At 51.8% G+C, this 55,659-nt stretch overlaps 2 protein-coding genes and 1 long non-coding RNA gene across 4 annotated transcripts in view; 2 read left to right on the top strand and 1 right to left on the bottom strand.

Annotated features, from left to right (window-relative positions):
- The window catches only part of LOC133262306 (uncharacterized), a 6,776-nt gene extending 1,588 nt beyond the window's left edge, over nt 1-5,188 (top strand). The window contains exons 1-3 of the long non-coding RNA XR_009741272.1: nt 1-885; nt 3,654-3,847; nt 5,110-5,188. The exon at nt 1-885 is cut by the window's left edge and continues 1,588 nt beyond it. This is a non-coding gene — a long non-coding RNA (uncharacterized LOC133262306). The remainder of the gene's footprint in view (nt 886-3,653; nt 3,848-5,109) is intronic.
- A 292-nt stretch (nt 5,189-5,480) lies between these two features.
- On the top strand, nt 5,481-11,158 carry LOC133262305 (thyrotropin-releasing hormone receptor-like). Its single transcript, XM_061441346.1, has 2 exons — nt 5,481-6,406; nt 10,628-11,158. Exons 1-2 carry the CDS (start codon nt 5,621-5,623, stop codon nt 11,003-11,005), a joined length of 1,164 nt encoding a protein of 387 aa, XP_061297330.1. The 5' UTR covers nt 5,481-5,620; the 3' UTR covers nt 11,006-11,158.
- Nucleotides 11,159-22,580: 11,422 nt separating this feature from the next.
- JPH2 (junctophilin 2) lies at nt 22,581-53,088 on the bottom strand. Of its 2 annotated transcripts, XM_061442109.1 has the most exons (7): nt 52,543-53,088; nt 44,532-45,315; nt 31,469-31,587; nt 27,254-27,791; nt 26,971-27,205; nt 25,861-25,958; nt 22,581-25,076 (listed from the first exon to the last, which is right to left on the bottom strand). In XM_061442109.1, the coding sequence occupies exons 1-6, from the start codon at nt 52,919-52,921 to the stop codon at nt 25,878-25,880; spliced, it is 2,136 nt and encodes a 711-aa protein (XP_061298093.1). In that variant the 5' UTR covers nt 52,922-53,088; the 3' UTR covers nt 22,581-25,076; nt 25,861-25,877. The 2 variants fall into 2 exon arrangements, with proteins under 2 accessions (XP_061298093.1, XP_061298092.1); XM_061442108.1 differs by having other exon boundaries at nt 26,971-27,791.
- Between the last annotated feature and the right edge of the window lie 2,571 nt (nt 53,089-55,659).

Genomic DNA, 55,659 nt, shown 5'->3' with positions numbered 1-55,659 from the left:
TGCGAGGTGCTGCCACTCTGCCTCTGGCCCCAGATTTGCAGCCTTCATAACCCGTCACGAGGCAGAGATGTGCTCCCATTTTCATTTTGCAGAAGAGACCAAGAATGAGATTTATAAAGTTCTTGGGTGGGTATCACACCAGTTTCATTGACAGGGAGCTACGGGCAGAGAGCCCTTGTTGCCTGCAGCTAGGGGTCAGTTCTCCTGCCATAGGAGGCAATGGATTGTGCCCCAGGTGCCCCCTGTTTCCTCAGCTTTGTGACCCTAATGTAGGGGGTTTAGCTTTGAAAGCTGTATAGAAATCAGCAAAGGAAGAATTTGGGTTTGGAAGATGAACACTTTGTGAAGTGCTGGTGAGGAGGTGAGTAGCTGAAAAAATTACCTTTCGTCATGGTCATGCTGAGGTTTGTCACTTAGAAAGGAGGGTAATAAACATTGTGAGGTGTTGCACTGTGCTGTGAAGTGTCATCTCCCTACTGCCAGAAGGAAAAAGCCACTTTGATATCTACTATGGTTATTTCAGAGGTGAAGTTGCACTGATGTTAGGATGTGTGCATGCTGAAGGCTGATAAACTTGAATAGCACTGGGAAATCAATGCCTGTGAAAAGGTGTTACCACAACAGTACTGTTGCTTGAGTTGATGTCATTGAATACACGTATGTATCATACAGTTAAGTGATTAATCTGCTTTGAGGAGAAAGGAGATGTTGGAAGCTGTCTCTTTACCACTATGCCACTTAACCCAGAGCCCAGATTTTCATGTGAGAAACTAAACACGGGGAACTGTCACAAATGTGACACTTCAGTGGGAGACCCGTGGAAGAAGAGCTCTGAGTGGTTTCCAGCCTGAGGTACCAGTGAGGAGAGCCATGGGAAAACCACAGGTATGGAGCTAAACCTGAAGAAGTGTGCGGCAGAGATGAGACCCAGGGCAGCCTGTGTGGGGTGAGCAGAGGGGACCTGCCAGCACAGCGGGAAGGAGCCCGATCCCTGCAGTAACTTGCTTTTTCACCTCCCTGGTGGGTGTCAGCAGGAACAGAAGTGGGAAGGGAGGCCCTGAGGAGCGGAGGATGCACTGATGGTCCCTGCTTGTGCAGGAACAGCTTGTGCAGCACATCAGCTATGCTGTCCCTGGTGTCGAATTGGGCTGTGATGTTTTCCCTGGCCAGGGGAGCTGGTAGGAAGCAGCACTGCTGGAAATTGCTTTGTTCTCCTGAAAGGTGTTGTTCCTCAGCAAGATAAAGGTAGGACAAATAGAAAATGTTACCCATTACAGAGTCGTTTTATGCGCTTGAGAGGTAAGCTGCCTTGCCAGAGTTTGCTTAATGATGCAAAAGAGAAATGCTGAAGAGATTTAACCAGCAGACAAAGTTAATTTGTTCACATATTTATATTAAGTACAACTAATTTAAAAGCCTTGTTATTTGCTAAGGGATTTTTCATCCCTCAGAGCCCCTCCATACTCCCACCCTCACCGCTGCTCATCACGGCTCTCATTGCCTTCACTTTGGCTCAGCACCGTGCTCCGTCTCGCAGGCAGGAGGAAGTGGGGAGTGAGGCTTTGCCCTGTGTCGCAAGCCTTGGTGCTGGGTCTGGAGCCCATGGGGCAAGTCCTGCCTGTCCACCTCCTCCGGGAAATCCCAGCTGGGGTGATCCATGGCTTAGATCCGAGGTTTTTCTTCGAAGTGGGTTGAGAAACTGAAATGGCCAAGTTGAGAGGCTGAAAACTTCCTCTTGTGTTAGCTGGAAATATGCCGTTGGTGTTAAGATAATATAATGGGAACTCTGTGAGCTACAGGAAGGAGCAGGTCACAGCCCAGGGCTTGGCTGTGCTGAATCACCTTTTCCTTTTACCAGAGGAAAGAAAACACGGCTCCCTGTGCCCGATGCTGCATGCTCTGCAATACCAGGGCCCCAGCTCAGGTGAGCTCCTGGATATTTGCGTTGGTGCTGAGTAAGGACTCGGAACATTTTGCCACCCCTGTGGGGGACAAACTGTCATTGCCTGGGCATTTCTGTTGGGAAAGGTGAAGGGCACACTGTTTGGTGTGACCCCAGTCATGGCATGACACCCTGGACCTGGACACCAAGCGAGGGCAGCCTCATGTCTCCTGATGCATGTTGTGGCTCTGTGCACTGGTGGAAGGGGAGCAGGAGCAGAGCTAAAGACTGTTGCACCTCTCCCAGGGCTGTGCTCATCATCGGCGGGGTGCTGTACCAAGTGCCTGTTGTTACAGCATTACGAGGTTGACATTTAGATGTCACAGAATATGAAATAACCTGTAATTGCAGCCTAATTATTCTGCCAGGGTTTTGTTCTTTCACATTATTGCATGCAGTGCTTTTGTCTCCCCTCAGTGTTATCACTGCTATTATCCCCCCAGGATACCCCCTCCCCTCAGCACATAATCCACCTTCATCACTGGCTTTGGGAACTGCGTGTTTCTGTCCTTAACCCAGGCTTATGCTACCCTGTGTGCTGTCTTTGGAATGAGAACTTGGATGGGTGGTTCAGGTTAGATGTGATGCCAATGGTGCCCAAGCCAGAAGATGCATCATTTTTCACATCCATCACAGCATCGAGCTTTGCTGGGATGGCAAAGTCTCAGCTTTGGTTACGCAAACCAGTTTCCTCTTACAGCCATTGGTTTCTGCTCTGGGTGGGAGACACAGGAAAGACCAGGGCTCTCAGGGCTTCCGCTTGGTTGTCCTGCCCTGAAAGCCAATGCCTCCACCTGCTCCTCTGACTTCTGGCTTGCATAGGCAGAATTCCTGGTGGATTGGGCTCACTGGAGCAGGCACCAGAGCTTATTGTCAGCAGTGAGAGTTGTGAACCCTGACTCAATACTGTGGGCAATGTCTTGAGGCCTGGAGGGGCCATGGGGTATTCAGGTGATGCCATGGGTGCTGGGCTTGGCTGGAGGGGATGAAGCACTTTGGGCTTCTTCTCCCACGGCTGAATCACTTCCAGGCTCCCACAGCCAACCCAGAGTCAGGGAAGGGAATTCTTTGGCACACAGGATGACAATGTTTGTTTTCACAGGGTTTGGTGCTTGCCTGGCTTTGCTCAAACCAAACACCTGCAGCAATGGGGGCTTAAAAGTGAGGGGAAAGTGGTGCCTCAAAAGCTGCACATAGCATCCTTCCCTATGCTGTTATTCTCTGCAGAGCTGCATAAATCCCCAGCAGTTTGGTTCATTGCATTAAATGAATCCAATGCATGTTACTGCAGAATGATTTTCTGTTACTATTCTGGCTGCGTATTTGAGAGCTCAACGCTTCCAGGAGCTACTGGAACAAAGTCTGAAGGGTGTACCTGTTAAAATGTTAATAGGGGAAGTCCACAAATAAGGTATACTCAAATGACGACTTAACTTGGGATGCTCCTGCCTGTACAAGGCTGGATGTGGGGGACTGAGCTAGCAGCACAGGGAAGCAAACATCCACCACACTTACTTACAGCTCCAAAGAAAAGCAGCCAAATTCCTCCCTTTTTATTAATTCCTCCCTTTTTATTAACAATGTAGCCCTATGACTCAGGGCTGATGCCCTCACACTCTCTGGCATCAGTGAACAGCTGCTGCATCGGTCCATCTGTGCAGTACTTTGATTATTAGATATGTGAAGCCTCAGAGGTATCTCCTTTACATAGGACTAAATGAGCTGCCCAGCAATGCAGAGTGAGAGGGATGAGCTGCAAGAGGAGCACAGGGAGATACTGAAGATGGCATTGAATTCACTGTCACCCAGCCTAGGTACAGTGCTGCTAACCCAGCACAGAGACGCACAGCCACCCCCTCCCAAAAAGTGTGTGATGGATGTCATCAGAGCAGTCCTTACATGGAGGTAGGTGATGGGTATGCCTGTAACAGGCTGGAACATCTGTGCCTGTGAGCACTCAGCTGGCCAGCTCCTGGTGAGAGGCTGCAGGATGACAGAGAGAGAGAAGCAGGGGAATTTGGGCTGTCGGGATGACTAAAGGGGTTGATGCCTGGCTCCTGAAGTGGTGACTGCCAGCTCAAGTAGGTGAAGGCAGCCTAAATAGTACCATTAAACAGATGTTATTTCTTGAAGGATTTTAAAGTGAAAAACAGGGGAAAGTTAGAGCAAAGTGCAGCCTAGAGGGGACTCCAAGTGCAGGGATGGGACCTGTTGTGCATCCCCAGCCCAGGGCTGTAGGGCAGAGCTGTGAGGCTGGCCCTGGTGCAGGCTGCCACTGCAGCCCTATGGAAAGAGAAGAGAATATTGTCCTTTATAACTGACCCAAAGGTGAGTGAAATGTCATGGTAGGGAGTCAAAAACTACAAGGGTTGTCCTCCGTGGAGCTAAATAGAGGCATAAAGTTTCCCAGAGAAAAGGGGAAAGTGTCTGCCACAGCCTGGGGACAAGCTGCTGCTCCCTGGGCCGTGGCAAAAGCCATTTTATCCACCCAGGTTTGTACAGCCCAGGCTGAGGAATTCACCGGTGAAAGGCTGGACTTGAACGACTCAGCATCAGGAGGATCCTTCACATCTTGGATATGCGCCTCAGTGTCTGGGATTAATGGGACACTTCTGCCTCTAGCTGAAATCTAATCTAATGAAAAGACAAGTTTTTCCCTTGTCCTTTCCTCCACTCCACAGGTTAGAGGTTCCTTAGCATTTTATGTCTGCAAACACAATTGCTCTTTCAATTTAAAAATGCTTTTTCTGACAGACTGGAGATGATGGGCAAGCATGGAGCTGGCAGCAAGTTCTGGCTACTGCTGAACATTAGGAAAAGTACTGGATCTCCCAGACTGACCATCACTGGATCTCCTAGACTGACCATGCTATCCCAGCCTCATTGCTGGTAAGATAAGGGATCTCTCAGCCCAGACTGGGTAAGCCTTTCCCCAAAGAAGTGACACTGATGCGTGTCTGTGACAGGGGTGGCTGCAGGGAAGACGGCATGAGGAGGGCGCTGCCTCATGTGTATTGTCCCCCAGAAAAGGTAATTGTCCTGGGTAACTGTCCTCTGCCCCAGCCCAAGGGAAACAGGAACGACCATGGGTCTCCGTGGCATCACCTGGTCTCATCCTCCTGCGGATGAGGAAGGATGGACCCCTCATCTTTATCTCTCCTTGCCAGGGAGGAACTGTGCAGCCTGTGGCTCAGCTGGGGACACAAGGCACCCACAGTCCTTGGTGCTCTCAGCCCCTGCGGCTCTCTCAGCCCGCTACCCCCGGCTCCTGCCTGGGCTCCTTCCTCCACCTCTTCAGCTCAGGGATGCGCTAGGACCCTGCGGGAGCAGGCGGGTGCTGCAGGCGGGAGGCGGATGGGGGGTCTCGGGATCTGGGGGGTTCTGAGCGGTCCCTGGTGGTGCCTGCGGCTGGGAGGTCCTGGACACCCCGGGGGTCCCGGGGATTGGGGAGGTCCTGTTCGCTCCCCGCCCCTCCCGGCCGAGGGGGGGGGGGGTGTCTGCAGGAGAGGGGGTGCAAGGAACCGGGCGGCTGCGAGACTTGGGGTGAATCGTAGGATAAAAGGGAGGGAGGAGCCTGGGCGGGCACCAAGACCGGGAGGGGCGGGGGGGGCAGCGGCTCCCATCCCGGTCCCTGCCGCAGGTTGCGCTGAGCTCCGCCAGGGAAGACTTTGGGAGCTGATGGAGAACGGCTCAGCCAGCCCAGGAGCCGCACTGGGCGGCAGCGGCAATGAGACGCTGGGCAGGATGCCCCGGCAGCCCCTGGAGCTGCAGGTGGTCACCATCCTGCTGGTGCTGATCATCTGCGGGGTGGGCATCACAGGCAACGTGATGGTGGTGCTGGTGGTGCTGCGAACCAAGGACATGGTGACCCCCACCAACTGCTACCTGGTGAGCCTGGCGGTGGCCGACCTCATCGTGCTGCTGGCAGCTGGGCTGCCCAACATTTCGGAAGTGGTGGCTTCTTGGGTGTACGGTTACGCCGGCTGCCTCTGCATCACCTATTTACAGTACTTGGGCATCAACATCTCTGCCTGGTCCATCACCGCCTTCACGGTTGAGCGTTACATCGCAATCTGCCATGCCATCAAAGCGCAGCTCCTGTGCACCGTGTCCCGTGCCAAACGCATCATCTCCTCGCTGTGGCTCTTCACCTCTGCCTATTGCCTCATGTGGTTCTTCCTGGTGGACACAACCCAGGTCACCTTCTCAGATGGGGCACAAGTCAGCTGTGGCTATCGGGTCTCCAGGAGCCTTTACATGCCCATTTACTTCTTGGATTTTGCTGTCTTCTACATCATCCCACTGGGGCTGGCAACTGTCCTCTACAGCCTCATTGCCCGCATCCTCTTCATGAGCCCCCTGCCCACCAGCCTGCAGCACTCCTGCCCAGGCTCCATGCATGTGGGCAGCTCCCTCAAGCCCTCCTGCTGGGGCAACAGGGGGCCTCTGAGCTCCCGCAAGCAGGTAGGTGCTCCCTGCTGGGCTGGGGCACACTGGGCTGCATGGGGCTCAGTGCTTTGAGCAGCATTCTGGCAGGGAATGGGGTGTCCCGATGTTTTGTTTCCCTTTGTGGGGAAAGTGGGGAGGATTGGTTTGTTGCACAGAAGCATCCCCAAACCCAGCTGGGGTCTGGCAGCACAGATGGGCTCCCTTTGCTTTGGCTGGGCTTGGAGGTAGGACAGGGCTCCAGCATCACTTAGGAGAGGCAGGAGTGCAGGAATGTTTGCTGGCTAATCAATTGCTGATTGCCTCCCCAGGGAGGGGAGTGATGGGTCACATTATGCCAGTGGGACTTACCTGTTAGACAGAGTCCTGGGCAGGCAACCTCAGATTTAGAGGGCAAAGGGAAGGAAGAGCTGACACAAGCCCAGGCCTGGTTGGGGAAGGCACCTTGGTGTCACAGTGGTGTGTTTGCCTCTCAGTGACTCCTCTGTCATTCAGCTGTCAGCTCACCCACCACTTCCTTCTCTTTTCACCTCCTTCTGCCCTTGTTCTTCCTCTGCCCTCGTCTCTCCTCTTTCTCTGTCCACATGGACAGAGACTTGCCCCGTCTCTTTTGGACAGGTCCGTGTCTAGACATGGGACACTCTTGCCTGCTAGCTGGCTGCTTGGAGAAGGCCATCCCATTCTAGTTTCAGACTCTGAGTAGGCAGAAACATAGTTCATTTTAAGGGAAAGGACTAAATCTGGGAATCTGGCTTGAATTCTTGAAATCATCAGTTCTGTTGTGATTTCCAGACTGCCTGAAACAGGCTTCAGCCTGTCCTAAAGTCCTCATGTATCCAACTCAGTATCTCATTGCCTGACTTGTACAGGAACCTCCCTTCTCCAGGAGAAAAGATTCAGAGTCATGGAGAGGAAGCAAGCAGCCCAGAGAACTTGTATTTCTTCATAAACTTGTAACTCTTTCCAGTTCAGCTTTTTCTCCTTTTGCTCCAGCACGGAAAGGTTTAAAGCAAGTCCTGACTTCTGCAAAAGCATTTGCAGAATACTATAGGGGTGCTGTCTGCTGCGGGAGCCTCAGGCAGGGTGTTTGGCAGTGAGGTCTCTGGATGCTACAAGGCAGTACCTATAGGCACGGGTGGATGGACCTCTCCTTCCAGAGCAGCTACTGCTATGGCTCCATCACTGGTGCCTCTAAAACTCAGAACTCCTGAGCAGGACAATGCAAAGTGTGAGTTTTGCTGTATTTATCACCTGTAGGAGAAAGGGTCCCAGACTCAAACCCAGCCACCTCCAAGCACGTATTTCACCTGCCAGAGAGGGACCACTAGAGGGAGCGGGATTCCTAATAAAAAGGATGCTGCGGCTCGGGTTGATGGTGCTTGGACTAGGAAAGGTGACACTGGCTGGGGAGGAGTGTCTGTGGCCTCCTGGACAGGGGAAAGACTGGATACTGCGCTGGGAGAGGGGATGGGTTGGAAGGGCTGTGCGGGGATGCAAGATGCTGATCCTCTTGTATGGAGTGAGAAGGATGCTCACAGTGGGTTTGCTCTAGCAGTTACACTGGGCTTGGCCTGTGGAGGTGGAAGGTGAGCTGTCCTGTAGCTTTGGCATAGGGACCCAGGATATGTTTGGGGGTCTGTGCACCAGATACCCTTGGCCATCCAGCAACAACACTGGTTTATGTGTTCAAAAATGGTTTTCAGCTAAATATCAACTGTTCTAGTAAAAGAAATCCTCTTACTACAAACTCTTGTCTTGCTTCTACCCACAGCCCCTTTACAGCTGTTGTGTGCACACTATGTACAACAGAATTGTTGTAAAACACTTGTCAGAAAGACTGCTGTCCCTGAGATGGTGCTCCCCTGAGGGATGCTTTGAGGCTACAGCAAAGCTCTGGCTTTTGGGGGCCAAAGCTGGTTTTAGGGGGCCATCATTCAGGACTACTCCAGTTAAGGATGAATGTCCCAAACTCTTTTGATTGATGATTAGGTTCATTTTGCATGTGAACACCGGAAGTAAGGTCAGAGCACCTCAAATGCACTATAGTTACTTGCCTCAGCAATGTAGGCTGAGGAAAGACACAGGGGCAGGTTTTGGCCACGGATGCAGACAACGCTGGAGATTTCTTTCCCCACAGTGGATGTATGGGAGTGAGTCTGGAATAGACTGCTAGGTTTTATCCAGAGGAGACATCCTGTGTCAACACAGCTTTGTGAAGTTGCATCCAGGAGAGCATGGTCCATATGAATGGTTGGCTTGAAAAGGCAAATTTCAATCCTACAGCAAGCTCAGGGCAGGGTTGCCTGTTCCAGCCTGTGGGCTGCACGCAGCATCCTCAGGGAGCACTGAAGGCATTTAGTGAGATGGAGGTAATAAGTCCTCATGGTGCTCTTTCCAGACGGTTTTCCCTCCCAAGATAAAGGCAGCTTTTTCATTGGGCTGCAGATTGTGTAGCAGGAAACACTCTTTAGATGACAGCACTTTGTGGTCATCTATGGCATGGAGGAAGGTGTTGGGAGCTTGCTTGAGTGGGAGCTGTGTGAGCTGGCATTTGCATAACCACCAGCCAAAAAGCAGGGCAGTTATGGCTAAAAAGCAGATGAATCACTGGTTCTTTTCCAGACATTTCTCTTGATCTCAGAAGGGACTGGAATGAACTTACTTTTCAGCCTTATTAGGATACACTCCCCCTGGTATTGTCATTTGAATGCAGAGTTCACATCACTCTTCACAAACAAGGCAGAGTTACAACAGCCCAAAAGCCAAAGATGTTTCAGTCTAGGAGGCAGCACATGAACATTATTGATGTGTTAGCTTTAAAGGAGAATCTCAGCCATACAGAAACCTGCCAGAGAGCAGAGCTAGGGGTATAAAAGCTCAGGGAACATGGATCCCATCCATAAGCACTGCTCATGTGGCATATGCTGGTGAAGCAAAATCTGTTCCTTCCTGGGCTGAGTTGGTATCAGGAGCTCTCTGTTCCCAGGTCTTGCAATGCAGACCACAGCAGACATGGTGCAGTCTTAGCAAAAGCCTCAGCACTCACTGTATCACTGCAAGATCTTCTTCTGGGTAGTGCCCTCACATTCCTATTAAGCCACACGCAGCAAAACTCTTCTATTTTGGCCTCAGCTTGATAACAGTCCCTTTCGTGTAGGGGAAGTTTTGTTGCCATTACCAACCACCCCTGATTTCTGCTCACAGCATTAAAGGAAGGCATAGTTGCTTGTGATGAAGTAAAAAAAAAGGCAGTCCAAGAAAATCTGAGAGACTGTGAATGTGATCTAACTGCTTATTTCCATATCAAGAACTATAGTTATTGCACAACTCCCCCTCTGAGTCTTGAAACGCCACTGCCTTAATATGCTTGCAGCATCAGTGTTTACTCATACTTTCCTCCTTGGGGACATGTGTATTCTATAAGTATTTGTTGGAGGATGGGTGTCACCTGGCAGAAATAGCTGTTGAAATTATTAGGATCACTGGAGTTTCTGCACAAAACCCCATATTCTTAAACCAGGTTGACTTGATCCAAGGGCAATTACGGCTCACTTCTAAATTATCAGTGTATTCTTATATGTTAATGTAGTATTTCCCTAGTGTGCTGCAAATTAAAATAACCCACACCAATTAGCTAAGTAACTTCCATACCAGCACAAGTAGGAATCTGTCTAAGATTCCAGACAGTCTCCTCTGTTCCCAGTGCTACTCTGCACTAGAAGTTTGTTACCTGGAACAGTAGGAAACCAGGAGATCCTGGGCAGGGAGTTGAGATATCTCGAATGGCACCCCAAAACTTAGGTCCCCACTTTTTGGACAAGTTTCCACCCAAAACTAGGACATTTCCGCCGTTGATTTATTGTTATGTACAATTTTCAGGTTTTCTTTCTGGTCTAGAAATTCCCATTATTAACCCCTAATGGGGGGTAATACATTACAGCCCATCGAAACCCATTTCAGGCTGGTGGATACTTGTCCTAAAGAGCTGTAAAGGCTCTTCAATGGCAGATGAAAACCTATAGTTTAAGAGGTTTATTTATGCAAGACTTTTTCATGGACAGAATGGATTTACAGAGGAATAGCCTAATGGTTCAGATGCTTATTTAAAGTGCTTAAAGAGAGATGCAAGTAATGTGTAGGCTGAATTAGCTGTCTGCACCATTTCTCCGGGTGGCAAAGCTCTGCTGAAGATTTAGCACCATCTGACTATTTCTCTTTTTGTACATCCCCATCATCAAGGTGACCAAGATGCTGGCTGTCGTGGTGGTCCTCTTTGCCCTTCTGTGGATGCCTTATCGCACACTAGTGGTGGTGAACTCCTTCACAGACCCTCCGTACCTGAACATCTGGTTACTTCTCTTCTGCCGCCTGTGCATCTACCTGAACAGTGCGATCAACCCCATCATCTACAACCTCATGTCACAGAAGTTCAGGGCTGCCTTTAGGAAGTTATGCAAGTGTGAAGCAAAGAGTGCTGAGAACCCTGTGCCATACCCCACACCCGTGTACTACAGTGTTACAAAGGACCATTCCCATGATAGCTCCGATCACAGCGCTAAACAAGAAGATCTGAGCATTCTCCCTGCACCTGCAAAGGAGAACAAACCTGACAAATAAATCCTGGGACCCTTAAACAGTGCAGGCAGTGGGAGCTCTGCAGCTGTATGAATTGTGTTGGGAAAGTGCAGACAGAAACAGCTTTGGCATTGCAGAAAGCTTAATTTAATACCTCTCTATGGGGCATTTGACAAAACAGATTCTTAGAGGCAAACTAATCTGTTATTTCTTAACACTAATCTATTCTTGCTTGGTGAAGTGTTAGGCATAGGTTAATGTTTAGCATCTTTATGTATTTGGAGTTAAGTATAGCAGTGCAACAGCATTCTGTGTTAAGTGCAAGCGCAATTGTTTGAGTTGGGCTAGAGTATTGAAAGGAAATAGAATAACAGAATCATAGAATAGTTAGGGTTGGAAAGGACCTCGCTTGCAGGGTCCCACATGACAGCAGACAACATCCCTGTATTCTTCCCAGGCTGCCTGTCCTCGCTTCCACTTTTTATAAGCCTCTTTTTTCCTTCTAATTTTCCTCAGCAGCTCTTTATCCACCCAAGGAGGTCTCCTGGCCCTCCTGCTGCACTTCCTTCTAGTTGGGATGCAACACTCCTGAGCTTGCAGTAGGTGATCCTTGAATATCAGCCAACATTCTTGGGCCCCCCTGCCCTCTAGGGCAATATCCCATGGAACCTTCCTAAGCAGGGTCCTGAAGAGGCCAAAGTCTGCTCTCTTGAAGCCCAGGGCAGTGAGCTTGCTGCGTGCTCTTGGCACTGTCCTGAGGCTCTTGAATTCGACCATCTCATGATGGCTGCAACCAAGGCTGCCCTGGAGCATCATATTTCCTGATGAGCACGAGGTCAAGTATGGCACCTCACCTTCTCGGCTCCTCTATTACTTGCAGAAGGAAAGTTGTCTTCCACACAATCGAGGCACCTCTGGGATTGCTTGTGCCAGGCCGTACCCTCCCTCCAACAGATGTCAGGGTGGTTGAAGTCCCCCATGAGAACAAGGACCGGTGAGCTTGAGGTTGTTCCTATCTACCTATAGAGTGCTTCATCCACAGAGTCCTCTTGATGAGGAGGTCTGTAACAGATCCCCACAGTAGGACTCTGTGGGACACAGTAGGACACTTTGGTGCTTAAATCATCAATAAAATGGGTGAAGCCTGTGCTGGCCACCTCCAGATGTGCCAGGACCGCCTCCTGTGCTCCTTCCCTGTCCCACAAGCAGTCAGTGATCGACCTGAGCAGTGCTCCTGTGCTGCAGTTGGGATGCGTCCATGGGGTTGGGATTCAGCCCTGCTCAGCCGCGTCCTCCAGGCGTGCCCATCTCGGGTGAGCCCGTGCCAGAACCTGCGCCCTACGCACAGCGAAGGCTGCGAGGGCAGCACAAGATGTGGTGCCAGCAGTGTGTGTCCAGGCCTGCCTGCTTCAGGAGGGCCCTGCTACAGCTCCGCACCTTGAACTCTCATGTCCCCATCTGCACTTGCTTCTTTACCCACGTCCTCCTTCATCCTCGGTTCATGCCGAGCTCCACGCAGGCACTTGCTGACTTGGGAACATGGCCATTCTTTGCTAAAAATCTATCCACAAGACATCAATTTGATAGGTGGACCACTCGGCGCATGAAGAACTGGCTGGGTGGCCACACACTACTCTGGATGGCCCCTCTGCTCTGCTCTCTGCTGAGCTATACTGCAGAGCTCTCCTGAGGAGAGCTACAGCTGCTGCTCTGAGGAGAGCAGCATTTGTCAGAGCAAAGCGGTGCTGGAACGTTGCCTGTTTGAACGGGACCTCTGCAAACACACTCCAAGTCTGTTCAGAGAGGAGACCCTGCTTATTCCTCCAGGAGGCGCTGCTTATGTCCTACACCTGGGTCGGAGCAATCCCAGGCACAGCTACAGCTTGAGCAGAGAAGAGATTGAGAGCAGCCCTGCGCAGAAGGACTTGGGGGTACTGGTGGATGAGAAAATGAACATGAGCCGGCTTCAGTGTGCACTCGCAGCCCAGAAAGCAACTGTATCCTGGGCTGCATCAAAAGGAGCGTGACCAGCACGTCGAAGGAGGTGATCCTGCCCCTCTGCTCTGTTCTTGTGAGACCTCACCTGGAGCATTGTGTGCAGTTCTGGTGTCCTCAAGAGAAAACGGACATGGAACTGTTGGAACCAGTCCAGAGAAGGGCCACAAGGATGATCAGGGGACTGGAGCACCTCCCTTATGAAGCTAGGGTGAGAAAGTTGGGGCTGTTCAGGCTGGAGAAGAGAAGGCTGCGTGGAGACCTCAGAGCAGCCTTCCAGTATCTGAAGGGGGGCTCTAGGGTTGCTGGAGAGGGACTCTTCACTAGGGACTATAGTGCTAGGACAAAGGGTAACGGGTTCAAACTTAAACGGGAAGTTTAGATTGGATATAAGGAAGAAATTCTTTACTGTGAGGGTGGTGAGGCCCTGGAATGGGTTGCCCAGGGATGCTGTGAATGCTCCATCCCTGGCGGTGTTCAAGGCCAGGTTGGACGGAGCCTTGGGTGGCAGGGTTTAGTGTGAGGTGTCCCTGCCCATGGCAGGGGGTTGGAACTGAAGGATGGTAAGGTCCTTTCCAACCCTAACTCTTCTAGGATTCTATTCTATGATTCTAACTTGCACGTCCCCGTCTGCACGCACACCTCATGCACGCAGCAGCTCCCCCTGCACCCAGCTGCCACTCTCCTGCTGGCCGCTCCCCCTTCCTGCCGGCTTGCAGGGTCCCACATGACAGCACTGGCAGGTGACCATGGCTCCAGCTGCAGCCGCCAACACCTGGTATCCCAAAGCAGCTCCAGCCACAGACCCTCTTCCCAGCGTGCGGGATGGGGACCGAGGGACTCAGTGGGAGAAAGGGACGGAAGGGGGAAAAGGCTTGGTTTGGGCAGCAGCAGCATCCAAGAGGATGCCGGGCGCAGGCTGCTCCCCGCAGTGACGCGAGCCTGGGCACGCCGTGATTCTGGGGTTCCATGACTGATGCCTTGTACGTGGCCGTGTTTCCCCCAGCTTGAGGAGCAGCCCGAGAAGCTTTGGTCAGCGCTGGCCCGGGCTGTGCCCGATGGCAGCACCAGACCAGGTGCCCTGCAGCCACCAAGTAGTCGGTGTGAGCACCCTCACCTCTGGTGCCTGGCCCGTGCCCATCCCTGCCCACAGCTGCAGAGAGCCTGAAAGAGCCGCTCTGCCAGGGCAGGGAGCCCACGTGAGGACACTTGGGGTGCCCCAGCACCCAGCACCAGCCCCCATGGCCCCTCCAGCCCTGGGAGCTCAGAGCAACTGGAAACCACTTGTCTGCCAAAGCCACGTGTGATCGCAGTGAATACAAAGAGAGACTGGGTCAGGAGAACGTCAAGAAATGTATTTACAAAACAACAAAAAATAAACAAAATAAACGACAAAGAACAACCGTTCTTCTCACAAATGCAACTCTTCTACCTAAAACTACACCTATTCTACCTAAAAGAACAACGCTTATTCCTAAAACTACACCTATTCTACCTAAAAGAACAATGCTTATTCCTAAACCTACACCTATTCTACCTAAAAGAACAATGCTTATTCCTAAACCTACACCTATTCTACCTAAAAGAACAATGCTTATTCCTAAACCTACACCTATTCTACCTAAAAGAACAATGCTTATTCCTAAACCTACACCTATTCTACCTAAACCTACAAGTCCTATGTGAAAAACGAACAATCTTCTTAAAACAGCAACAATCTTGAACGAAAATTGGAACTCTTCTACGGAAAACATCCAACAGCGTGAAAACTTCCCTGTCGACCAGCCCTGGAAACAGGCAGCACAAGGTCATTTCAGTGAGGCTACTGATGGTCATTGTGTTTGCCACACACTGAGGAGAGCGGGACTCTGCTGCAGGGCTCAGCCCTGACTGGGGCTGGGAGCCGGGCTCTACGCGATCACACTGGGCTCGCGCGTCCCAGAGGCAGCGCAGGGCAGCGCGGTGGTGGCGCTTGTGCCGCCGGGATGAGGCCACCGGGCACCACGTCCCTGCAGCGGGGCCGTCGCACACAGCCCCAGCCCCAGCGCAGCAGCAGCCGACCCACCCTGACTGCCAGCAGTGGATGGGGGGCACATGCTGCCTTACCACTCACTCATCAGCTGGTATCCATCGCCTCCTCCACATCCACCTCCATCGGCTCGTCCACCTCCATTGGCTCCTCCTGCTCAACCGTGTTGAACAACCTTGATGTCTACATCCATGGGCTGCTCGCCCAGCCTCACTTGGCTCTGCATTTTCTGCCTCGGATACAGTGCCCGAGGGGCAGGGAACAGGGCAGTAGGAACGAGAAGGAACGAAAAGGGCTGGGAGTAGGGCAGGAGGGCAGAGCAGGAACAGGGCAGATGGGATGGAGCACGCAGGTGGGAGCGAGGCAAAAGTGTGGGCTCAGGGGTGAAGGTGTGTGCTGTTGCCTGGGCACGGGCGGTTGCCGCTGTAACGCCGGCTGTGACATCACCCCAGAGTTCCAGAACTGCTGTGAGCAGGGGATGGGGACGAGCCCTGAAGGGGCTGCAGCTTCACAGGGGACACTGGGCAATCGTTACGTGACCTCCTGAGACCACAGAGACACACTTTAGAGGATCCTAGAATAGTTCGGGTTGGAAAGGACCTTACCATCCTCCACTTCCAACCACCCTGCCATGGGCAGGAACACCTCCTACTAAACCCTGCCACCCAAGGCTCTGTCCAACCTGGCCTTGAACACCGCCAGGGATGGAGCATTCACAACTTCCTTGGGCAACCCATTCCAGGGCCTCACCACCCTCACAGTAAAGAACGTCCTCCTTATATGCAATCTAAACTTCCTCTGTTTTAGTTTGAACCCGTTACTCCTTGTCCTAGCACTATAGTCCCTAATGAAGAGTCCCTCTCCAGCAGCCCTAGAGCCCCCCTTCAGATACTGGAAGGCTGCTCTGAGGTCTCCACGCAGCCTTCTCTTCTCCAGCCTGAACAGCCCCAACTTTCTCAGCCTAGCTTCATATGGGAGGTGCTCCAGCCCCTGATCATCCTCGTGGCCTCCTCTGGACTTGTTCCAACAGTTCCATGTCCTTTTTCTCTTGAGGACACCAGAACTGCACACAATGCTCCAGGTGAGGTCTCACGAGAGCAGAGTAGAGAGGCAGGATCACCTCCTTCGACGTGCTGGTCATGCTCCTTTTGATGCAGCCCAGGATACGGTTGCTTTCTGGGCTGCGAGCGCACACTGAAGCCAGCTCATGTTCATTTTCTCATCCACCAGCACCCCCAAGTCCTTCTGCGCAGGGCTGCTCTCAATCTCTTCTCTGCCCAACCTGTAGCTGTGCCTGGGATTGCTCCGACCCACGTGTAGGCCCTTGCACTTGGCATGGTTAAACTTCATGAGGTTTGCATCAGCCCGCCTCACAAGCGTGTCGAGGTCCCTCTGGATGGCATTCCTTCCCTCCAGCGTATCAACCGAACCACACAGCTTGGTGTCATCGGCATTGTTCTGTGAGCCCCAGCGTGTTGTAGCTGTGGATAGTGGAGCAGCATTGCTTTACATCCTAGCTATACAGCTGCATTTCAATGGCAGAAGCAATTCTCTTTTTTCCTGAGCATAATTTTTGAAAGTCCCTCAAGTGTTTTGTGATAAATGGCACACTGACTATAAGACATGATTCTAATTGCTGCTATCAGCTTGTGAGCAAAGTGGATATTCATAACATGCAGCATCCAAGAAACCAGCTCAATGACACTTGCCCCAGGTTTTCAAGACTGTTGGTACCTGGAGTAAAACAAAAAAGTTTACACATAAGCCAAACGCTTGCCAAATGAAACAAGTGTTAGCCACTAGTAACCCTCAAGTGACTGTAAAACATTCCTTGAACTGCCAATTCAGCCTCACTTGTCCTGGTTTCAGCTGATGTTAAATCTCTTCCATAACCACCCTGCATCTATGGGAAATCACTTCCCTGGGTGAGCCAGAAAGAGCTCACCTCCCACTGATGTGTGGGGAACTGCCCCGGACCTATTTAATTTTTGTGTAGGGTGGCTTTGCATGCATGGAGGTTATATTGTGAGTTCTTAAACTATCATCTACTTTGCCCCAAAGTAACTGTAGGATAAGGGAAGAGAGCATTGGGTTTTGCAGTTATTTGAAACAGTGCCTGTTTGAAATGTAACAGTTCGTACCACTTTTGTGCTCTTTTGTGTATTGTATATTGGGAATTCAGGAATGAAACTTCTCTTCATTGTTGTTAAAGGAGTTCTCTACAGGGATTTGAGATTTGTTTGTTGAAGAACATGGAAGTGATTTCGCTACTATGTGAGGAAATTATTCCACTTAGTGAAAGAAACTCGGAATTGAAACAATTTGCTTGTAATGATCTGTTCTCTAGTACAGAATTTTTCCCCCCTTAGAAGAGATTTTTTCCTTAGCAGCTCAGAACATCCATTGACAGAAGCATCTGCAGATAAACCAGTGCAGTAAGGAGCAGGGTGCCTTGAAGTAGCACACAGGTAAAGCAGAGCAGGAGGAAGGTGAGTCCTGGGGTGGCTGTTGTTCCTCTGAACATGTCAAAATCCAGATTTGGATGTGTTAGCTCTTACCTTTGGATGTGGTAGCTCTCACATGGGCTGGGTTGAGTCTAACAACAACATCTTATTTTATAGCCCAGAACTAAACTGGCTTTCTGTGCTAATGAGACCTTCTTGCAATGCATCAGAGTTATCTCCTCAAAACATAACAGCTTAATCCCCTTAAACCACTCCATACCCTATCTAGCCTGCACAGGAATTAATTTTCTCCATCTTCACAGCCAGCTGTGACTTGCAGCTCCCTGGGGCAGAGAGCCCTTGAGTACACAGGCACCTACGGGTGCACACATGCCATAGCCAGCTCTGGCAGTCAGGGACACAGAGGGAGCAGCACCACATCCTCTCCTTTCCCCTTTCCCTCCCTGCTCCATTCTTAGCAGTGCAGTACTTTGGTGACATCCTGCAAGCCTAGTGAGGCTGGAGAGGAGGAGAAGTCAAGGCTGTGTGCATCTCCATACTGTTTGCTTTAGCACAGTAACGAGATCATGGCAGCAAAGCTTAGCCCTTGGTGCTGGGGGCTATAGAGGATGGTGCCTCCCAGGCCCTCAAGCATAGGCAGCATCTCCTTGGGAACAGGCTGTCCTGTGTCCCCAGGCTCTTCACCCCATGGCTGCAGGTGCAGAGAGCAGCAGGAAAGACAGCTTTGTCCTGAGGCCATGTGGGAAGAGGATTTAATGTCTGAGCTTGGAAACTCACCTTCATCCTGACCTAAGGCATTTCTCAGACATTGGACATGCAGTCTGATAGATGGTCTTGATCTCTGCAAACCCAAGTAACAGCTCAGCCCTGAAGACTCACCAGCAGGGTCTTTTTCCACCTTCCCATCACATTTCCTTCACTGTTTGCCTTTATGCTTTCTTCCCACAGACAGAGACACCCTAAAAACTGTATTCTCTTAATTAAACTTCAGCCCCAGGCCAACAGCTAATGGATAGTTCTGAGATTTTTGGCCAACATAGGTGGTATTCAATTAAACCCCAGTTCTCCCCTTTCTGCCCTTATGTGCCACATACTGCATGACCCTTTGTTATCTTTTGAGAAGTAATTGGCAGATAAATTCCCTCAGCACCACGAGATCTCCAGCAAATGCACCAGAGCATTAAACTCTGCAGATGAGAAATGAGCACCAGCTCCTGCACGTATTCTGACAGGAAGAGGAGTTGAGAGAGTTTTAGATGGAAGTGGAGGCAGAAGGTCAGCACTCAGCTTGCTAAGGAGATGCTGGTTGAGAGGGCAGGCAGCTGCGTGCTGCCAGGAAATAAATCACTAGCAGCAAGGAATGAAAAGCAATAACTCATCACACTGTAACTTCCTCTGGATACCCAGAGTCTCAATAAAAGCCTTTATTCCTTGTAAGAAACCAGAGAACCCCCTTCAAGCTTCAGCCTGGATTACTTTGTACCCTGTGACACTCCACCCTGCTCATAGAGTTTGAAGCTGTATTTTACCCTCAGCATTCATTTAGTCTCAACAGAATGAACGTAGGCTACAGGTTTATAAATATGCCGCCAAATAGAGAATGTGCTACCCCTAAATAATTTTCCACATTGACGCTGCCTCTCAATTTGATCTAACCTTTTAGCTCATTATTTCTAACCCCTGCCCTTCCAGTGCTTTTCAACCTGGTAAAATGCCATCTGCTTTCTTCAATTACAAGCAAACAAGTCCCCTGGCAGGAAAGGAGGGACCTGACACTGTGGTGGAGCCCAGAGCAGAGGGGATGGATTTGTGAGCAGTGCAGAGGGGCAGATGGAAGAGGCAGCAGCCTGGGGAAGGGCTGAGTGAGGTTTATGGGCCTGAAGAACCATGGGCTGGCTGAAGCTCACGGCATTCAGCTGAGACTTTCAGTTTAGGAGACACTCCATGCAACACGTTTACCTGAATCTGCCTGGTCCCAGTGCATTGGTGATAGAGGCCACACAGTTATCACCTCTACATGGTGCATGGGTGGATCCCAAGAAAGGGTTATTTACTCCTGCAAAACACAGAAGTTTAAATAACTTACCAAAATCCTCAGTTTAAGCCCCAGTCGGTTATCTCCTTACATTGTCTCTAGATGTGAGTGGTGGAAAAGGTACTTTCAGGAGGGAAATTGGTCATCCATGCCAGCCTGTGCCAGAGAAGAGCATGGCCATGCTGATGGTTCTTTGGGAGAGCCTCTCGCCTTCAGTCCTGGACAGCACTCGGGACCCAGCCTGCCCCAGGGCCACATTAGGGAGTAACCCACAAAACACCAGCAGTTCCCCCAAAAAGGGACAAAAAGACCATGAGAGCACCCAGCATCCCCCTGCAACCAGAGCAGGCTATGAGAGCTTGGCTTCCGCTCTGTGGCATGATTCTGCAAAGAGCACATTACTAACATTAAAATAGTGGCACCTTTAAATTAGTAATGCCCAGGTCACTTAAAGAGGATGCTGAGCCACTGCTTAAATTTTTCAGAGCCACAAGAGAGGGTGAAGCACACATCAGGGAATGAATTAGATCCAGCCCCTTTTCAGTCTGGTTTGGCCCCCGGCTGCTTCTTTGAACTGATTAGTTCAAGCAGGCTCCGTGGGGCAGAGTCCTCCAGCAGTACCCATGTACTCACGCAGTAGTTACTTGTTCATTTTGCAACCCGTGTTTCCCCAGTGCTGCCCCTGGCCATGCCTGCTCTCCCTGCTCACAGAGGTTGCTCCTCTGCACTCTCCAAACCACAGCATCCATTGCGGGCAGTGTGCTACGATGCACAGTGGATCGAAGTCTAATTTACTAAAATGCCCTCAGTTTAGCACTTAACCAGCCCTTCACACTTATGCCCTGCAGGGTTTAAATGCAGACCCTGATGGGAAGGCATCGCTGGCATTGCCTGTGCCCCAAAGCAGGGGCACTTTCCCAGCTATTGCCTGAGGGGGGAAACATGACTACAATCCCAATCCCCTGCACTGTGGGTGATGGGCAGAGTGTTAAGGACAATCTGTGTTTTATAATGGCTCAGGTATTTTTAATAGCCACCTTGTGACTTGTGCTGTTTTTATAGAGACGGGGGATGCTGCGAGCACACCGGCAGCCACATGCTGCCTCTCCAAAAGGGAATGCCTGAAGCCACAAGCCAGGAAGCCTTTAAAAGCTTTCCCAGCTCAAGGAGAAGGCCTGGTGTGATTTTGAGGTTGTTAGCGAGGTCCCACAGTATTTCCCTGCTGGCTGATCCTTGTCTGTCCTCACAGCCACGGGGTGGGTGGCTGCCCAGAGGAAATAAAAGCAACTATTTCCATCCATGCAGTGCCAGTGTTTCTGGTAGAAGAGAACAGGAGAAGGTGGCCACCATGGGAACTCTTGCTGCTAGCCTTGAGCAGGGCATGGCATGCCCTTGACTTGCCCAGGTGGGGTGGGAAAGCTTTCGGAGCTGGGGCTGGAGGCTAAGCTGGGGCCAGGCATGGGAAGAAGCGGCTATTCCCGGATGCATTAATGCTTCTGGAGTCATTTTGGCTTTCTCCGGGAAAGGTCTCGCAGTGAAGATGGTGGTGCAGCCCCAGACCCATTCCTAGCTGGAGCACAGTAACCCCTCAGCGCTTCCCAGCACCAGCTCGCTGCTGGGAACACCTTCACCCCAGCTCTGGTCCTTCCTCTCACACAAAATATGAAGGCCAAGAGAGGGGGATGCTCTGGAGAGCCCCGATGTCCCGCAAGGCCGGTGGAGGGCAGCGTGGCCATCCCTAGGACTCCTGAGCAGGTCACTCTCAAAGGACACCAGGGCTCAGATTGCACCTTCCCTCCCACTGCTAAGGCTGCTGAAGCTAAGGCTGCTGCCCTTCAGACACAGGATCAGGCCAATGCCTTTATCCTGGTTCTCACATGTCGGACACCTCCCTGCCTGCACCCGGTGACGCTCGGCCAGGGGCAGTGTAGGGGACATTACCCCTGAGACCAGCAGCTCCCTAGTCAGAGACTCAGTGCTGTTCCCCCTGTCCTGGGGAAAGGGCATTTATCCGTATTTTTTAAGCACTACGTCATTGCCTTAGCAGCAGACCCACCACCCTCCCTGCTGCCTCTGTCACACAAGGGCCAAAGATCTGCTCCATTCATCAGCCTGTGATTTAAGAGGTGCATAAGGCTCCGGTTACCCCCCCACCCCCAGCCTCCTCCCAGTGACTGGATGAATGAGATACTACTGGTTCCTACCATACCAGAAGCAAAACCAGCCAAGAGGAGAGCATGGCCATCATTTCACTAAACTCGGCTCCCCAAGTCTTTACCAGAGCACAAAATCTTCCATCACATGAACTCCCAGCTTTGCTGGGTGAACGCAGAGGTCTTGCTGCCCATGGAGGCTGAGCCTGTGTCCCACCAGCCTCTCTGCACAGCCCGGCTTTGTCCATGTGAGACACTCCAGAAATAGAAATGGGATTGAAGGTTTTGGCTACTCTGGATTCCTCAGGCCCCTGCTGCCCCTGGCTGGCGCTGGGCTCCGCTCTACCATCCTCCTCCATAACTCACTCTTCCCAGGGCTACCATTTCCCTGTCCCTCATGCCTGGCTTTCCTCTCACTTTGGCTGTTTCAAGAGGCTGAGCAAGAAGACGGGCCATAGGCAAAAGAGAGAATTGCTCCTCACCAAACCCAGGAGAACCCCAGCACTGAAGGAGCAGGCAGTGACACACAGCTTGCAAGAAACTTGTCCACACTTGGGGTTGGGAGGCAGCAAAGGGACCTGTCAGCGGCCATCTGTTTGCCCAGGCAGGCTTCGGGCCAGCGAGCAGCCTTCCCTCCTGGCCCCATGCAACCTCGGGTAGAGGCCAACATGATGGTAGCACACAGAGCTTGCTGAGAGAGCAGGAGGCGTCCTTGAATGAATGGCACCAAATTTCTAGAAAGCAGTAAGGGAAAACAATTCTCTTTGCAAAGTATCCTCCATCAACAAAAAAATCAAGGTTTTGAAACAGATATTGGGAAAAAGGTAAAAACCATCCAGATGCCACCTGTGAAATCCCACACCACACGTTGATGAACGATCCTTTAAGACTGGAGTGTTTATGTCAACCTGGAGATCCCCCCTGCAAACATCCTCATGGCTATAGTGAGCAGATAACTGTTTATTATTGCACATAATCCAGCAGAACAACCGACAGAAAACTCTGGACAGTAGCACACAGATTGTAGTAAACAGCTTGCAAAACCTGTGCTGAAGGTATTTTGTGTGAAGAGTGAAATGTATCTGCATCTTTGTAAGACCTGAAAGTATACCACAATATCCTAGTCAGTTTTGAAAGCATGCAGTTTGAGGTAAATCTGTTATTTTGCATCTAAGAAAACAAAATCCCTAAGGGGCTATATGTATGTATGTGTATATATCCATATCTCAGCACAATATGGATATATTTATATGTCACATAAAAGCAACTCTACCTACTTTTCTCAGAAGGTTACTAGAAGGAAAGCACATTACTGAGTGCATATCACATGCATAAAAAAAATGGGACGGGAGGAGGGGGAATTACCTTAGCACTGTTGAAAAAGATCAAGTTTTGTGCTTAGTGATGAATAAAAGCCCCTCAGGTCTCTCAATGGAAATTGTCTTTGTGGCTAATAAAATCAGTTGGCGTACTGAAACTGCAGAGCTGGCAAGTGAATGCCAGCAAACGGAGATAAAACATCAAAGGCAGCAGAGGCTGGGGTTTGCAATACATTTATAGTTAAGAAAAGGGGAAAAAAAAGCAAATTGTTACTAAACTATGCTCTGTGGAAGTGTTGATGATGCTGCACAGCTTTCTCAGGACTGGTACAGCCACATGGCTTTTAGAAAGGGATCACATTCACTTCTCCCACAGTTAACACCACATATTTGCTACTGTGACAACATTCCTGAGGTCAATAAGGTTAAAAAATAAACCTGGTTCACAAATAAAAGTACTCAATTATTCTCATTCTCCTATGCCATAATTAGAGTTGATAAACTAGGCAGGTTTTGCCCTGTGTCTCCAGTCAGTGTAAAACCCTGCGTGTCTGCCACTCTCTCAGAAATCCTTTCAGATTGACCTTTGGAGGGCACCTGTTTTTTTTTTTCCTTAACCATTATTTCCCCATTCTTTCCAGTCCCTTAGGTTTTCCTGCCCAGTCCTGTGCTGTGGGACTTCAGGATACACAGAGGTGCACAACCAACTATAAATAACATTTTCAATTATCTTAAAAATGGATAGAAAATACATAATGCTCTTAAAAGAAGGAAGAAACATGTCCAAGCACTCAGCCTCACACTAAACTGTAATATCAGCTGCGCTGACTTTCTAAGTTTGCACTGCTAAGGATCAGAGCAGGTCACGGTGGGAATATCTCCTTCCAAAGGTCACTCTCTGTAGCAGCTTTGGGAAGAATCGGTGCAAACCACCCAGGCCTCTAAGCCTCGCACACAACACAACAGCTAGGATTGCCCCACTGTGCTCTCCCACTGCTGAAAGCCTGGCTGCTGTGAGCCTAAAACCACAATACACTGGAGTCGCTCGGGTCTCTGCACCTTTTTTTCTTTCAGGAACAGCATAACCACTCCCACAACAGCCACCCTGCATCCTCTGCCTGGGAAGTCTGTTCACTCTGTCACAGTGAGAGAGCCCAGGAGCCACCCTGCAGCCCAGCGCAGCCAGGGGAGGAACCTGCGGGTATACAGAGGTATTTTTCAGTAAGTACCTCCTTTTCATTGTAACTCACACCATTTTCATAGTAAGAAGGGGCAAAGGGACAGATTCAGCACACCAATTTCCTTTCCTGTTACAGTGGGAACTCTGCCACTGCAAGACACTTCTGTACAGAGTATTGCTGGTAGCAGGAGAGTACTCAGACGGTGCCTGGTGCTGACACCGGCACAATGTCCACCTGCACAAACAGCCTTGGATCAGGCAGTCCCTCACACCCCATCCCGCAGCCACCCTCCAGGGCACGTCCATGGGCAGGACTCTGATTACACATTAACAAGCCCAATTTCAACTTGCTCCCCCTCTCAGTCCTCCATACATGGAAAACAACTCCAGGCAATGGGAAAATGAAAGACTTTTGTTCGTCCCTTTGGATGACTTCCAAGCACAGAGGGCGACATCCACCCTTAGCCATGGCACAGCTCCGATGAGTCATTTTGGTTGCTGTGCATTGCTTCATCTCCAAGCCATGGATAATAGTCTTTGGGAAATCTCTGACACTGAGTCAACCAAAGGAATTACAAAACACATCAGTGTGCACACATAAGACCTTCTCACTTGTTCTCCTACAGCTACAGATAAATCCCTCATCACTGGCACGACAGGACAGTTGATGACTTTGGTGAGAATAATTTAAGGCAACTGCTATTTCATACAAAGAAGAGAAGGAGGCTGAATTGCAGAAACCCTGGCTTTTCCTTGGTAGATTGCAGAGGCCAGCCACAGCCTGGGAACAGGGAGACTGAACTGAACTTCAGGCGCTTTCATTTAAGGTTGATGTTTGCAGTGCAACCTTGGGATCTCAAAGTCCTCCTCTTGGGTGTTTCCAGGCGGCTGAGATTTAATCCCCGCCAAGGTCCATGGTCTCCATCAGCAGCAACGCCTGTCCCAGACACAGATGAATGGGAGAGTCAAGGGGGAGCAAAACAATGCAACTGACATGTAATCACATCTGTCTGCAAGGCTTTCACCTCTGCAGGCTGTGTGGGGACTAATAACACAACAGAAAGCAGTGCCCAGCAGAGCAGTTCTAGCCCACAGGAGGCTCCAGGAATGCGGCCCAATATCCTCACAGCTTATATTTACCTTTAATAAAACAACTACATAACAACACCTGCAGAACCAGCACTGGTGCAGTTAGAGCTGCAAATTTCACAGTTTTGTATTTTCTTTGTATTCTTGCCAATAAATACTGCAATGAATGAGTTACCTGGCACCAGCCACCACAGACCAGCAAATTCAAAGTGCTTTTTGAAGCATATTTGCAGGAAACAAGTTTTAAATTTAACATTCATAGAAATTTCACTCTATGAACCATACCCATGCAGCTGGGAACGCAAAACTATACTGTGGGAAGGCAAAAAAACTGTGGGATGGTATCAGATCAACACAGTTCCATTTTTCAACTGTGAGGAAATAAATCACTTTATGAAAAGACTTGAGAACTATCCACTGAAATTGCTCTACAAATCACTCTTGGAACAGACAAAGGGTAACTGAGAAACTCAATGCTCAATGCAAGGTAATTGCATCTATGGAATAAATGTCCATGCATTTTCATCAAGAGGACATCCACTGAGGAATGATTAGTCAGTAAAGCTAGTCAACCTATAGCATCCATAGTTATGTCTATAAATCGAGGATTAAAAGCTTATTGCTCTTCTTACCTTGTCCGAGGGGCACTTCATGTCAAGAAATGCACAAACAGGATGGCCAGACCAATGTTGAGTAAGATGACCATGCAGATCACGATTGTGTTAGGTCCCTGAAGGAAAAACACAAACCAGAGTATTACACCCCACAGCTCAAGGCAAGGAGACAGATGCAGCTTGATTCTGCTATTTAAAAATACGAGAACCATCCCCTCTTGATGCACAGAAATTTGGCAGTTAACAACCAGCCTGAATTTCAAACTCATTGAATATGTATCAACTCCTATCCCTCCTCCCCTCCCCTTTCTTCTAGAAAGACTAAATCAGACTAAAGGAGACCACAACTAAGCACATGAACTGCTAAGCCCGTATCAAGCAGCTTGTCCCAATTCCCTTCTCCATGCCCACATATGTAAAAGTTGCCATTTTTAAGACAGACAAATTTAACCATATGAGATTTGCTCTGATTTCAGACCAAAATATTTCCAAGCTGTGCTTGTCTGAAATGCCATCGGAACCATTCACATCCAAAAGGCTGCAAGGTGAGAGGCAGCAGGCTCGTAAAATGTCTGGTTTTACAGCTGTATTTGCTAACAGCAAAATTGAATTTCAGCGACTCTGTGTTAATCAGCTGGTGATTCAGTGTCACAGTTCAACTTGTAAGATGCCCCTACTGCAAAAACATAAAAGCAGTAGGTAAAAAAATAAAACCCACTCAGCTTTTTCTTCCTCGTCCTACAGTTTTTCCCCCAGATTTCCAGCTCCACCTTGGCTGGTAAAAGGGTGGGCAAGAACAAGAGAAAATCATAAAAAACTAATGAGAAGATGCCTGTTTTCCTCAAAATTTGAGACAGAGATGTGCCTAAAGTGCATGTGCCCTGGTGCAGAGAGGAAGTTAAAGTAATAGGGTTATGAATGCTATCCCCAGCATCCAGGGCAGGGCTGGCTGGGAAGGCAACAGGAGAGAGGAAACCAAATCCCTCCAGCAGCCCTTGGGATCCCCAAACGAGCCTCTGGGCTCACTGCAGCCTCAGGGCCATGGGCTCTGCATCCTTCAGACCTCCTGGGATAAAACAAACACCAGCCCCCGGCGAAGACTGGGAGCCTCCGGGCTGTCCCCCTCACCTCTTCGCACTCCTCCACCTCCTGCGCTGCCGCCGCCACCGCCGCTACCGGGGTAGGGACCGCCTTGGCCCCCGCCTTGGGCTCTATCCGCCGCGGCCCCTTGGCCTCAGTCTTCTTGTTGGCGGTGGGCTCAGCCTGGCCCGCAGCCCTGCGCTCGGGGCTGGGGCGCTGCTTCGGCTCCTTGTCCCGCGGTGGCTCCGGCTTGACCTCAGCTTTGGCCGCCGGCTTCTCCTCCGCTTTGGCCGCTGGCTTCTCCTCCGCTTTGGCCGCCGGTTTCTCCTCCCGCTCCTGCGGCGGGACAGGGGTGCCCCCTCGGCGCTGGGCGTCCCGCCGGGGCTCCGCGGAGGGCGGCTCGGGCTCGATGAGCGGCTCCTCCTCATAGTCCGTGGCCGGGGAGGTCCGGACGGCGTAGCTGTGGTACCCCTGGAAGTGCTCCACGTCGGGGTCGCGCGCCTTCCTCTGCAGCGGCTCGATCTCCATCTGCTCGGCCGGGCGCGCCCAGCCGCGGGACCCCGGCCGGCCCTCGCCATCAGGCGGTGCGGGGCTTCCCCCACCCGAGCGCCCGGCGGGCTCGGCCCAGCTGCCCGGACGGAGGGCACCGTCCTGGCGCGGAGCCGCCTTGGCCCGCTTGGCCTCCGGAGGGGTGGCGGCGGGGCTGGGGCGGCCGCGGGCCTCGTCCTGCTCGTGGAGCTGGGGGCTCTCGGGGGGTGTGGGGGGCGGCGGGGCGCCCTCGGGCCGAGGAGCATCCTCCTCCATGTTGATGGCGTGCTCCGCGTTCTCCATGATCTCCTGCAGCAGCTTCCGCTTCTGGTACTCGGGGCCTGCGGAGAGAGGAGAGGTGTGAGCAGCTGCCCGCAGAGCGCAGGGACACAGAATGCTCCGGCTCCGTGCCATCACAGAATCAGCGGATCAGCCGGGTTGGAAAAGAGCTTTAAGCTCATCCAGTCCAACCATCCCCAGCACTGCCAAGGCCACCACTAACCCATGGCGCTGAGGCCTCATCTACACGGAGCGTGAACACTTGCAGGGACAGTGACTCCAGCACTGCCCTGGGCAGCCTGTTCCAATGCCTGAGCACTCCTTGGGGAAGGAGTTGTTCCTCCCCTCCATGTAAACCTCCCCTGGTGCAGCTTGAGGCTGTTTCCTCTTGTCCTATCTCTTGTTACTGGAGAGAAGAGACCAGCCCCCTCCTCTCTCCATCCTCCTTTCAGGTAGCTGTAGAAAGCCACCACCACCAATGGGTTTGGGGAAGACTCTGAGAGGCTGGAAGATGAGGTGCTCCCAAACCACAGGCTGCTTCCAGGAAGAGTCTCCTGCAGGAGCAGCTGGAAGCTCTGAGCCCCACCATGTGCTGTCCAGCTGGAAAGAGCTGAAGGACAGTGGGGGAGCTCCAGGTGAGGTTAAAGAAACAGTGATCATCTGCAGTCCAGCTTGTGCCCACATGGGTGGGTTATCCTGGGGTTAAAGAGGATCCAGCTCCCATCCAAGTTTTTGGTTTGTTTTTTGAATGGCTGGTGTGGCTTCTTTGGTGTCTAACACGGTAACAACTTCACAAGTGATACAGGGGATGCCCAGTTTCCTCGGGAAAGGTAGGCATCCCCAAATATCTCTCATCCCTTATAATGGGAAAACCATGTTTCTCATGCATGGAGCAGGGTTGCCAGTTTCACAGCCCTCCTCTCTGCACTGAGCCCTGCAACAGCAGCAGATTTACCCAGCACCATCACACAAGGTGACTCAGGGCTTTGGCGCTTGTCCTGGCCTCATCTCCCATGATGATTTGTCAGCTCTTAGCAACATTGCCTTCACTCACTTATCATTGAATCTTCTTGTTAACCCTAGGCCATGTCTGCAAAGCAAACTGCAGCCCAGCTAGAGTCTGGGAAGGTCAGCCAGAGCCTGACACCGAAGATACCCATCGTGCTGGGTGGCTGGCTGAGCAAAATCCACCACTGAACAACTGGGAATACCTTTTGGAATAGCAACCCTGCACGGTGCTCTGCATGCTGCTACCCACCTGGGACAGGGGTCCCTGGACATCACCGTGATGCTCATAACAAGTGAGAACAAGAGGAGCGTGCTCCTTACAGGCAGTGGGAGGTCTCAACTCGTCTGAAAGCAAAGCACCTGCTTCTGAAAGTGGCTTTGGCCTCATTCTGCTGAATTTAAGTGATTCAGCAGAGGAGTGCAGACGTACAGGGCGTGCACTGTGTTCCTCAACAGCACAGGCCCTGGAGTCACGCTGTCCCCAGCTGCCTTGCAGTTCCCCCCCTCGTATCCTCCACCCCAAGGCCTGATGCACATTTAAGCCTGGTGGGGAAATTTGGATTGGTGCTCCTTTCCCTCTAATAAATCAGTGGTGTGATTTGTATGCTGCTACTTCCTACCCATGCAGGCAATGCCTCTGCACTGGGGAGAAAAGGGCACTGATTTTAGCTGCTCTTGCCTGCCTGCACGCTCCTGTCAATCAGCAGACGACCCATTCAGGGCCATTTATTTCTGGCTGCAAGTGGATTATTCGGAAGCCGTTTTCGCAGTTGTTCAGACTCCTCAAAATAGGCTGCCTGCAGCTCCAGGCTCCTTGCTCCCTCCTGCTGCTCTCTTCTCCTCCTGAATAATTCACACCAAAATACCCCAGCTACCTGGAGGGCACTGCGTAGTTTGGATCCTCATCACCTCCCCACCCTCACCTCTCAGCATGACATTTAAGCAAGGACTTTGGCTTGTATCCCTCTCCTCTAAGCTATTAGGGTTGATATCCTAAATGAAACCCAGGGCTCAGTACTTATTAGAGATATGAGGCTTGCTGAGAAGGATTGCCCTTGCCAGACATATCAGGGTCTATCTGCCAGGATAACAGGGTGAAATGCAGCTGCCAAGCACCGCCCGGTTCTCCTGGCTCTGTGACCAGCAGCTCTGAGTCCTAGCAAAATCCAAGGGTGGAATTTTGCCTGTCCCTGGACAAGGCAGCTGTGAAGAAGAGACATTTCCCCTTGTTGTACACTTAGGGAGTTTAGGGATTTAAAAGAATCATAGAATAAAACCATGCATGAGAAGCTAACAAGGCCATTGAGAGAGGCCAGGACCTAAGCAAAGCCCTGTATAAAAGCCCTACATTAAAGTGGTGAGAGGATTCAGCACCCAAGGAGCAGAGGCCAGGCTGCTTCAGGCATTTTGCAAAGACCTTTTCAATTGTCTCATTCAGTTGCCATGGGTGGAAAATATAATCTAGCTAGATGTCAAAACCTCCCATTAGGAATTCCAGTTTCCTTTGCCTCTGCGCTATAAATACCCCAGTGTGCAAAGGGTGAATGTGGAGCTGTGAATGGCAGCTGGGGGGCTTATGTCAGGATCAAGCCACGTTTAGCTATTGTTAAATGAAGTGCCACATGCTGGCTCACACCCATGCCCAAGCACTGTGGTGTTTCCCCTCTCAAATCCAGTTCCAATGGGCCTTGCTGGGGGGGGGGGGGAGTGGGCAGCCCTCCAGCATGGCATCTTCCCAGCTGGGCACTCTGTAGGTCAGAGCAAGGTGGGAATACAGGGAATTTAGTCAAATCTCAGCATGACTCTCCTTGGCCAAGCAAGGAGATTCCCCTTTCCCGTTGCATGCCCTGTGCTGGTGTGTACTACCAGAGACCTGGAGGCACCAAAATCAGAACAGGAACTGTGCAGGTTTTGCTGAGCAAGAGTCAGCCTTTGGCATCTACCCCCAGTTTTGCCACTGTGATGGTCCCTCATGATCCTGCCTCAGCAGCCACAGGACATTTGTTGCAGGAAACAAAGGTGGGTAATAAGAAAGACATGATAAAAATGTAGGCTTTTGGATCCTTGTTTTCTGCTCTGTTATAGCCTTCCCTCTCTGGACAGGAAAGCTTTCTCTAGCTAACTTTGTGCAGGGAAAGGTAATGGCATTCACAATATTGCTTCTAGTATTACACTTCCTATTTACTAATCCTCAGTGCTTGGTCTCATAGAAGAACCTCCCAAGTGTTTTCCCAGGCAAATAATCAGTAGCGATGTTAATAAATAAATAGAGGCTCAGGGAAGTAGTAGTCCGCATTAGCAACTTCCTTATAGGATATTACAGCCCCTAATTAGCCAAGTCTGATCATACCCTGGTGCGGTGTGGGGCCCCACAGGGTGTGGGCTTATGAGTCAGTCTGCAAAGCTGTTCCAAGAAAAAGCCATGAGGGATGTATCTGCAGGAACACTGCTAGTACCGAGCTCCCTGCCTGCTTGCATGGTGCTGGGAGGGCTTCAGTGCATGGAGAAACATGAGGGGAAGCTGAGCAATTGGTAACATATTCCATCAGGTAGCACAGCGGTGTAAAGAGGACAGCAAATAATCCAGGGCAGGGAGATGGCTGAACTTGGGCGAAAGAGGATTTAGGATAGGCAGGAGGGAAACTTGTGGAGTTATGAAGCGGGTGAAGCAGTTGAACAGATTCCCCAGGGAAACTGCAAACTCCCTCTTACAAGATGCCTCTGGTCCTACCTGGCTGGTAGAAGTCTGGAGAAAGCTCCCTGGCCATCATTCTGGCTATGCCCGATTCGTTGTTAGCTGCCTGAGCTGCCTGCTCAGACCCCTCAGCCTTGGCTTTGGCATGAGCTGTCCTGTGGAGAGAAGAGGGCACAACAGTGAGCACCATCCAAGCCAAGATTGTCCCAGCACGAGCAGCAGACTCTAGCAACAAAATCAAATCAGCCCACTCAGTGCTTTTTCACTTGATCCAAAACCCCCACACTCAAGGAGAAAAGCCAGGATTTTCAACAAGTGAGAGGCAGAGATGCTTAAAGCTAAGGTGTGAAGGTTGCCGTGCAGGTATATTGGCAAACATGAGCATGTTCATGCATTGCAGTGAGGCAGCAGAGACTGCAAAAGGGGCTTGTCACTGCAGTGTGAAGCACTGAAAACCGAGCTCAGACGAGTGCCCAAGGCATCACCACAAGCCCTGAGCTGCTGCACCTCTGCCATTGTCCAGCATATCAGACACATTTTACTCCAAATACCTCTCCTGTATCTCCCCAGCAAAGAACACACATTGCCCAAGGGGCTCCTTTACTTGAAAAAGTCCTAAGAAAGGCAGAGCTTTTGCCTCTTTCTCAGCTTGGCTCCCTGAATCCTCTCCGCTCCTTCCCAGCACATCTCTTGCTCCACAGGGCTATAGGGCTATCAGAGTTATTTCACTGGCCGGCTGTCATATTCCTTGCATGCCTTGAGCTCGGAGCCCTGTGATCTTTGCACTGAAAGCAGGGCTAGCTTTACAGCCCAGCTGCTCATGGTCTGGGAAGGAGCTGACTTCAAACAGCAAAATCGCACCTTAAAAATAAGGAAGAGTGAAGCACCATAGACTCAGCTGCTTTGTTCCACCCAGGGCTTACAGAGAGCTGCTTTCCCCAGGCTCTTGCTATCATGCTTGCTGAGGCTTCTTGCATCTCCCTTGATGCATGCAATGGAGCATACACTGGCTGCACATGCAAAACTACATATTCTTGCGTGCATAGCAAGACAGCAGTTAGCAGCCCTCAAACACTAAGTCACTACAAATTACAACCTTTAATGTGGTCTTTAGGGTGTCTGGTGAGTCTTACAAACTCAGGTTGGTATTTGGTCATGTTTTAGGAAATATAGGAAAAAAAAAATAGGAAAGATGCACTTATCCCTCCAGTGAAAATGCTCCAGAGGAATTTTGGACTGTCAGTCATGGAATCAGGATTAGTTCTTTCCCATTAAACTGAGATGCAGCATACAAACCAGACTAGCTTTAGCCTGAATACAAAGCAGGTGCAATGAGGTGGCCATAGAAATGCTGTTCTGAAGCCCTTATAGGATAGAATATATATATCTACACATACATACACACACCATTTTGAATAGCTAGAAGGAAAGAACTAAATGTAGGGCATGAATCCCAGCTGATACAGGCAGCAGTGTGACTCGACAGGGAGCCGAAAACACTGTTCAGGGCCCTGTGATAAAGAAGAGGGTGCGGAGCTGCTGTGGCTCAGCCTGTCTCTCCCTGGGACGACATCCCACTTTGCTGGAGCCATGATTCACCTCCCTGCCCACAATCACACGTTATCTCCCCACTTTCTCTGCAGGCTGAGCTGCCTGGGATTGCTGTCTTTCCTGGTCTTTTTGTCCAAAATTATTACAACTCCTGAAAAACCCAGAGACAAGACACGATGAGGCGGAAAACAGCAATTTGAAGCTGCTATTCACAAGGAGGATGTCTGGGGCAGCTCTGAAAAGAGAAAGCACCTCCTTTTTTGGTAGCATGTAATCAGCATGATTAATTCCACTGTAATCTGGCAGGGGCCAAGGGGACGTTTCTATGCTTTCCATGCCTGGGGGATCAGAGCAGGCTGGGCACACTCTGGGGCACAGAGTCAGCCCAGCGCCAGCCCCTGGAAGAAGCTTGCAAAGTGAGGATCCAGCTCTTCACTCCAGCAGGACATGCTCCGACCCCAGCTTTGTCCTGCTGCTCTTGGAGGATGGGATCCATCATACAGATAAAATCCCCCCTTTCAGTTGCTCACTGATCCAGGCAGAGGCTGTCCTGGCCGCTTCCCAGCCAGACGTAATCAGCCAGCCAGCCCCAGCTGGGGAAGCAGCCGGCAGCTCCTGGCAAGGGAGTGGATGCTTTCCTAAAGGTGGCTCCCAAAAAATTAGTTTGGAAGTGGACAGGATCTGGGATCTGCTCCTTCCATGAGTAAGGACAGAGCTGGACCCATGACAATATGTTATCAAATGGATGCAGATGTTCAGCTTTCCCCCAGCATCCGGGGTCAATGCAAGGGACCAGACTGGGGGTGTTGGAGGTGACAAAGCAGCTCCCAGTTACATTGTTCTGCCTTTGCACCCTTTTGGAGAGGAGGTTGCCTTTCCTCCGGAGAAGCTGCTGGATACTATCTGGCTGCTGTGTGGGGTTTGAGTACTGCAATTCCAGCAGGTAAAGAGGTGGCGAGGCCAGCAAGACCCAACCTGGGTTTCAGAGGCTGCCAGGAGGATGCTGTGGGTGTGGGGAGCTGAGACATCACTATGAGCCCTCACAGCCCCAAGGCTAGCAGGGCTTTACAACAAACCCACTTGGGCACAAAGGGGTGTGAGGCCAAGGAGGCCACGAGCCAGCTCCCCAGCTCCATGTGACAGCAAGCTGAGAGGCATGACTTTGGGATCCCGCACTGCCCTGGGGATGCGAGCTACATGTCAGCATTGCCTGTCTCTCTTGCTTGGGAGGGCATGCCTAACTTCTGTGTCCCTGCTTGCAAAGTCATCCAGAAGTGTTTGATTTGGGGGAAATAAGGTTCATACAGCTGTAGTTTCAAACCTGGCACCTCCAGCACACCACGGGTGGGCCCTACTGGTGCCCAGGAGGGTGCTGCTCTCCCCTGGCCAGCAATGCTGATGCCTGTGCTGAGTCCCTCCATCACTGAGATTACTTCTTACGGCATCATCCAGCTGATGAACATCTGGATTAAGGAGATACCACATGGTGCTTTAGGTACCTTCTCTCTGGTTGTGCCACACACCCCTGGGACACAAGAGGAAGGCACTGCTGCTCACAGCCCTCCAACAAGCCATGCTGAGGGTTTAGTAACACTGTGACAAAGCCCAGCCTGGAGGAAAGGGCTCAGCCGTAACGATAACATCGAACTTGCCTTGAGTATCTCTCAATTTATTTGTTATCCACATGGCTGGCAGTCCCTGGGAGCTCAACACAGGGAAATCTTGGCCCTGGCTGCCATGCAGGACAAATACCAGCCAGGCTGGGAGAGCCCAGCACTTGCAACCCATGGCATGAAACCTCTCCCAGCCTGTGGCCCAGGGTCTGCCGGGCATAGCAGTTAAGATAGAAAGGCTGAGGGTTGAGGGAGGCAGGGAGGTGATCTTTGAACCTTAGACATGGAGAGTGCAAGAGGGAAAATTTCTTCTGAGGTTAAAATCTGCTCAAAGCCAACAATGAGCTTTGGCAAGAACAGAAAATGCCGGCTTTTGATTACACGCTTATAAATTTGGTACGTTTCAGACAGAGCCTGAATCGGGACCACACTTTCTTTATTTACTGCTGGTTGTGCTGCCAGCTCCCCGCGTTCCTGCAAAAAGCAGCCCATGCAAAAGCCAGCAGAGGAGAAAGTCTGGAGATGAGGAGGTCAGGATGAAACTACACCAGAGGCTCATGGACTTTATAGCACCCAGCAGCACAACTCAAAAGCCCCTAGAAAACGAGCCATGAACATTAAATATGTCCAACCAGTGGGAGTGAATACCCCTTTTCAGTCCATCTCTCATGCCACTTTCCCTGCCCACAGTCAAACCCACCTGTGTGTCCCACCCCACGGGCACCCTGCCCTGAGAGCCAGCAGTACCCTTCATCCTCCTTCTGCTTTTTTTGCTCCATCTCTCATGTGCATGTACCACTCAGTTTACACTCCAATATCCCTGAGGTACACGTGTCTTTGCTGCTTTATATTATGGACTCTGCACCTGCAAGGTGTGGTCTAAATTGTGAATTAAGCATAAATCAATGCAAACTGCCTCCTAAAGGAAACACCTCCATAGCACTGTAAAAGAAATCCAAAAAGAAAAGCCATCCTGGCCTTGCAGAGCAGCTCTGCCCTTCAGCCTCCCTTCCCTTGCAGAGCAGCTTTGCCCTTCAGCCTCCCGTCCCTTGCAGACAGCTCATGAGATGCTCCAGACTTTTCACTCATGGTACCAGCACTCAGACACAAGTGGTGACATTCTGGTCATGTCCAGGCTACTTAGCTGGGTGAATCTGACCTTTCCTCCTTCCTTCCGCAGAAAGGGTGCAAACAGACCATTCAGCCAGGAGGAAAGCATCCTCTTCTGTGCAGTGCTGCAGGAGCACAGGCCTGGCAGAGCTCTCTGCCACCTAGCAAGCTCAGCAAGCATTAGCCTTTATGATTACTTGGTGAATTTTTTAAATACCGAAATGTTATCCTCAGCTCTAAATAGCCCTGAGCCACTTGCATCTTTCACCCAGGGATACTTCCCTTTGGAGCAGTTAAAGTGATATTAATCTTACAAGCAGACAGATCTGCAGCTGTCTTCAATAAGACAACAACCTACACACCCCAGCCCCGCATACGGGAGATGTGCTCTCCGCTCCCCCGCAGCCCTCGGATGCCAGCCGGCAGCTGCCGGAGCCGGCTCTAAATGGAGCGATGCAAGCCAAAACCTGCTGGCTCAAAGCACTGCTGGCCACCTCCATGGTGGCCAGCACAGCCAGGCTGGGAGCAGCTCAGGAGGCCATCCACAGGGATATCCTGAGTGAAAAAGGGAGGATTTGTAGCTGCCAAATGGAATCCCTCCTAGCTTTCAGGTCCACTCTCCTCTATGCTGCCCTGAGTGCCGATCAAGCAAAGCCTGGATGAGTGAGTCCCCCAAAGCAGCACGGCCTCAGCGTAACACACAAATGCCACTGATTTATTCCAGCTTCCACCTCACCATTATCAAAGGGACTCAGCTAATGCTCTGGGGACCCCTTATTTAATTAGCTATCTCTTCAAAATCAGAGCAGCCAGGTTATCTCACTGATCAGTGCACCAAGAGGTCTTTATGGCACATATGCAATCAGGACCTTCCAGCTTTTCATCCTCCATGTCCTGCCTCTCTAACTGTACCTGCACTGAGCGGGCAGGAGCTGCTCCCTGCCCATGGGGATGAATTCCCACTTCCAAGGAAACACCAGAGCTGCAGCAGCCATTTGTTTCGAGGGAGCCCAGAGTGACCCAGGAACTCCTGCCCAGCCCCAGGCCCTGCCAAACACATGGCATCCACAAGCAGAGTGTGTTTACCCAACACACTAGGATGGGTCAGAAAGGGGGTGTTGTGCCTCGAAGACTGTTGATTATTTTCAATTAACAGTTTTAGCGACTTCTAACTCAAATGTCTTTCAGATTTAACCAATCCAAACCATAAAGAACTGCAAAGCCCAATTACTCATCAAAACTTAAGGCAGAAGCCTTTTTCACCCAGCCTTCCAGGTGTCTCAAGCCACAAAAACTCAGACTCAGGAAGCCAAACTGCTGCAGGTCAGCACTAGGATCAGCTGAAAAGACTGCACCTCCTGCAGGAAGAGGGAGGGTTTCTGTATCTCAGGATTTATATTTAAATTGGACGTTTTACTTAAATATTATTCTCTGTTTCCAGATAAGCCTGTTCCACATTCCACTGCAATGATAACCTCTCCACAAAGCCTGATTGAATCCCATGATTTCCAAGCCCGGCTGCCTGCCTGCTCATTTCAAGCATTTGGATAGGAGTCAAAGCCTTTCTGCTGCATGCAGCAGCAGATCAATTGAACGAGAAGCTACCATTTTCCACAGTCATTTTTGCAGATTAAAATCACATTTCAATTTTCCCCTTCTGGGTTTGTGAGCTGTTGAGATAAGGATTTCTCATACGGTCAGAATGAACAGCCCATTAATTCTACTTGATGCCCTGCCATCCAAATTCTGCTCCTCTTGAGGGGATGCATGCAAGCCACAGCCCCTCTTGCTTCAACCCCAAAGACCCAGGAAGCCCTGGAGAAAGCAGTGCTGCTCAACTGATGTGTTCTCCTCAAAGCTCCATCTTACCCTAATAGGGCATAGAAGTGCCTACGGAAATTCCTAAGGGGTGGAAAACAGATAAAGCTGTGCACACCCTCCTCTGGAGTCAGAACTCATCTCAGCATAATGAGCAGGGTGGGCAAAAAATGTGTCACTGCTGGAGCCACAGCCAGCCTGAGTTGGGGATGAGGCTGAAACAAAGGGGTGAAGGCATCACACCAGGACTCATTCAGTGGCACTGAAACCTTCCAGCCCCACACATGGGGGGACACATTGTGGGGGTCTCACAACCAGGGCAGGTGTGCGTGTGATTCTGGCACTGGACACTAACCCTAGGGCTTGGTGTCCCCGTGGCCACACAGGACCAGGCACAGAGAAGGGCTCACCCAAACCCCACAGCCTGAACCACCTTTTGTGACAGGAGGAGGGTCAGGCAGCAGTTTGAATCAGGCAGCACTTTTACAGAGCTGGAGATGGGTGCTCTGGGGCAGCAAAACCCCAGCCCAACCAAGCCCAAACCAGCCCTGCTCAGTCCTGGTCACAAGGCTGTAAAAAACGGGCCCGGTTCTGGAACAGGAGCTGGGTGTCCCCATCTCCAAGACGTGAGTGACACAAAGTCCCAGAGCGGGGAGGCTCCTAATCAAACCACGCACGGTGACAACACGAGGTCATGGCACAAGGCAGCCAGGGACGTTGTCCATTCAAGAGCTTTGAGGGAAACCCAAGCTGAAGTGGTCCTGGCCACAGTGGCATGGGCCAGGCAGGATTCCCCTTGCCATCCCCACAGATGATTACCCTGGACACAGACCTCAGTTTGTGCTGATAAGCCTCACAGAGGAGGTCATGCCTGCTCAGGAGCCTCAAGGGGGAAAGGTCTTTATTCACCTGGTTTCATGGAAAAGAGTGGACACTGCAGGCACCACACAGAAAGTGGGAGAGTCCCAGCCGTGGGCTTTGGTTGGTATGGAAATAGATGCCAGCAACTGGAGTTCTATTGACCAAGAGAGAATGAAACAAGATTATCTTCTTTATAAACACACCAAGCTCTGTGAGAGTCATCATTGCTGGGAGAGTGGGACCAAGGAGCATCCCCTCACTGCTGTGTCCTGGCACCCAGCTATAGCAGGAGCCTCGTGGCTGCCATCATTTCTCCCTGTCCATGTGTGCACTGGCTCTCTCCAAGCCCTGCCTGTGGAAGCACTGAGATGCTCAGTCCCACTGTGGCGGCTGTGGGGCAGCCAGAATATCCAGCCATCAAGGACCTCTCCTTGGCTCCTGCCACTCGACCACCTCCAGGTATGGCTACACCTTGCTTGGGGAATCTGGAGAGATTTTACTGAAGCTGGGGTGGTCCTGTTCCACCTTCACCATCTCCCACCTATCTTGTAAGCCCCATGAGAGGTCAGGCTGTGGCATCTTCAGTGTTTGATCGTACAGGTGCAGAAATACCTCTCCCTAACAGCTCCTGCTCAAAGGTAAATTGCAGCCAATACACCTGGATGGAGCCAGGACGAGCTCTGCCCATCTCCTGCCTGCTACTGCCCATCCATCACATGGGTCTACAGTCCTGAGGCTAAGAGATGGTGAAGCTGGGAAGGCAAAGGATCAGCTGCTATCTCAAGCAGGAGCCTCAAGGCTCACCTTCAGGAACTGCCTTGAACCACTGCTGCTGCCTGCTCATGTGGGGTGATCAGCGGCATCCTGCCATCCAGCCTTAAACCTAAATGTCTGGGAAGGCACTGGAGTCCTGATGGGTTTAGTGCCTGTGAATCTGGCTAAAACCCTGAGGTAAGCAGAAAGTGAAGGGTATTAAAGAAAACAAATCCTAAAACTCTTTCAGAGCAAACCCTGAGTCTGATTTGACAGACCTGAAATCACACACACACACTATATGCTAGAGATTGGAAGGGACCTGAAATCCCACATCTGAACTCTGCAGCTGAGCTGTGCCATCAGCTCCAGGACACCTGAGGCCACCATCAGCCCAGCTCTGCACCGGACACGCACCCCAAAGCATCAGGAAGACGTCACTTTGGGTGCCCACCTTCCCCACCAGTACCATAAACCCCTGAGAACACAGGGGACAAGGGCAAGAGCTCGCTGGGGCAAAGCCGTGCCGAATAAAGCCCCTTATGAGTGGAAGGCGCAGCCGAGATCCAGCGGCGTGGGCTGCCACGGGGCTCGGCGCTCAGCTGTCGAGCCGGGGCCGCGCTGATAAAGCCCTGCTCTGCCTGCCCTTATTTAGTCAGGAGGCTCTGCTGACTCCAGCGATTTCAGGACGTCATTTGCAGCACACACCCCGCTCCCCGAGGAGATGCTTGCTGCCGCCTGGCCACGCAGGCTGGGAATGCTGCGCGCAGGGAGGCAGCGCTGCCGGGAATGTGGCTGGGCAGGGGGAGGTTTGGAAAGCGATACGGGAGCCATGGAGCGCTCTTGTTATTTGGAGGGAGAGACGTGGGTGCGGACAGAAATCCAGCTCAGGCTCCAGAAGCAGGCAGCAGCTCACTCTGTGACTGATGCGCGTGTGTTGCTGCCGGGGAAGCTGCACCGTTGTGATTTCTGACATGCAACACTCGCACAGCCCAGACGCACTGCGATGAGAAAACCCTACTGAAACAGCAATCAGGGCCGACCGTTTCGGAATGCAGTTTAGAAATCCTTCGGTATCTATCCAACCAGCAGTATAGCAGGACCTCTGTAGATACTACGTGAAAATATAAACTGAATCCAGAATGTATTCACTTTTAGTTGTGCTCTCCAGGTACAAAACACCCAGCTTCACACGGGCTTTCAGGGCCAGCATCTGAAGACAAGCAGGTGAAGCACAGCAGCCACTACTGCCTCTCTTGTCTTGCTTTCCTATTGATCCTGGGACATCTGGCGGATATATCTGAGGTTATTATTACCAGGGTATATGCCCGTCAAATGACCTCAGAGCATGGCCAGACCCATGCCTTGCGGGATGCATGGCCAAGTCCCTCCATTGATTTTGGTCCAAGTCACAGGGAGGCACAACTGCGTGCAGAGGCAGACTACAGCAGATCCCACTGCGGTATTTATACTCATTTTTGTCCCACAAAAGCACCAGTGAGAAGGAAATCCCCTGTATGAGCTGCCCAGCTACTGAGCATACAGCAATCAAAGATTCAGATTCCCCCTGCAGCCGGTCCTGCCCTTCTCTTGCTTTTCATTTTAATCTGTTCTGAAGAGATGAACAATGACCATTTCCATGCTCCTTCTCCCTGCTTCCAGTGGGACCATCCTCTCCATATAACAGGCAAGCACACACTGCACAAGCAGCACCCCTGGGTGCAAAGCACCCTGTTCGGCACCAACCCACGTGCCCGGAAAACTCCAGGGCAGCCTTTACACACCTCAGGATGGCTTTTAAGTGCCTTGCTCATGGCTCAGCAGTGGCTGTGCCCTCCTCGCTGTCCTCCAGGCAGCTTGCCTACTTCAGCACAGGGAGATGATGATCCCAGGACCTCACCACCTTTCCCACCCACTCCATAGGATGCCCCAAACAGGGCACAGGGTGGGAAAGGGGGAGGCTGCAGATGCTGCATTCCAAGATGACTTTTCTCCCAAGTGGCAGCAGTCTGGGTGAGGATTCATCATACTTTAACTTCCATTAGCTGCATCCCACCAGCTGATCCCAACACTGGCAACAGACATGCCTGGGGATACTGCCTAATGTCTGAGCAGCACCAAGGGGCTCCTCCTGGGGTGAGGGGGCATCTGGCTTACCTGGATGGGCAGTTCAGGGCAGGGTGACCCCATGCCCAATGATTTTCACTAAAATAATGAAAAAAGGAACAACAATAACAACAACAACAAAAAAAATCACTGTTCCCCCAAGAGCCAGCTCTGTGCTCAACCTCTTGCACAATGGGGAAAGCAGATGGATTGCCAATAGGAGAATTCAGGAGGGACCAGAGGAGGCCAGGGCAGTGCTGTCTGGGCAGACAGGCAGCAGGGTAATAGCTGGCACTGCCACGGTGCTGGCTGGAAAGCCCAAACAGAGCAGGTCAGGAGCTGCCAAGCAGCCTGGTGCCTCAGACACCCTCGGAGCAGAGCACAGGACGAGGAAGGTTTGCTGACCACGATGACCATCATCCCCGGTCAGGGGCATGATCAGTGCTGCTGGCAGCCTCCTGCCTGCACACCCCCAGAGCTTAGGCATGTGCCTGGGATTCCTGCAGTGCAACCAGCCAAGGCAGCTTCCAGCACTTGGGCTTGTTTTCCTCAGGATTTCTATCCCTAAAGAGCCTTTTATGGTGCAAAAGAGTGAAATCTGGCCTCCTCCTGACATTTCACCCCCAGACAGCGGAAGGCTGGATGTTACAGTGCATTAACTCTGCAAGGGGCTCCCCTGAGTGCCAAGAGCAAATGAATCTCAAACATGCACCTACAATAGCACAGGTACATGGAGGGAGTTGGGCTGCACAGCCTGGCTGCTGTGTCCTGCCAATTAGTTCCTAGCAATAATCTTACCTAAAGATACGTCACATGTTCTCCCCCAAAAGGATTCCTGTGTTCTCAGAGACATTCCTTTGGGTAAGGTACATACCACCATCTGAGGAGAGATGTAAATGCTCCATCTAGAAAACCCCACCTCGCAGTTAAGAGCTCAGGCAATACTAACGATAGCACAGCCCTTCTATAAACCATAATAATCGATTTTCACAATCTGTCTGCAATTACTCTCTGCCCTAGGTGTGGAAACTGAGGCAAGGCTCAAGGACAAGGAGAAAGTCAGTGGCAGAGCTGGGGTTTAACCTAAGGACCTTCTAGAGGCAAAATTACCTCTATTTACTCTTGACCCCAAAGCTGAGCTGACAGGGGGAAGAAGGAGAGCATGAGTCTTGAAAGGGGGCAGGTAGAGAGAGTGGCTCTGCACAGAGCAACATCCATCAGGAATAAACACTGATGGAAAGGGTGAGTTATTTACAGGATGGAGGAGCCTGAATTCTGCTCCTGCAGCAGCTGAGCTGGACCAGGGTCATGGCACTGCGAGGAAAGCAGTGCTCTCTTCCCTGCCACAACAACCACACTATCACAGGGTCTGCTAGGGGAGGACTCCCTGGAGGAAACGGGCTTTAACGTCTTATTTCCTCCAGCTCCAAGGTTTCCTTAATAGGAAATTATTCCCCTTCGTGCTGGGAAGGGATGCAGTCCCCCGCCAGGACAGCGGGCGCATTCCAGCCCCTGATGGAAAACACTGCAGAGCCGCTTTTGATCCGAAGTGTAAATAGTGTATAATAAAAAGAGGCTTGTGTAAACCTGGAGCTCTTGGGGATCAGCTTTTGCAGTTCCAGCCTCTTTATTTACAGGCGCCCAGCGCCGCGGCCACACGCTTTTCCCGCGCTCAGCAAAGCTGGTGTTGGGCTGAGGTGGCCCTGCCAGGAGGATGCAGTGGGCCCCACGTCACCCCAGGCTGTTATTTTTATCCTGCACAGCGCTGCACTTGCAATCCTGCTGCTTTTCTCCACTGGCCGCTGAATGAAGCAGCTGGGTTGTGCTAAAAAATAATCACAGTCCCCGCAAAACCTTGGAGCAGAAACAGCTGCTGGGAGAGTAAAGCCACGGTTTATTGAAGGGGAGGGATGGGGTTTGGGAACAGGCTCCCAACCCACTGGTGTTATTCACTTGATAATGAGGTAACTGGTAATTAAACAGCGATCGGAGCAAGGCAGGACAGCCATGGGGTTGCTGCCGCTGCCCAGCAAAGCCTGCACAGGGTGAGGTTTTGATGGAGAGGCAAGGTGAAGCCTCAAGGTCTGTCACAGCCATGTTTACCCGAGGAAGAGGAAAGGAACTAAGGCTCCAATCCTGCTTACAACTCTGGTCTCTGCCAGGCTGGCTCCAAGACTGGTGGGAGCACTGTGGGAGGAGAAGCATGCTGCCAGCACAGCTCAGACACAGGCATGGATGCAGAGCAGGAGAGGAGTATTCTCCCTGCCTTTCTGAGGCAGAGCATGGAGCTGCTCTTATCTTTTCCCTCCTCCATCCCGGGAGGAATGATAGAGCAATTAGCACTTTTCTTTCCCACTAGTTTCTAACGTAGCTAATTCTGAGCGGCACCTACCTGTCCGGTCCCAACATTCCAGGCAGCGTAGGGGCAATGTGGTGCCTCTCAGTGCCTACACGTCTGTCAGTGCGAGGGACACTGGTGCAAGAGGACACTGCCACGTGCTCGCAGCAGCCCTTGCACGCTCCTCCCTCACACATCCCTGCGGCACACGTCCAAGGCACACATCCACAGCCCCCTTCCCAGCCCTGAGGTCTGGCCCGGACAAACTGGGAGAACATGAGAAGACATAACCAGCTGAGCCCTCCCTGCTTCCTCCTTGCCTAAAGCACTGCCTCCCAGTCCGCAGCACCCCAGCACAGCAGTGCTCATCCCAGAAAGTCCGTTATATCAAGCCACTAAAATTAAGTAACAACCCTAATGCACCCCATAAACTACCCACAAAGTCACGCCAGGTTCAGCACCCAGGCTGAGCCATGTCCTGCTGCAGACCTGATTAACAAACTGGAACACGTCTCCCTTGCTGCTCATGAGTTGTTGGATTTACTACAGTCAAACCCCACCATTTCTCATCCTGCCCCATCAATGACCCAGTGGCTCCAGCAGCCTGGCACAGCACCAAGGTGCTCCCATCCCATCAGCTCATGCTCTCCATCGTGCTGAGCACTGGGGCCAGTTTCTGCTGTCCAGCAGCTCTCCCATGGACCAGGAATGCGGGGGGACAGGAGAAGGGGTGAGAAAGAGGACACAGGACATGTTCCAAATACCCCTGCACTGCCATAAGGGCCCTCAGCCCTGCTCTGACAGCATTCAGCACAAGGAATTAAACAGAAATCACAGAGAGCCCATTTGACTCATGTACCAAGGAAGCACACAGCACGGCTCCAGAGACACGTGGGATGGAGACCAGCGTCACCACAGGGACCTGCGTGCTGAAGCCCCAAGCACTCACCTGGACGCTGCAATCTCTGACTTCTGCCGGGCAATGGCCGCAGCCCTCTGAGCCCCCTCCACGCTCCTGTCCACCTTCTGCCGGATCTTGGCACTCTTGAGGGGTATCACACGCTTCTTCATGCCCTTGACGAGGACGTTGTGGCGGTATTTGCCCTCCTCCTTCTTGCCGCTGGGCAGCGTGGTGCAGCCGTAGCCGTGCCGCAGGTTATCCAGCCACTCACCCTCGTACTTGAGCCCGCTGGAGCGCTCACTGACACCAAAGCCGGCGCGCTTGTCGTTCTTCCACTCACCCATGTAGGTCTCCGTGGTGGTGGCATCGATGTCGGACTCGAAGGGGGAGTACTCCTCACCTTCAGCGCCCTCGCCCAGGCTGACGGTGGAGGTGGCATCGCTGGCAGCCGAGCTGATCCCGCTCTCGCTCTTGAGGAAGCTGACGCGACTCTTCTGGCTGGCCAGGGATGACTTGGACTCGGACTTCTTCAGCTTCCCCAGCAAGGAGCCCCTGCGGAAGAGCCCCCCCTTCTTGGGCTTGCCAGCCTCCACCTCTGCGTAGAGGCTGAGGGCGAAGCCACCGCGGGTGATGGTGGGTGAGAGGGGCAGGCTCTCGGCGTTGGCGGCAGGTGAGTCCTGCTGCGGCAGGGTGCCATTGCTGTGCTCACTCCGCAGGGAGGACAAGGACGTGCGCAGTGGGGAGCGCACCACCGAGGCCATGCCGTAGGGCACGCTCTGCCGCACGCCGTAGCCGTGCCGCATGCCGTTGGTGAACTGGCCCTGGTACGTGCCTGCGGGAGAGAAGAGGGATGGGATGAAAAGGCAGCTTGCTCCTGGGTGAGCAGGCAGAGGAAGGTGGGTTGCACTAGGGTGGAGGTACCAACCTTCCCTTGAAGAGAGGAGCTCCAGCTCCACTGGTGCTCGCCCACGTGCAAAAGCAGCAGTCCCCAGGGAGCAGAGGACACAAGAGCTCATTGGAAAGGGGCTGGGTTACCAGGGGACACTGGTGCCAACCCAAATCCACTAAATGGATGGGGTCTGCATTTGCATCCAGAGCAGGGAGCAGGAGGCAGCCCCATGGGGGTGGCATTGGAGGACGTCAGCAGCCCCATCAGACACACGAGCTCTGGTGGCACAGCTCTCCTTGGCTTGGTGACAGTCCCTGTCAGCCCGTTCTGCAGTTTGTCACTCACAGGCTGCCAGGACCTGCTCTAGACCCCCGAGTTGGGCACCCAGCCATAGCACGGGCTGCCCTGGTACCTGCAGCTGCATCTGCTTGGCCCTGACATACAGCTTCCCTGTGGCCCCAAGACCAAGGCTGGTGCCACTCTGCACAAAACAAGAGATGGGTGAAAAAGGGAGGAGAGGGAGCGGAGCAGTTCTGTGTGGGGCTCCTACAGCTCTGCCACAAAGTACCACACTCCTCCAGACCCAGTCCATCTCAAGAGGGCACATGCTGTCCTATGACGGGGGACGCAGAGAGGATCGTGTTCACCATGGCCAGAGCTGCACCACAAGTATGGGACCTTGTTAAGAGATGTCAGGGCCTTGGAAGTGACACTTTGAAGGACTGGGGAAAGCACGCTGCCCCTTACAGGTCTGCACATTGCAGGGTCCGTAAGAGTGGGCTGGAGACCACTGCTCTGATTTTTCTCACCAGGAGGTCAAGTGACTCAAAGCCTCCTGCAAGAAGAGCTCCCAGGTAGGGCTGGTGGGGCTGATGGGGCAGCCTTCACCTACAGCATCTACAATGCCCGCATACCAGCACTGCAGGCATCCCTGCTGAGAGCTGTGGGATGGGATCAGCCATCTCCCCAGCCCAGCTCTCCTCAGTCTGTAGATGTGGTTGCCTCAGAAACCAGCAAACAACCCCAAACAAAAGCAGCATTCAGCTCTGCTCCTGCCATTACAGAACCTGGAATGGGCCACTCTGCCCCAGACCAACACTCTGCAGGGCAGAGGCCACTGGCTGCCCCCATCCCAGGGCAGAGGGTGCTGGGGGAGCACAAACACCTCTGGAAGAGCCCACCCCACTCCTTCAGTCTTCATGCCAGTGAAGGGCCAGCCATGCTGAAGGCATTTTCCCAGGCATCTCTCCTAAACCTGGTTTCATTAAGCAGTGACCTACCAGGAGGCACCAAGCAAGCACCCCCGGGGTCCTGGGGAGACCCAGCTGAGACAGAAAGGGGTGACCTATGTTCAAGGCATTCATCTCCCCCCTTTAGGCACCGTTACTGAGACCAGGGATGACCCTGCTCCCCAGGGAGCGAATCCAGCTCCTTCTTTGGCGATGGTGGGAGTGCACCTTTTACGCTGTCCCAGGCCACTTCTGCAGCATAATCTCTCCCCCCAAGCTTCAGGTTTCGCTGAAATCCTCTCTGGACCTGCCTGTGGGGTGTTAACTTACAGTGCTGGGGGCCAGGAAAGACAAGAAGTGCCCGAGCGGGCAACAGCTGCTGCCCCCTGCCAGCCCCTGCCTGCCCCTCGGCACACGGAGCTTGGGCTCCCTTGCAGGCAGCTGGTGTCCCCTGCTGAAATAAAGGAAGGGTTCAGGTAGTGCAGAGCATCTGGAGGCTGCAGGCAGCTGTGGGGAGCCATCTGCCACAGCAACGGGACATGGCCTGGCTTCCTGGCAGAGCTTGAAGCTCTGTTAGGGAAGAATAAGGTGGGCAGCGTGGGTTGGGGGTCTGGGCATGAGGGGGGAGCGAAGGGCCGTTGTGGGAGATGTCCAGGTATATGGCATGCTCCTCACTGTGCTCCCAAAGCCTTCTCCATAATATGATGACAAACCTTCATAAGAAATGAGGTTATGGAGACCCTGGTACTGCCCCATGTCCTTCCCCACTGAGTGCTGGTGAAGTATGTGTTCCATCCCACCCATCCAGCCCACGAGCAGGGCTGACACACAATCAGGGTGACAGTGGAGACCTCCTCCTGGATGGACAGCCTTGCACACAGCTGATAGCACTGCCATGATAACCCCCTGGTAAAGAGCTCTGGAAAAGCCTTACAGGTTTAGAGAGGCCAGGTCAGAGCAGCCACTGCCCTTGCCAGCAAGCCCCTGCTCTCCTTTGTGCCCCTGAACAGCATCGGCATCACCTGCACTGGAAAAGCCACACAGCACAGCAGGACCACAGGGAGCAGAGATAGAGGTGCCACTTGTCAGGGGCACATGTGCCTGCCCTCAGCACAAGGTTTCACACAGCTCTCGGCTGCCTGACTTCAGTACCTACAGCACAAACATCATCCCTCCAGTGCCTGGTGTGCCCAAACCCGCCAACCCTGCCAGGCTTAACGGGGCCACCAACACACTGACCAGCGCAGGGGTGAGCAGGCACTGCCGTGTCCCTTCATGCTGCCGCTCAGTGCCCGGCTGAGGCTTCCTGCCAGGGCAGAGCCATAAACCATTCCTGGAGCGGAGCCAGAGGCTGCTGAGAGCGGCTGGAGGCGCCGGCAGCCGTGCGTCGGGACACGAAAGGATCGAGCGGAGCCAAGCCCTGGCTCCCCGGCACGTCCCAGCCCAGCCCATTCAGGAGGGAATGGGGCTGTGCAAACCCCTCTGCACCATGGGGCAGTCGCTGATCGGGGCTGCATGTCCTGAGCCACCACCACCCCTTGAATACCAAAGCAGCCTGGGCAAGAGGGGGCAGGCAGGAGGCAGAGCTGCCAGCCAGGCAGCCATGCTCTGAGGTTCTGTGCTTAATAAAGAATTAAAAACAAAAAACCTTGAAATAAATCCAAAAGCAGTGGATGTGGGAAAAGAAAATCTCTAGGATGAAATGGGACTGAGCCCCACTTCTCTGCCTGATTTACTAGGACAATGGGGCATCACTGTCATGGTGATTGCACCATCAGGGTGCAATTACTGGGGCGTGGAACCCCAATAATCCTTTTTTGCCTGCATTTTTGCTTGTCATTATGACAAAACACACTGGTTCCTCTGCAACCCCCAGGGATGCAGCTCATCACCTCTGCCCATCCCCAACCAAAGTGGGGGGATGAGGATAGCTGCCTGGGTATCTTCATGGGATTGGGAAGGATTAAATGGTGGGATTGATGAGTATGATATCCCTGCAGCCCTCACCTCCAAACACATGGATGGGGTGGTAGCACCTTCCACTTCACCCTGGCAGCAGGATGGGACAGTGCCAGGCTGAATCAAAGGCAAAAGCTTCAACCCCAGGTGCACACCTAACCCAGCAGTGAGAGCCCGCTGTCGGCAGTGTCACATCTGCCCTTCCCAGCCTACCCCAAAGCTGCAGTATAATTAGTAATGAATGTAAATAATACAAATATCCAGATAAATAATGCAAACAAATCGTATCACTGCCCTGTGATCCTCTGCTGTTACCCAGATCTTGTGATGATAGATGTGTTAGAACTCAGTGTAAAAGGCCAGGGACATTAAATCAATGCACAGCACCATGTGTGAGATAGGCCAGTGAAAACACAGTGCTGCTTTTTGGTGCCAACAGTACTATCTGGTGGGTTCTGTTGGAAAAGAAAGGCAGGAAAAAAAACAGAGAGGGGTAAGAAAATTCACAGCATTAATTCCTGGGTTAAATTCAGCCATGCAGGAGCTTTGCTGCTTTGCTGCGGAGCAGCAGACACAAGCCAGCACCATCACAGCTTGCCCAGAGCCCATGCCTGCTTCCACGACCACAGTCCCATGGATGCTGCTCCTTGTGCCACAACCCAGGTCCCTTCCCACTGTGCTTTCCCTGCCCCAAGGATCTGGTGCTGCTCCGTGTCACCCCATTTCATTTCTCCTGGTAAAGCACATTTCTTTTCCCCTTTCTTGTGGTCTCGTGATCACTGAATGGTCTGATTGTTTCCCCTCAGAGTTAACTGACACTGTTTTCTCTTAGTACCCTAGAGACCAATTTGCAGCATCAAAAATAAGTTGTTTTAAGCTGCCTTGATTGTGAGATATCTCCCCCCCAGTATAGATATATATAAATAGTTATTTGTACAGCCAAGCCCAGCTTTGGGCCAGACCCTGGGTACACAGCACAATTCTGCATTAGCAGTGAGTTTTTCTTCTGCAGTAAGACTTGACTGGATCAAGCACTTGTCAAAAGCACAGAAGTAACCAAAACATGAGGCCTTCCTTACAGCAGAGACAATACCTAGAGGTGGAAGCCAAATAACTAGGTGTTTACTATATCTTATGTCTCAAAGTGAGGAGTTCCTTCATGGCGTGCCTTCCACAACCCCAATCACTGTCCACTTTAACTGGTGCATCCTGCCCCTATAACTGGCCCTGAGCTCTTTCCTGGTGACAGCACCAGACACGTGTATCCAGCTTGGACACCCAAGGAAGTATATCATACTGTTACTGTCTCTACCTGGCCACACCAGGAGCTCTGAACCCCATAACTGATCTCAACAACATCACCAAAGATGAGCCCTTTAAGCCATCAGTGTCCCATAGCTTCCACAAAAATGGACGTTTGGTAGTGAAAAGAAAAAGTGAATGATCCTTGCAGTGCCTGGGCTGAACCATACCATGAGCCTGCTTCTTATTAGACACCAAAAACCTAGCAGGATTTCAAAAAGCTTCACTCCAGATTTGAGCTTTATGCAGCCACCAACCTCAGCCAGCCACAAGACACAAATCACAGACAACCCTAGAAGAGTATTTGAAGTGTATTTTGAAGTGTAAAGTTTTCATGGGTGTTTATAGATGTATGCATATATAAAAAGTTAATTCAAAGGCTATTTTAAAACATTAGAACATTTAAAACTACATCTCCCTGAAATTCACAAGTACCCTGACCATGACCTAAAGCTTCTAAAGATCTGGCAAGAGCTGCACGTTCCCAGAGCCCTCTTCCTCATGTGGCTGGTGTCCAGGGGGCTTGGGAATCACATCCCTGACTCAAAGGGACAGCACATTTTCCAAAGGCTTTCCAGATGTGTATCTTGGCAACCCAAATTCAAATATTAACAGGTCTAATCAGCAGCCTGGCCACATCTGGACCGTGCAGATGGTTTCTGTGCACAGGTGAGTTTATAAGAGAGGAGTGGGTCCTACGAGTCAGTAAGATCATTCCATCCCCGTCCCACACACGTGAGGCTGGCTGATGATCCTCACCTTGGCTTTGGATGGAGCTTCTGCACGTTCCCACAGCGTCAGAGAAGCTCACGTGTTGAACGAAGAGCCAGGACGTGACAGCACAGCCAAGGAGCAGGCGCTGAGCACCACAGCACAGCCAGGTCTGGCTGGGCCCCAGGGGGCTCAGCTCAGTGGGGCTTTGGCAGGGAACATCTTCACTGGCCAGGGCTGAACTGCCAGCCTCAGGTGGCACCAGGGGTCATGCAGATGGCATGTTCCTGCATGCAGGACAACAACCCCGGGAGCACGGTGCTGACAAATGCAACATAATCTATATCCCTATAGGAGGAGATCTTGACTCATCTTTCCCTCTCTTCTGCCCCTTGCTTTCAGTCCAGGATCTAAACCAATTCAAACTCCTACATCAAGTTTTGCCTCTCAAAATTCTCCCCCACAACATCAACTGATCTTCAGCTGCGCTGTGCCCTTAGAAGAATGAGCATTTTAGGAAGCAGTGAGGAAGCAGCCGTGCAAATTCATAGGAGACCTTGACACCTCCAGGATGAGTCCCAGTGGCAGCCGTTGCTGACTGATCAGTTACCTGATCGCTGCTCATAACTCATCAGAGCACAAATTATACATAACCTACATGTCTCATGGCAACACGTGAAGGTTCTACAGCACACAAGTGCTGTGTGAGCCTGACTCTCACTGCAGCCTGCACAGCTCAGTGTTTAACTGTGCCATGGTTCAGAGATGGGAGAGACTTTAAGGAGCTGGAGGGATGCATAGGTTCATGTCTGTACCTAAAACCTCCAAGGACACTAAGAAAAGGAATCAACTTCAAGACTATATTCCCATCCTTTAAGTTAGCCATGTACCTAAGTAACTCATTGAGAAATGTTTATGTAGAAGCATAAAACTGACAGCCAGTCTTGAATTAGTCCATTTTCCTAATGAGTATAAATCTGATGCTTTTCATTCTGAAGATTTATACCATTACTGTTGTTTTCCTTTACAAACTAACTCAGCTGCCTCTCCTAAATAAATATAGATGCAATTCTGATCCATTTTTTGAAGAGTATTTCTTTGAAATCGCCCTCTCTATTTAGCTATCCTAAATATGGCAGGCTGGAACATTACAGGACTGAAGAGCTTCAGAATCACTTGCACAGAGATTCTTGCAATGTTTCTAACCCCAAAATTGCCACTAATGGGAGAACACAATTAGACTGAGCATTTACAGAGCACAACAAATATCTGACTACGCGGTGCCTTTGCGTACTAGCAGCAGTTGAGAGCTTCCAAGTAATTGAAGGGATTTATTTTAGGGAAAGGCGTGTGACTACGTATTCTAAACAGCTCAGATGAACTCGACCAAAACGGTTCGGCAAAGCAGGTGTCCAGGCAGCCCGTCAGAGGCATGCAAGCAGTATTTAATGCATAGGCAAAGCATGCTATGATGTCGTGGGTGGCTTATATCCAATGTGAAAGCATTCACAACTCGCTGCCCAGTGAGAAGGCGAACGGTTCGCAGCGGTCACGCACCAGCAGGGGTGGTCTGGTTTAGTTCAGTGATGAACTGCAAGAACCAGTCCCTGGGGAACTGGGAGTCACAGACTACAGAAATCGAGTTGGCTGGTGTCAGTGATTGATACAGACACTTGAGAGCAGCTCCCGAGGGAGGGATGGTGAGGGCAATGCTCCTGCTGCTCCCTCGTTGTGTTGCGTGCAGCGAGCTGTGCCTGACTGTGAGCACTGGGGCACACACACATTTACAAGGTGGTTGTGCCCCAAGCCCTGAAGCACTCAAATGGGTCGTTGCAGACCACTGTGCCCGCCTGGATCTCACTAGTGGGGATAGGATCAGGTCACCCCTTCAGCAAGGACAATGTGAACTCCGCCATCGCAGGCTGGGTATAAGGCATCATCCTCGCAACCCCTCCAGAACCATCCTTACCTCCATCAGCGTATGTCTCAGTGCCGTAGCCATCCTGCAAGCCATTATTCCAGGTACCTTCATACTTGGCTCCACTGCTCATGCTCTGCCTCGCGCCATACCGTCCCTTACAGCCATGGGTCCACTCTCCTCTGTAAACCCACCGTCCTTTGGTCTCGATTCCTAGGCCATGCCTCTTGCCTTGGGACCAGTAGCCCTCGTAGGTGTTGCCACTCGGCCACGTGTATATGCCCACCACCTCGAAGCCGTAGTTCCAGGAGCCTGAGTACTCTCCCTGGCCCTTGGGGCCAGTGCAGATGCCATGCCCGTGGGCTTTGCCCCCTTCCCAGCCCCCGCAATAGGCGCCTCCATCATCGAAATCAAACCTGCCGCCGCTCATGGTGCCCTCGGGGCCGCGCCGCCGGGCAGCGCTCCGGGATGGAAGGGCGGCTGCGGCATCCCCGCCGAGCCGGGATGGGCGTCGGGATGGGCACCGCCACCGGCCGCTCACCGAGGGGCCGGGGAACGGGAGGAAGGAGAAATTGGAGGGAGGGGAGAGGAGAGGAGAGGGGCGGGCCGGGGCCGAGCCCCCCCAGGAGGGGCCGCCGAGCCCGCCGGTACCTGCCCCGGCGCCGCGGTACGGGGCGAGCCCTGAGCCGAACCCCGCGGCGGCGGAGGGAGAGAGGGAGAGAAGGGGGGGTCCCGAACCCGGAGATGGGGACGGGGGGTCCGAGGCGGAGGCGGGGGGGGGGTCCCGAGGCGGCCGCGCTCCCCGCCCCGGCCGCAGCCGCCCGCCCCGCTCCGCTCTCCTCTCCTCCCCCGCCGGGAGAAAGGTCAGCGCTGCCCTAACAAGGCCATCGGATCCCAGGAGCTGCTCCCAAAAATAACCCCCCGGAGCCCGGCCTCCGCCTCAGGGCCCTTTTATGAAGGGGGGCAGGGACACGTCCCCCCCGCCGCGGGCAGGGATCCAGGCGGAGAAGAGGCTGGGAAAGTAAGCGTCTGCTTAAAATAGAGCCTGGGAAGGGGCGCGTCGGTCCCGTCCCCTCCCGGGCGCACCAGAGCGCAGGGAGCGGGCAGGGAGCCGCGTCCCGCTCCGCCGGACCCCCAGGAGGGGACCCTCTCGCAGAGCCGAGGCAGCGCCTTGGGGCGGGTTTGCTCGCAGCAGTGTTCAAGGGGGCAGTTTCAACAAGGAGTAAAAGCACAGCCCTCACCGGGTTGTGGCGTGCGCCTTGCTCACCCCGTCTGTTCCTATTACCAGGAATTTCCAGAGCTGCTTTAGGGTGGCGGCTTGGTAGTAGTCATTCCCATCTCGCTCCCAAACAACAACAAACTTACCCAAAACCTCCTTCTGTTTAACAGAGCTGGTGGATGTTTCAGACTCCCAGAAGACAGTTTAACACCTTGCACAACCTCCTCATTGGTGTTTCTAGGAAGAAGAGGTATAGGAAAAAAAACCCATGCAGTATATAACTGTAAGAAAAGTCAAGTATGTATACACAGCACATAAACTACAGATTGCCTGCAGGCACAGGTGAGAAGGACCAGCTGCCCACTATGCAGCTTATTTACAAAAGGCTTCACTTTTATTCAGCCACAGGAAGGAATGGTGAAGAACTCCAACACTGCTCTGAAGTGCTGCTTGGCAGAATCAGCCCTTTAAAGCCTTCTGGTTTAAAAAAAGTCAGACTTTGAAACTGGCTGAAGTTGGACTTTTTTGAGCTCAGCTTTTGGACTCCTCAGCCACACTTTGCAGGTTCTTGCTGCACAATTAAGGGCTGAAAATTCACATTTTCTCGAAGCAAAACTGGAGGGGTTTGGTTTATGGTTTCTGGTTAGACCAAAGCATCTAAAACACCTTGTAGTAACAGGAGAGAAAGCGTTAAGGCAGCAGTTGCAGCTATCTGTGGTCTTTCATTCCACAGCATTCCAGCACTTACCAGACCAAAGATGTTGTAACTGCCTCAAGAGGATGCCAAGTTCAGGACCACGTAATTATTTACTTAGCAACTTTTCCTAATCTCACAGCACTGTTATGAACTGGCAGTACACTTACTTTAAATGTTAGTAACCTATGCAGATGTTGGCATTTAAAGAGCCTTTGTTGACCACTAACGCACCCGAACATCAGAAAGCACCAACATTATGTGCGTGCATTAAGGCACCAGCCAGAGCTTCAGATTTCTTCATTTTGGCAGGGAAACGCATATTCTCTCCCAAAGGCTGAGGCTGTGGAGCTGCAGCACCCAGCCAGGGCGCAGCACCCAGCCAGGGGAGACCTCTAGTGGCCCAGCACTCCTGTCCTCCCTCCCCAAGTCCACACCAGTTCGCATCTTTCTACTCTATTTTTTTCACATCTCCTCCCAGATTTCAATCCCCTTTCTGCAACATGGTACTGAGCATTTGATGTCTCAGCCCTAAATCCTGCAGGTACCAGGCTGCAGTGACTGATGAAAGCAATGGCGAAATAGTGAAAGGAATTCTTGGCCCTACAGCAGTGCTGTGGCTGCTGCCTGCAGGCATTTGGAAACAGTAAAGAATTATTATTGAAGAAGTATGGTCACTTTGCAGCCCATAATTACCAATGCCCTGAATTCAGAACATGGGTGGCAGAAATACAGCTGTTTAAGAAGGGGGAAATGGAAGGGAGGTGGGACCCAAGTACAATCTGCAAGGTGTAGATGACACTTGAGAGCTGGCAAAACCCGGAAATTCTCATGGTCACTTGTTCTGAGACACTGCTACGGAAAACATAAAAACCCCCAAGAGTAACACCAGAAGATCTCACAGGGAAATGATTGTCTCCGTTTCTTTCCAAGACTTTACAGGTCAGAAAGGTTCAGGTACTGAAGTAGTAAAGACAAACTTAACACAACTCATCTCTCCCTCAGCAAATCACGTAATTGATGGGATGGTCCTTCGCTATACATGTATTCATAAAAGACAGACTGCTGATGCACACAAAGCTGCTGTTTATCAAGCAAGATTCATTGTGCAGCTGACAACTGCTCACTCAAGTCTACAGGTGTTAATACTTGGAAGGTTATAGAGCAGACTGAACAAAGCTACAGAACAAGCCCACCAGGGTGCACATGAATTTTAAGACCACTGAAGCCAGCAAATGCTGTTTCAACCTTCATA

This window comes from Pezoporus flaviventris, unplaced genomic scaffold (genome assembly GCF_033815535.1).
Source record: "Pezoporus flaviventris isolate CSIRO_AGI_PZ_B2104156 unplaced genomic scaffold, CSIRO_AGI_Pfla_v1 ptg000213l, whole genome shotgun sequence".
NCBI classification, from domain to species: Eukaryota; Metazoa; Chordata; class Aves; order Psittaciformes; family Psittacidae; genus Pezoporus; species Pezoporus flaviventris.
Note: the sequence above shows the minus strand (reverse complement) of the source record. Positions and strands in the feature narration are given on the sequence as shown.

What these genes read in the sequence shown, in the direction of transcription:
- LOC133262305 (XM_061441346.1), top strand. Translation starts at nt 5,621, where the DNA reads ATGGAGAACGGCTCAGCCAGCCCAGGAGCCGCACTGGGCGGCAGCGGC. An exon ending in CTCTGAGCTCCCGCAAGCAG is followed by an intron (nt 6,407 to 10,627) that starts GTAGGTGCTCCC and finishes CCCATCATCAAG; the next exon opens with GTGACCAAGATGCTGGCTGT.
- JPH2 (XM_061442108.1), bottom strand. Translation starts at nt 52,921, where the DNA reads ATGAGCGGCGGCAGGTTTGATTTCGATGATGGAGGCGCCTATTGCGGG. An exon ending in TCAGAGATTGCAGCGTCCAG is followed by an intron (nt 31,588 to 44,531) that starts GTGAGTGCTTGG and finishes TTCTCTCCACAG; the next exon opens with GACAGCTCATGCCAAAGCCA. An exon ending in AGGTGGAGGAGTGCGAAGAG is followed by an intron (nt 25,959 to 26,970) that starts GTGAGGGGGACA and finishes TTTTTCCTTCAG; the next exon opens with GGACCTAACACAATCGTGAT.